At 37.6% G+C, this 60,948-nt stretch overlaps 5 protein-coding genes and 1 long non-coding RNA gene across 8 annotated transcripts; 4 read left to right on the forward strand and 2 right to left on the reverse strand.

The window, feature by feature from the left end:
* Positions 1-4,645: 4,645 nt before the first annotated feature.
* On the forward strand, positions 4,646-6,964 carry LOC104094485 (uncharacterized). The gene is made up of 3 exons (XM_009600433.4): positions 4,646-4,931; positions 5,719-6,125; positions 6,406-6,964. Exons 2-3 carry the CDS (start codon positions 5,826-5,828, stop codon positions 6,547-6,549), a joined length of 444 nt encoding a protein of 147 aa, XP_009598728.1. The 5' UTR covers positions 4,646-4,931; positions 5,719-5,825; the 3' UTR covers positions 6,550-6,964.
* Positions 6,965-7,257: 293 nt separating this feature from the next.
* On the reverse strand, positions 7,258-14,032 carry LOC104094460 (MACPF domain-containing protein At4g24290). 3 transcript variants are annotated; one of them, XM_009600421.4, is made up of 8 exons: positions 13,682-14,032; positions 13,152-13,428; positions 12,476-12,714; positions 11,716-11,917; positions 10,434-10,502; positions 10,147-10,333; positions 9,388-9,554; positions 7,258-8,193 (listed from the first exon to the last, which is right to left on the reverse strand). In XM_009600421.4, exons 2-8 carry the CDS (start codon positions 13,410-13,412, stop codon positions 7,513-7,515), a joined length of 1,806 nt encoding a protein of 601 aa, XP_009598716.1. In that variant the 5' UTR covers positions 13,413-13,428; positions 13,682-14,032; the 3' UTR covers positions 7,258-7,512. The 3 variants fall into 3 exon arrangements, with proteins under 3 accessions (XP_009598716.1, XP_009598708.1, XP_009598701.1); XM_009600413.4 differs by having other exon boundaries at positions 13,152-13,484; XM_009600406.4 differs by having other exon boundaries at positions 13,152-13,484; positions 13,575-14,032.
* An 11,619-nt stretch (positions 14,033-25,651) lies between these two features.
* On the forward strand, positions 25,652-33,684 carry LOC104094450 (coatomer subunit delta-like). The gene is made up of 12 exons (XM_009600390.4): positions 25,652-25,780; positions 26,172-26,231; positions 26,345-26,384; positions 28,057-28,280; positions 28,534-28,776; positions 28,888-29,068; positions 29,847-30,151; positions 30,735-30,927; positions 31,032-31,185; positions 32,055-32,117; positions 32,206-32,302; positions 33,331-33,684. The coding sequence occupies exons 2-12, from the start codon at positions 26,229-26,231 to the stop codon at positions 33,418-33,420; spliced, it is 1,593 nt and encodes a 530-aa protein (XP_009598685.1). The 5' UTR covers positions 25,652-25,780; positions 26,172-26,228; the 3' UTR covers positions 33,421-33,684.
* A 4,079-nt stretch (positions 33,685-37,763) lies between these two features.
* LOC108944779 (uncharacterized mitochondrial protein AtMg00810-like) lies at positions 37,764-38,384 on the forward strand. The gene has a single exon (XM_018770108.1). It carries the CDS (start codon positions 37,764-37,766, stop codon positions 38,382-38,384), a length of 621 nt encoding a protein of 206 aa, XP_018625624.1.
* A 10,631-nt stretch (positions 38,385-49,015) lies between these two features.
* LOC104094441 (3'-5' exonuclease-like) lies at positions 49,016-49,657 on the reverse strand. Its single transcript, XM_009600378.4, has one exon. The coding sequence runs from the start codon at positions 49,655-49,657 to the stop codon at positions 49,016-49,018; it is 642 nt and encodes a 213-aa protein (XP_009598673.1).
* An 8,802-nt stretch (positions 49,658-58,459) lies between these two features.
* Positions 58,460-59,100, forward strand: LOC104094434 (uncharacterized). Its single transcript, XR_001968896.3, has 2 exons — positions 58,460-58,794; positions 58,908-59,100. It is a non-coding gene; the product is annotated as an uncharacterized lncRNA (long non-coding RNA).
* The last annotated feature ends 1,848 nt before the right edge of the window (positions 59,101-60,948 follow it).

A 60,948-nucleotide genomic window follows, 5' to 3' on the forward strand; every position in this document is an offset into this window, starting at 1 on the left:
AGTATTCACGGAGCTACAAGATATTAAGCATTAAGCACAAAGTGAACATAAGTCAAGAATATGAGATATAGGCATCACGAGACATGCCATCCAATTTTTAAAGGCATCATGATCAATTTCAAAACATAGGGAAGATACTACACATGCCAAAGCCTAAATATGCTACTATCAAACAAGTCAAAAGCGCCTAGGAATCTCATCTTTCATCCTCCATTTTTTTCCTAAGTCCTACTATAAAACAATAAAATAAAAGAAAAAACTACTACTCGGTTCTAACTACATCCCATGAAAAAGAACCGAGGTACAAAGAAAAATCACATGGGATTTTTACTAGCTAAAGGAAATTAAAAGACATATTTTTGAATTTTTGTTTAGATTTTAATCCCTCAAGAAAACTGCCTAGGATATCCATCGTCGGGAAAAGTCTAATTTTTCTACCTCTTTTTATTTCGAATTTTCTTATTTTTCACATTTTAAAAAAATTAGGAGCTACTAAAATACTACACAACTACGAAAACAAAAATAAGAAGCTAAAATCAAAATCAGAAGTTAACATTTTTCTAACATACCACTACTAATTATCTAGAGGAATTCTTTCACCCCACACTTAAAGGAGTACAGTGTCCCCAATGCACAAATAAAGTAAAATAATAACGAGGGTGGACAAGAAACTCCCTAAAATGCTAAAGGCTGAAGCAATAGCGGCTCACGGGGTACTTAGACTCCCCTCAGACATGGTCCTTTGTGTGAGCACTCCACACTTAGTTCTTACCATCTAGCTCGCTTTTGCACTCTTCCAATGGCTTTGCTTCCTATCCTTATAATCCTACAAAATAAAAACAGACACTACAAAAATAATATAATAAAAATAAAAGAAAGCAGTAAAGCTGGGTTGCCTCCCAACAAGCGCCTGATTTAATGTCGCGGCCCGACTTGAAGCATTTTTTGTCTCCATCTCGAACTTATGAATTGAGTCCTCAATTTGGCTTCAAGCATTTTGCTATGCTCGCGGGGTGGTGGGACAAATGTAATTGGGCAAAGTAGCCAATTTCACATTCTACACTTCTTGGCCTTCAGATGAGGTATGTAATTATGTCTCTCTCGCACGATAAATTCAAGAATGTAAGCAGCTTGTTCCTCGTTTGTTGGCCCTTCCAAAGGCTCGAATGACTCAATTTCCATATCATCCTCCAAACACAATATCGAAAATGCACAAAATGAGGACCAATATGCCCCAACTCTAGAATCACATTATCTTTGACATCCTCACTTTCACTCGCACTAAAGTCATCAATAATAATATTATTAGCTTCCTCACTTGACTCTAATGCAATTTTCTCAACTTCGGCATCATCAACAAAAGCATGATCGAATGATTGATTCTCCACTTTTAGCTCCTCAATTTGGCGTATAAGCTCATTTTCATCTTCACACAACTTATAACTACTTTATTGGGCATTAGACGCATCAACCTTTATACTCAATTGAGCTCCCAAGTCGTGAACAGCAGTACCAAATTGTTCGATCTCTTGTCCCAGTTCAGCTCTTCCTTATATGAAGTGTTTTATCACATCAATAATTTTCTCACGTTGAGCCTCGTATATTTCTAATCATTCAGTTTGTTCCATTAGCCAAGTTTGGCTCAAAATCTCTACTTCTTTAAAAAATTTCCTCTTGATGGAACTCACTCTCTTCATCAAAGTCTTCTGTATTGGCCTTCATTCTGTGACTGATGTACTCATTTTTTTCATAGCTTCCTTGAGCTCATCATGTTGCTCTGCTACTGGATTCAGTATATCCCTAATACATGCATCATGTTCGATATCATGTACTTCTTGGAATTCTACTTCTTGCACCACAGATCGACTCTCAAATTCTTCTTCAACATCACAAAACTCGTGACCACTATCCTCTACAATTGAATGTTGGATCGTATAAGGCTTAGTCATTTCACTCACTTTAGCCTCCATTCTCTTGATTATTTCATTGAGATTTTCAAAATCTTTTCGGCGTTCAACAGTTTGTTCCACTAATTGCCTCAATAGGTCCATAGTCTAGGCATCATATTCCACATTCTCCACTTTGTTCCTATCAAACTCACAAAAATTATCAGAAACATCATAATAAGGGCTCGAAGAAGGATAAAAAGAATTAGAACAGTCATCCCAATGGCCACCTTGACCACCACACATATTACAATATTCCACTCAAAGGATTGATATTGTAGACCGAACTCGCTCACGAGAATATGTCGATAATTGCTTCACCAGTGGGGTCCTCCACAATGTGGACAAGGATCATCAAATTATGAATAACCATTATTCAAATAATTTTCATTCCAAGATGCCATGTAAAAGAAATTATAATACTAACTAAATAAGAAAATTAAAAACTTGAACCAAAATCAATTAAAAGCTTAACTTAGATAAATAAGCAATAACTAAGTCCCCGGCAACGGTACCAAAAACTTATTGGTTCCCCAAGTACACGCAAGTATACGTGACCGTCAAGTAATAAAGTGACTCGAAAGCCAGATGTCAAACCCACAGAGATTTAGATTAATCGTTAACTAAGCAAACTAAAATCAATTAACTGTCCAAGATAATCAAAAATGTTGTTTATCTACTAAACTACTTTTGCAAATATTGAATAAGTAATTAGCTAATTTATCAGGGATGCGAATGTGTGTTTTGGATTTTGCTAAGAGGAAATGAAGATTCCAGGGTTATGGTCGGTTTATCAATCCTATTGAGTTCAGTAATCACACTTGTTAATCCAGATTAGCAATGATTGTTAATTGACCGGATCGTTTATATGAGTAGCATGTTCCCACAATACTACTCGTATATCCACAATATATCAATCCTATATTCCTATGATATTGAGTCTATCATGAACGCATATAATACGGGTTTTAACTAAGCAAGACTGTTAAGTATATTCCTATCTTAACCGCGAAATCGTTCCCGAGCCACGAATTCAAAAACAAGCTCTCTTTAATTCTACTCTAATCTAAATATGGCTTTCCCAAGCATAGCATAGATAGTAGGGTGAATTGGTAGCTACAACAATTCACAAGTTAAAACTAAAATTAAAGAAACAATCACAAGATGATAATCCGAATTAACGAAGATGTAATTAATAAACTTTAATAATTATGACAACCACAACCCTAGAAACTAGAGTGCTTAGCCACTCATGTTTGTAGTAACAATTTTTCAAGTATTTTGCATAAACAAATTACAAAACAAAGACGAAGGAATGAAGAATTCGATAATTTTCTCCTCCAAATGTTGTTCCACGTGATGTTCTTGCCTTCAAAAAAATGTCCAACCATTCAAAAACTAACTTTAAGAAGTATTTATAGGGTAGGGGCCGAAGTCTACATGTCCAAAACTAGTGAGGAATTAAAATTTGCTCTGATGGCATCGTCGGCGCGAGGCACTGTCTGGGGCACCAATATTTCTGCGCGAGGCACTGTCTATGGCGCCATTGTTTTTGCACAAGACATTGTCTGGGGCGCCAATGACGGTACCATGGACAAAGCCTTACATTGTCTATGGCCATGACTTTTCATTGCCTTATACGTCTTCTTTTATTGCTCTATTTTTGTAGCTCTAAGGTACCATTTCGTGCAACTTTTCTCCAACTCATGTCCAAGCATTCCTCGGCACCAACTGATACTTCCTCCAAATTCTTCCCTTTTTGACGTCAATTTGCATGCAAATTTCCCAAATCACTTCTAATTGACTCATGCACATAAAAATACCATAATTAAGCTCGAGTCACAAATATTCACACCAAAGTTAACAAGACCAAGGCAAATTACATACAAAAATATAGAATTTTAGCGAAACATGAGGTGTGTTAGTTGACACCTCTTACCCGAAAAATTACAGTGTGTTATAAGGTTAAAAAAATAATTTTATGTACATATACTATATGTTGAATCCCCTTAACTTTTTTTATATTTTAATTTTTTTTTTATTTTGAATGCCCTTAGTAAAAATCCTGGTCTTGCCACTATTCTTGATAAGTGGAACGAATTACCTTGAAATTAAAGTAGGTAAATTGATGCAACAGATAAAACTGCACTATAATACAAAAATATTTTACACCGTAAGTATATATAGTTTGAATCAGAATATAATTAGCAATTAAAAAGTGAAAAATAGGGTTGAATTTAGATAACAAGAAGCATCAATAATGGTATCTTGAAAGTGAATGCTTTTGCAAGCATCAAGAGGGGTCACCCTTTGCTTTAGGGTATACAGACAGGAGGGCCAACACTTTTTGATTTCTTTAAGTTGGCTTCCCTAAATGTCCAAACATAGGTATAGTATTGATTAAGTTTGGCATCAAGATCATGAACAACAAAAAACATAAGAAAAGAAAGGTAAAATAAAAGACAACAAAATAAAAAAAGTTTAACTTTTGTGCATTGTCCATATATAATTTTTCTACGCCATTATGTTAAGATTACATACAACGATAGATAGCAAGGTGTCTAAAATAATCTTGATTTGATAACATAAAGAATGCACCAATAACCTGCTATAACCAGTTAAAATACACTGATAGGGCACAAATTCTTTACATTATCAATATGTATATAAGTTATACACAAACAAAAGTCATACTAACTAAGATTGTCATATAATTTTGTCCTTATATTTCTTTCCTGCTAGGTATAAAGCCACCTAGTTTGAGCTGTGTTCTTCAGTAGAATTGGAGTCATGTGTCTGTCTGTTTCTTCCATCACATGAAACATATAGAATATGAAGTCCGCAATATTTAGTCTTTCTCATTCTCAGGATTAAACCCATTCCTATTGAATCTCTTTCAAACATATGGTTGTTCATCACCATTCTTGGTTCCAAATAGATAACATCACAGACCAAGATTGAGACCCCTATTGAGTCCCCTTCAAGGTAATAATCTGAAACTAGCCCAATTCTTGAACCCCAAAATTTTAGATTCTTGTGTTGTTTTCCTACTATTCTTCAAAGTGTCTTATCATTATCTCTTTCCTGAATTTCCTATGTGATAATTGAGAATCTTGTTGTGTGATATTATTCTTAGAGTGTTACAAAAATGGGAAATTGATATTAAAAGCTGATCCTTAACAGCATAAATACAGTCAAATGTGGAAAAACCAACAACTTGATGTTGAAGTAAGATTATGTGTTTCAATAAAGGGAATGGTGTTAATAGTTTCTACTTTCTACTAAACTACTTCTCTGGAGATCATCATTTGCATGATAAAATAATGAAAACAAGAAAATATGACCATGATATTTTCAGAATTGAAATAAACCTCTTGATATCTCTCGACTTCAAAGCTAAAAACCAACATTTGCTACCATGAAGTTGTTTTCTTGAGCTTTATCACACAGAGTAGAAGTTCTAAATTCTTATGATGAAATAAGGAGTCTTCTCTTTGAAATGTACAAACAAAATGCCATTATATGCTAGCATTAGTTAATCCTCTTTGCCTTAGAGACACAGAGGATAATATCTAAGATAGATCCTTATATATTCTGATATTCAAGCAGAGGCGGATTCATGATTTAAACTTCAGAGTTCAACCTTTATGTTCTCACGTTGAACCCATAGCACTTGTGCAATTATGGGTTCAAAACTTAATATTTATTGAAATTTTAGTGATTTTTCAAGTGCATTGGTATCAGCCTCTTTGCCTTTTCTTTTGTTTGACAGGCATTTATAGCTAAACCAACTATTCCAATTAGTTTACTGCTTCACTTATGAGCTGCTAGCACTCTTTGGCTCAATTTTGTAGAGATTGATCAGTGAAACAAGCTGATATGAGTATGAGTGAACGATTTGGTTCAGAAAGATCAAAACCGTGGAACATCCACTCAATTTCAAAACCTAGTCCTTCCCAAACACAAGTTAACAGACAAGGACAATGGAAGAACTTTGGGACATCAATGGATGCCATTTCTTTTGGTTTTGTTGCTACAGCTATCCTCATATCCATGTTTCTCATTATGGCCATATTTGAACATCTCTTCAAGCCTAGCCCCCCCTTCTCTTCAGCTCAAGATAGTAGAAACAGTTCCTTGGAGTTGGGCTCGATTCAGAAACGTGCAAGTTCACAAACAGTAAGCTCCTCAACTGGCTTGAAACAATTGTATTTTTCTTTTTTTCCTGAAAAAGGATGTTGACAAGTTACATCAAAACCTTTCGCTTCTCTAGAGCATCTTTTGGTTCAAACATCTTTCCCTCCACTTGCTTTATAGGTCTAAGAATGAGCTAATACTCAACTCAAATAGATTTTCTGCAACCATTCAAGAAAATTATGAATATGAAAAAGGCAGATGCAAATCTAGTTTTGAAGATCAAAGTACCAATCTGATTAATCATTATTTTTTGTTTACACAGGTAGAAACACCATATCCGTCAGATTACACAGTTTTGATGCCAGGACAACAGTATCCTACCTTCATTGCCAAGCCAACTCCACTGCCTTGTCCAAGGGAAGGGGTTTATTGGCCTTCCCATGGACATAGTTTCCCCTTCTCTTAATGATTCTAAAAGACTAGTTAATTTTTTTATCATATATTTAAATCCTCAAAAGAATATTTATGTAATCTTAAAAAATTTCACCAGTTCCATAATCTAGCACTCTGTTACACTCCTCTGACATGTAAATTAGCTGTCGGACGAAAACTGAAGTTTTGCACATTAGGAAGAAGGAAAATTTGGGGTGATGTTGGATTGTTTTGGTGTAACATAAATTCGTTTTTTCCCGTCTATTGACTGAGTTCCCCTTTTTAGTTTTGTCTCTTCCAATATGTGAGAAGTGGGGAAGATTTGGCTGCTGTATATCAGCTGAAGTTCAGTAGGCTAAGTTTTCACTTTGTTCATTTGGAGTAAGCTTCTTTTACTATGTAATATTTTACCAATTTTTTTGCCAATTCAGCTTGTGCACTTCATTCTACTTCTATCAGCTTAATTCTAAGATTATGGCTAATGTTTTGTGCATGAATCTGAAATGGATATCAAACCTTAGCCTTTGAAAACTGCAATGTGAGAACAAAGAATAACTTCCATAGATAACCTCACCAAACAAAAAATGAAAATCGAAATACATTGTACCTGTGGCTTCAAATTTTTGCAAGTCATACTCAAGTTCTCACTCTACCCACACAGGATTCTTGCTAGAGTTGATCTCAACCAAATAATAGTTGATTTTCCTGATTGGTTTAGCACCAAAGTCAGCAATGACACATATTTGAGAGAAAATAAGTTAAAATTATATTACAACCAACATTGTCAAGATTTACATTTAGCTTGAAACAAAAGAGAGCAAACATTACAGACATCTCAAAGTACAAACAGTTGCCTATCCCCATTTTTGGCACTTTCACCAGGTTTATACAACAGGCGTTTCAACATCGAGAAAGTCAGCAACAAACTATGCTGCCTGCCACTTCTCCCTCTAGAGTTGATTTTCTGTCTAAGCATAAAAAGAGAACCTATTCTCATTTACTCTGGTATTTCATCGTCGGGTTGTATTACAGTAAGCAAGGAATATTTGACCCTCAGACAGATCCTTCCTTTCTCAACCATAAGCCTTGCACCGGAAACAACCCAATAACCAGGAGGTTCTTGTGGTCCTCGAGTCATCTCAGTAGTATCGACAAATTTCAAGAGCTTAGGGGCTTGCACAGGAATGGGAGGACCACCAGGGTAAATGGCGGAATTTATGTTCACATCAGCTGGCTGCGGAGGTGGCTTCTGAACTGATGTAAAGTGCTGGCTAATGAGAGTTGATATCAGTCCAGATTTGCGGGCCAACCCAGGGGAACCATCCCACTCTGGGTGCTTTACCATAGTAGCTCCCATGACAGTCGAGAAGCGGAGTCTCAGAAAGAGGACCTTTTTAAACCCGCAGTCCCCAACTTCCAATCGTGCTCCAGTAACAATGTTAAGATCCTCATAAGATTCAACAGGAGCAGTGCAGACATGAGAAAAGTTCTTCCATTGAACTTTTTCATAGTATTTGCGATCATATGATTCTCGATGAAAATTTCCATTTGGATCATCTTCAAGCTGGAAGACTTTAGGAAGAGATGAGAGATGCTGCAAATGGACAGCTAAGCGGTTACTTCTCTTACCTTCAAGGTACAAACGAAGTCCAGTCACTGGTCTCTTGCCAACATCAACCTGCAATGAAAAATATGAATCACATGGACGCCTTGAAAGAAGGTAGTAAGCAGACTTTTCAACAGTGTTTTCACTTCCTTCCTTTCCGGATCCCAAGCATTCGGTACAAGACCAAAAGAAACTAATGAGGCCATCTGTTGTTGCTCAGTGAACTTAACTTAAAACTTAAATGGAACTTAATAGAAACAACCTTTCTGAAAGATTGAGAACAGTTAGCTGTACACTCCAAGCTGCTCTCCACCCATAATAGTTCACTGGGGCATACATTGTTATTTAAATGAAGAACTAATGTTATAGTCTCACATCCCTTCGAGAAGATATTATTACTAGGGATCATGTGTATTAAATATATGGAGAAATACAACCAAATCCTACCGAAAAAAAAGATGTCATAGTTGAAGTTGACCTCTCTAACATACCCACCAATAAATGTCTCCTGATTTATATGCCTTGAACGGTTACAAACAAATCAGAGATAATGATAAGAGATTTTTTGTGGGAAGGAAAGAAGGGGGAGAAGAAATTTTATTTGGAAGATTGGAGAAGTACAAGAACCCCTAGTTCATTTGGGGTTAGGATTTAGATTGTCTTCATTTAACATGGTGATACTAGGGAAATAATTAGATTTGTTCTAGAGGAGAATGATTTATGGAAAAAAGATAATAGACATTCAGTAGGGAATTTTATAATAGATGGTCACGGGTGAGGTGACAAACTCTAATGGGGTGAATTTGCTAAAAAGGGATTATGAGAGGCAAGGAAAAGTTTACTAAATCTGTTGACTATATTGTTGATAATGGGAAATAGGATACACTTTAAGAAGGATGTATGATCTGATAGATAACTTTGAGGGAGCATACTTGAAGAGTTCCTGTGGAATACTTATGATGGCTACTAAGGTAAGATGGGGAGACAAAGATGATATACTGAGGGTCGAGAGCGAAATCCATAACTGTGAGATCACATTACACGGAGTTAGCCGAAGAACGGGGAAAAAGGCGGTGTCAAAGAATATATGAAACACCAAGGCACCAAATAAAAAGTAGCTTTCCCCTTGGTATGCAGTGTGGTATGCAATGTTAATCGTGTATAACTTCAGGAAGATGACAGGATTATTTTAAGTTGGTGTTGTTGTGTAAGGAGTACAAAGAGGATATAATTTCAAACTGAGGTGTTAAAATTAAGTGAGCTCACCGGAGTGGTGTTCACATAAAGCCTGGGACCCAATAAACTAAACTGCAAAGATGCAAAATTTGAATGCCTTCTCTGAGGACCAAGCGGAAGATCACTGAAGATTGGTGCCCACTGCCTTGGCAGCTGAAATTCTAAAAACTGGTGAAGCTCTTCAATTGGTGGTTTATCTGCATAATAGACAACACTTTACATAAGGGTAAAGCATATTTCCCGGTAATCATAATAAACATCCAGATGTAGTTAATTGACTATCAAATTTCTTAGGAGCCGTCTCAAAAAAATTCGAAAAAGCTTTTTGAAAAATAATGACAAAAGTTCATAAAGAAAAGGGTTTTAGATAACTGCAGATTTTTGAAGATTTATAAGAGCTTTATGAGTGGAAAAAGATTTACTCTCTTCTTTTTTCTCGAAAAACTTTTTGCAAGATTTAAAAAATATTCCATGAACAAATGAGATGTTAATATTTTGAGAAAATGCAGGCATTTAAATAGCCATCATTCTTTAGGATAATTAGCACGCTCTGCACTCCTCCCTCTTATTTTGATAATATCCTTTATTTGCTGAGAGTACAAACTTATTTAAATCAGAAAGCTGCAAAATTAGCAGGAAAGCAGCAGGCCCTCCTCCCTTGTATCATTTGCCAATAACTATCAAATGGAAAAGTTACATTTGGCAATGTAGATTGCACATAGAAGTCTAAAACTTATATTGCATAGAAGTTAGAGGCAAGAAAACAACAAATATCGTCCTCTAACTTACAGCGCAAGTACAGATTTATAGCATGACTCAAAAATCCACTTCCTGAGATGCCATTCAACAGTGAGGTTATAGGGATGAAGGACATTGACATCACATCAGGCTCCCGATGCACACTTTGTAACCACTGATTATGCGTCAAGCCTCTGTTATCACCTCCACCCCTCCTCTTGCAAATGCTAACAGTATCCTGCCATTTAAGTAGCCAATTGATAAATTGCACAAACTTGTTTCAGAACTCTAAAGTGCAGAAAATTTAACAGACATGATGGAGACCCTATACCACATACCTCCTTATGTGTATATGAACCTGATATGTTGGGATCAGCAAACCTTAGCCGGTGCTCCCTGATCTCAAACTGAGGCAACATTTTCAAAATTAGAGACTTAGGCAATAGGTTCATAATAACTGTAACACACCAACATGTAGTGAAATTTTTTCCAATAATCTAATGGTTATGACAAAAACCCAAATTTTGAACTTGACAATAAGGATTCCAACTAACATCCAGCTGTCTGACAAATGCACCTATAAAGTAAATCCATCTGCAGATATTATTTAATCTGCCTATGCGATCATAGAAGATCTTACTAAGTTTTTCTCATCCAACCATTTGCAGAGATTTTTTTTTTTTTGATAAGGTAAAGTTTTATTGATAAAAGTACCAAGACGGTACAGAAAATTACATAAAAGTACCAGACAACATCTACAGAAACCTCCAATTACATCTTTCCTAGCAAATCCAAAAATTCCATATACTGATCCATGTTCTCTAACAGACACCTCTTACACCAAAAAAACAAGTTATGTAGACAAGAGTTTTTGATACTAGAAATCTAATTTCTTTTATTTTCAAAACAAACATTGTTCCTCTCACTCCAGATGGTCCAAAATATGCATAATGGGATTTATATATAGCATTTCAAAATAACAATTCAAGGAGATCGAAAGGACTTTCCAAAACAACCAGGAAAAGGAAAGGTTGACAATTTTGACCGTTCAAGCAACAACGATGAGATGTAAATCCCTACGTAACTGAAAGCCACTTGCGCTTGAATTAAAATTTTTTTATGAAGAAGCCAATTGCACTTAAATTATTTGTGTCAAAAACATTTTTGAGTCATAAAGAAATAAGATTAACATAAAAACGTAAACTTCAGATTATCTTGTTTCTGAATCCAAAGGAGCTGACCCACCGTGAAATGCTTGTATTAAGTAATATGCTCAAAGGCAATTAGTGATCATCCTTGCTTCTACTGTAAATAGCACCTCAAAGCTGGAGAATCTAGGTTAAGAACTTCTAATACAAGTTGAACAAATTAGATAGAAGGCACCAACTACTGTTTTTTAGATGGTCAGATGTATAGGTGCTTTAACACATACAACTAAAATTCTAGGGTATTACTGGGTAGTGTTGCCAAAGTAAGAAAAGAGTTGTCATCTTGATAAAAGAAGTAAGAAAAGTGTGATCAGCGTACAGTTTCTGAAAGCTCCATATAAGAGTATATTTCATGCGTGCGTTAGTGTTTATTGTGATTATGGAAATAGGAGGGTCAGGCGAGATCCTTAACCTTCTCATTTTGATGTGCCTGCTCAGATCCTATTCCGCCTTGTTCATTTGCACCTGAAAACCTCTTATCTGCCATTGCCTTCAAACGCTTTTGCACGTCAGCAGGGAGAAGGGAAGAGGAGTGCTGCTGTTTCATATATATTACATCCTTTCCTCCCATCTTTATACCAACAATGACATGAGTACCAAATTTTTCAATAAACCTGAAAAATGAACATAATTTCACGACTAGTGTGATAGAGTTCTAATAGACTAGAACTGTCCAGTAAACAGTGTGTTGCTTGTACTTGACCAATTTATAAATGACATTAAAGCAGGTAGATACCAGATAGTGGCCTAACAAGCAGTTGGACCAAAGCCCTATAACTCCAATTTGTAACTTTAAGAGTTATGTGATTTTGGTCAAACTAGAATGCCTCAAGATAAATAAAAGAATATGCAAAGAACTCAAAGGACATTGAGGTACAGTTAATATTGAGGTGCCATTAACTGTTTCCTTTCCCTTCTCTTGCATATATTTTTGTTTAGAATTTAAACGGAAACGGAGTGGTAAAAGTTTGATTAAATAGTAAGGGAAGAAATTAAAGCGAGGTCCAGATGGAGTATGGATCTGAAGGAGCTTGTTTTTACAATTGAACCTCAAGATGTTCACACCGATGACCAACCTCCTTCAGACAAAAATCCAACGAATGGAGGCTATCTTGAAATAAGATATCAGAAAAATATCAATGTTTATCAGTTTAAATATGTAAAAATATTACCTTGCTAATGCCGCAGGATCCCATGTTGATGGAACTTCCTTTTTAACATAATCGCACAGCGCCATTTGAGATTTTTCTAGAGCAACAGAGTATAATGTGATGAACACACCATCAAAAGCAAGGGTCTTGGTGTATGCTGCATCCTTCTGCCAAGAACCAGAAAACTCGAACATAGTATTGAAGAGCCCTGAAGGAATTTTACCAGTCACAGATACTTCCTGATTGAACTGCTCTGACATCTGAAGTTAAAAAAAAATAGAACTTGTAGATTGAGCAGAAAAATAAGACAGCAAAATTTGCAGAAAATAGCTACTCTGCTGGACTTTTCAATAATTAACAGCCCAAAAAAGAATAGAAGTACATGTACAAAAGTGAGTTATATTCCCATTTATTTTTACCTCTAACCAGTCGCCGTGATGGAGAAACTAAAAGACAAAATAATATGAAGATAGCATCACTGCTCCTACTGTAAGAAATTATACATTAAAATATTCCTACTTCTTAGTATAGTAACAAGCTGGCATCATAAAATAGCACATCCACACAACAACCACAACAGATTCTAACCTCTTCATAGAAAAGCAAATAACATAAGCAAAACGATAGCACTATAGCAACTTAAAGGTGTAGGGAACATAAGATTCAATGACCAAAGACAAGTAGAAACAAAAGATACCTGCTGGAAAGAAAGAACATCAGAGCGAAACCTTGTGAGTTCTCCTTTATCACATTTGATAGATTTTGACACGTTAGGGATTGAAAGACCACCAGGAAGCACAACCTCCCGACCCTCGTCTTCATCAATTTCAATTAAACGCCTATTACCCGGATGACCTTTGCAATACTTGAGCCTCAAGTCCAATGATATATCATATCCACATCCTATCGATTCAATCGCAACTTTGGCTGCTTCAGCAGCGGGTAACTTCAACGCCATTCGTCACAACGTCATCCTAATTTCAAAAATGACCTCACTTACAGAAATGTTCAACACTACAACACATGCAACCTATATATGAAACAATGTGAAAGTCACTGCGTTTACTAGATAAGTCAAAAGACAGCTGTAACTGAAGAACTATCAAAAGCTTCGAAAAACCTTATAGTATCAATCTGGAAACTTGAAAATTTCAATTCCCGAGCTGAGAAATGCAATTTTTTTCTTTTTTTTGCATCAAATTAAATACACAAATTCAACAGCAAAACCTTAGAATCACGCCGTACACGTGCATTTTTGACATATATATTTAGTTCACGATAAACCTCGGAAATGAATCGGCGAGCACTTCACTCAAGTACGGACTCGAAACCCTAGCTGAGGTGTATCGAAATAGGGAGATCCAAAGATTTTGCATTGACTTAAGATTGAAGCTCAGATCTAGAGAAAGAACTTCGAAGACGACGGCGAAGAATTTCCGAAGAGGATTTGTTTGAGGTTAAAGAATAAAGAGGGAACAATCGCGAAATGGAAACTCTGTATTTTAACTGTTTATAGCATTTTTTGGGAACTCTATTGTATGAGAAAGAGGATTTTAATAGTGACAGGAGTGGAGTGACGACGTCAACGGGGGATTCTAAGTTGACTATCAGTTTTACGGCCAATCAGTGAAAGCAACGTGTCCTGAACTGGTGATTTTCTTAACAAAAGAGGGAAACTATGTTATAAAAAATAAATTACACTAAACATCCTCTAATATGACTTAGAGCCCGTTTGGATTAGCTCATTGTAAATAGCTGATAGGCTTGTAGTGCTGAAAAAAAATTTAAATGCTGAAACTGATTTTTAAAATAAGTATTTACGTGTTTGGATAGAAGTGGTGAAACTGATAATAAGCAGTTGATGTGTTTGATTAAAAAATGCTGATAAGCTATTCTTTTGTTAAAATGACTAAAATACCCTTGAATCTTTTTCAAAAGATTATAAATTAAAAATTTCTTTGTAAAGAAAAGAATTAATAACGAATATGGAATGAAGAGAAAGTTAAGAAATTTATTTTGGGAAAAGTATTTTGTGAATTAGAAAATATTATTAAGGATAAACTAGTAAAAGTGTTTGGTCAAACTAAAAGTGCTTATAAGTTGAAAAGCCATAAGTTGGGGGTGACCGACTTATGACTTATGGCTAATTTTAGCTTATAAGCACTTGGCTTATAAGCACTTTGAGTGTTTACCAAACGTGTAGATAAGCCAAAAGGTACTTATAAGCCAGTTTGACCAGCTTATAAGCTTAGCCAAACACCCTCTTAATTATTCTCTTAAATTTCGACTTTGTACACTTTCACAACTTAAAGATAAACTAAAATTACAATTAAAAATTCATATGTATTTAATTACCTTAATTTTATGAAAATTAGGGAAGAAAACAGAGATTTTTCTTACAAATTTGTTTTTACGCTTTTGATTAATTTTTTAAAAATATGTATATTCCAAAACTTTTAATAGGAAACGTTTATGAATTATTTGATAAGATATTTTAATTTACTAGTAATAGCTTTCTTATGTTTTAAACGTATAAGATATTTCATAAAAATTGTAACATTTCATATATACATTTCTTATTTTTATTTTAGTTTGATTTTTGTTCTTCACTTCAAATATTTTGGATTTACTTGGTTAGATAAACGCTCATTTGTATAGGATTTTCATTACATAAGGAGTTTGAATGTTTAATTTCAAAAAGTAGAGAGTGTTATATTTGTATAGGATTTTTATGGTATAGGGGTATGAGTATTTTACTTTAAAAATAAAAAGTATATGATTATTTTATTTTAAAAATAAAAAGCATATATGCAATTGAGTCATAGTATTACATAGGTATTTAATGCAATTTACCTTAACGAGTGAACAACTTCATGAAAAAAAGATAGAAAAAGCCACTACGAGTATGATACTCACTAGGTATGGCTGTCAAGTTGGTTCTTCCTTACCCTTCAGTTAACAAATAGGAGTATTATATTTCACAGCTCTTAGACATTTGAAAATGATAATTTTCTGTCTCGTTAGAAATATAATGCAGGGAATATTATATGATAAACAATTATATAAGGACTATAAAAACATTAAAGAATAATTTTTGAATTAAAAATGAAGGTGCAATAGCCCAAAAAAAAAAAGAAAGATAAACGAGGCATAGTTAAGCAATAGTTGATAGTTTATGATAAACACGGACTTTTTTCCTTATTAATTGTAAATTCATTTTTTTTTGTAAATAAATTTTTATTATCAATCGAAAATATGTACACAAGAAAAAAGAAACAAACTAACTATTGGACATGATACCCCAACATTAGGATCTACAAAAGCCAACCATATTATCTCACAACTACAACATGGCTAACTATTACAGCCACAAAGTTAAGGATAGAAATTTAACTGATCAAGTTTCCAAACTAATCTTGCATGCATTGCTCCTCTCCAACATACCTCTTGGATAATTTGTTTCATAATATGCTTCGAATCTGACTGCGTATTTTGAAATACCCGTTGGTTTCTTTCTTTTCAAATGTAATACACACTCGCTGCAAGTATTATTCTGTATATCTCTGCCTCGACACTTTTTCATCTTGCATAAACTTCAGCCCACTTTAGTTCCTCTTGCCAATCCATTACCATTCTGCTTATCCCTTGCCAAGCTAGGACCTTTTTTCAGATATAGGAAGACATATCACATTGAAAGAACATGTGTAAAATACTTTCGTTCCCAGTATTATAGAGTGGACAAGCCAATGGAACCTTCATTCCCCATTGTATTAATCTATCTCTAGTAAGCAATTTTTCATGTGCCGCAAGTCTTAATATGAATATCCATTTGGGAGCTCCTAAGTTATTACACACTAACTTCCTCCATGAAACCTTAGTAAAAACACCTCTCATTTTAGTGTACAGCTTCCTAATAGAGAAGTTTGACAGTGATTGAAACTCATTAGCATTTATTCTTACTAGTTCAACATAGTTGCTGTCTTTTAAGATTTTTTTGCACTACCCAGGATGCTTATTTTGATGCAACCTCCCATACTTGCCTTTCCTTTATATAATAGTTATGTACCCACTTGATTGATAGGCTATCCTTCTTGCTACACAAATTTCATAATAGTTTGCATATGGCAGCTTTGATCCAGCTGCAAATATCAAGGATATTCAAACCTCCTGATACTTGAGGATAGCAGACTCTATCCCATACAAGCAAAGCCCTCTTTGATAGTTCAACTCCTCTGGTCCATAAGAATTTCCTACATGTTGCCTCGATTAGCTTAACTACCTTTGCAGGTGATACAAATATTTGTGACCAAAATACTTGGACCGAAAATAGAACATTCTTTATTAGTTGGACTCTTCCTGCATAAGAGAGGAATTTTGCTGTCCAACTTTGAATTCTTCCCATCATCTTTTATAGCAAAGGTTGACATTGAAGCATTAAGAGTCTCTTGGTGCTCAAGGGAACACCAATATATCTTATTGGTAACTCCTCTTTAGTAAACCCAGTTAACTCCATGATTTGTTGTTGAACTGCTGCATCTACGCTTCCAAAATAAATGGAGCTTTTGTCTCTCTTAGCACTCAATCCAGAAGTTATTGAGAACTCTTGGAAACAATCAAATAGCATTTGAACATACTTCACATCCCCCGTGCAAAATAGTAGTAAGTTATTAGCAAATCCCAGTTGTATAATATTCATCTTCTCACATTTTGAATGATAGTTAAAGTCAGGCTCACTCCCCATACTATTTAGCACTCTACTGAAATATTCCATCACTAGAACAAATAGAAATGGGGACATTGGGCCCCCATGCCTTAACCCTTTCTTTGCAGTAAAAGGCTATGTTGGTTTCCCATTGATAAGAATAAAGTAGGATATAATTTTCAAGCATTCCATGATCCACTTAATGAATTGAGTAGGAAAGATCAGTCCAACCAAAACTTGTTCTATGAATATCCACTCTATAGAGTCATATGCCTTTTGCATGTCCACTTTCAGCATACATCTTGGAGATATACCCTTCCTACCATATCATTTCACCAGTTCGTAGCTAAGGATTATGTTATCACTGAGTAGTCTCCCAGTAACAAAAGTTGACTGACTTTTGTCCACCAAAGTATCCATCACCTCTTGCATTCTCTTTGTAAGAATTTTCGACACAATCTTATATATCACCGAACAACAGGAGATTGGCATGTATTGCTTTACTGAATAAGGGTTTTTGACTTTTGGTATTAAAGTAACAGAAGTATAATTAACTGGTTTGTACATAACTCTAGTCTCAAAAAAATCATGTATAGCGTCTACTACCTCAATACCAATCACATGCCAAGCTTTTTTGAAAAAATATGCATTGAAACTATCCACTCATGGTACTTTCATATCATTAATGTCCTTAATAGCTATATAAACTTCTTCTCTTGTGATAGGGTTAATCAGTTGGAGTTGGTGGCTTCTATTCAGTTTAGGACCATTTGAAAAAACTGAGAGTTTTACTACAGACAATTGGGGTGGTATTGTGCCAAAAAACTGTATGTAAAATTTCAAGACCTCCTCCTTGATATCATCTTTTGCTTGTAACATTACTACATCTAGTGTTACTAATGTTTTGAGCTGATTAATAGCACTTATGTTTTTCATACAAGCAAAAAAATAGGCACTATTAGAGTCCCCGAGCTTTAACCATTTCACCCTTGACTTCTGCTGAGCAATCATCTCGTCAATTTTCACCCATTTTTCTAAATCCATCTTTAGTGATTTTTCCCTATCAAACAAAGCAGGGGCATGCCCAGGAAGTCTCATTTGTTCTTCTTGAGCCTCTTGTAAGTTGCTTCTGATGGTACTGATCCTCATATATACTGCATTATACTCTTCTTTGTTAAGAAGTTTCATTTCAGTCTTCACATTCTTTAGCTTTTGCGATATGCTTTTCAAAAAAAACTTGCTCACTGGTTTCCTCCAACCTTTTGCTACATTATCTAGAAATTCTTGATGTTCAGTTAAATGGTTCAAAAATTTAAAAGGTCTAGCTCTTCTTCCTGGATGATTATCAAAGGTAATACATAAGGGAGAGTGGTTTGAGAACCCAAGATCAATTATTGTCACTTCTAGATGAGGTAGTCTTATCATCCAAATCCCATTTACCACCGTTCTATCAATCTTGTTGTATATGTGGTTGTTGGTCCATGTGTATTTTTTTCCACCGTCTTTAGTTCAGTCAAGCCTATTTCAAATAAAAAATAAGTAAAATTTCTAGTTTCCTGTTTTTTTGGATCTCTGCACCATTTAGAGTCCGTTTGGACATAAGAAATTTTTTTCTTTTTCCCAAAAATTTTTTACTTTTTTCCGAAATCAGCGTTTGTTTATAAAATTTCCAATTTTCATTTGAAGATGCATTTTGAAAATTTTTGAAAATTTTAAAAACTCCAAAAAGATGTTTTTCAAAATTTTCACTCAAATGACACACAAAACTTTAAAAATAACCCAAAATTATATTCATGTCCAAACATAACTCTAAATTTCAAATACTATTTTTACTTTAAAAAAAATTTCCCTTATTTTGAAATTTTACACTTTTTATGTCCAACGCCCACGTAGTCTGTCATCCACATGAAGTACTGCATTATAATCACCCATTAAAGGCTATGGTCCTTGCTGTGAATTTTCTAGTTCTTTCAGATCTGTCCACAAATTCCTTCTATCACCCACAATGTACAGTCAGTAGATTGCAGTGAATTAGAAGTCAATAGTCTGATATCTAACTTGTCCATGGACATATTGGTTTGCCACTTTGATAGGGGTATAATCTATATCACTATGATCCCATAGAATCCAGATCCTCCTTCTATTACCTGAATTATAATTGGCATGCCAACTCCAACTAGGAACTATCTTCTTTAATATTTTTTCCGCATTCTGCTCCATCACCCTATGCTCCACTATAGCTATTATTTTTATTCTATTACTATGTATAAACGCTTTAATCTCCTCTTGTTTATACAACTTATTCAAGCCTCTGACATTCCAGGTGATCAAATCCATTTAGAAATAGGAGGTGGTGTAGGACTCTTCACTCCTCCACTCTGGCTACTTTGTCCTCTATCCTTTGTGTTTCCAGGATCATTCTGCATAGGACACCCCTTTGTCAGTTAATGTACTAAATCCATTAGTGACCTTAAGCAGCTCTTGCCCAATATTTAGACTATGACCATGCTTTGTTGTATTCTTGCCCACTGCCATTTGCCAATTATTTTCTTGCTCTATTATCTTCCTTGTAGGTAATGCTTCTTTATATTTTTGTGTCACCTTCGTTGGATTGTCAACAACCCTTTGAGGTACAACCTGATTGTTAGCTTTAGCATGCCACAATTGTATCTGTTTCTTAGGTTTCTCCCTCTCCTCTGTGTGTGTCTTTTCTGAATGTTTTCATTAGGACATACATGTTCAATTTGTAAATATTTATTGCAGTATTCAGGCTGCCAATCGTACCAAATTTTCTGATCAAAGACTTCCCCACTTTGGATCCTTCACTTTGATAGATTGGGGGGGGGGGGAAGGAGGGTTTGAGCACATCTATCTCAATCAAAACTCTAGCAAAACAAATTATCCCTATCTTAGAACTAGTATATGTACCCGCGCGATGCGCGAAAAATTATAAAATTAAAAAATAATAAGAAATATTACCTGAAATGGTAATAAAAAATAATAAAAAAAATATGTTATTGGTTAATAAAAGTAACAACCTAAAGATACTTCTTCTTAACAATATTTGGTACAACAAATACCGAAAGGGTAATGTTTCTTTGCATTTACAGTGGCGCAAATTACAAATTTTAATTCCTGTAGTTTAATTATTCCTAATACTTTATGAGTCTTAATGAGAATACTCCATTTTTAAGAACAACTCCACTTTTGGCCGAAAACATCCTTAAGTTATTCCAAAAATTTATGCAATATCCTTAAGTATCCATGTGGACAAAGGATATCCATAAAGCTTATCAAAGTGATGAGCAAACATTTAATTGCACACTTTAAAAATTAAATAAAACCCACAATCATGTGTGCATGATATTCCACTGTCATACTAAAGATATTCATTGTTTGATCCCTCAATTTTGTTTATAAACTACATATATGCATTAACCTATTTGTTATATCAAGTAGTATTTCTTTAGATTGTAATGAACCACTTGACAACATAATGTTAACCCAAACCGAAGCACTTACCTAGAGTGGTTTCGAATGCTAAAATCAGTGTTTTGATGCTTCCTTCAGATTCATGTTCCTCTAGCTCTGCCTTCTCAGCAATGTTCAAGAAGACTTTTTCTAGCACTATAAGACATGTGGATGTTCCATATGCCAAACTCTATTTAACTAATTTCTATCTCAGTAAAGAACTTCTGATGGAGACGTGCACACATACACACACATGTAAACAGAATATGAGAAATGTTGTAATATTAATACGTCTGCTGATTCTCCTTGTCGTGAGGAATAACAAATGCCAAGCAGGACTTATCTTCCACTTTTGGTGTGACATCTAAGTCAAGTCAAGTAAAAAACTTAAGTCATGAGCATGAGTTTATTAATAGTAGAAAATATCAAGAAGAAATTCTTAGTAAAAGGACATGTCTGAAGAATTCTTTGACAGTCTCATTACATGTCATGTCTATCATATTACTTGTGGAATTCACTTCATCAAGGCAGTAAAGTATGCCCTTTTACATAACTGTAATTTGATCAGATAAAATATTAGCTTGCTCCATAGAATGTGTTGCCAAAATGATTGAGCGCTCTTGCTTTATAGTGCCAATAACACTTACAATGCTATGCCTATTAAAAGTGTCGAAGGCTTATGTAACCTTAGATTCGTTATGTTGTTCGACTTTATATTTGGCTACATAATTAAGTTTGACATCAACGAAAAAACTTTTAGCTTTCTTAAAGATTGAATTGTCACATGATAGTGTTATGACTTATTAATATCTCTTACTTTAATATGTAAATGAAAGTATATTGTCCTTGTATAATTTTGTCACAATGCTTTAGAGTTAAGTCTCAATGTCCCATTCCTACTCAGAATTAAAAACATGATAGTGTTAAAAACTTTAATCTCAAAGGCTACCTTCAAAATGCTTATGTGCATCCTGTTTTCAAAGGTGACGACGAGGACGAAGATGAGGACTTCATGAACAAACTGGAGACTGATAGCATGATTTTTCCCACAAAACGCCAATCAAGATTCAATACCCAAGTGCCCAGCAAAGTCAGTGCTGACTTGTCTCCATCACTTCCCGATGAATTAAGTCTCAATGTCCCAGTCCTTGTTTGAGTTAAAAACATGTATATAGTCATAAATATATACATTCAGCATTCACACATAGAAGAAAAAACAGTCAAAAACTGAAGGGAGTACTGCACCTGAGATGCATATTTTCAGAATGATTCAGGCGCTTAGCAATTTGCTAATCGACCATCTATGACATACTAATCGAACATTGAAAAATCTCAGAGAATGATTTTGGGGTGCAATTTTCCCCGGCAAAATTTTCGGTGAGAGGAAAAAAAGAACTATGCATTTTTTTAATCTAATATATGCAAGAGGAGAAATTCAGTTAGTTTTAAAACTGACTGTAAGGAGGGAGAATGGAGGAAGTGGGAGTAGTTGGTGGTTTCTATTGCTTGAAAATTTTAAAAATTCTGAAAAAAATGTGTCCTTCACATTTTTTTAAATAAATTTAAAACTCCAATAAAGTTGGAGGATTGTCCAAAATTTAATACATGTGTCAATTTAATATTATGGCACTTGTCATCATAACATTTCTTTGCCCCTCCTATTATATATAATTAGAAGATTACACTCATGAGCATGTATAGGATTTTCCAATACACTACTGATTCGACTAAGCGACTCCATGCGCCAACAATTTAGAGGTAAGTTCGGGAACTTGACCCATAATGATATTGCTAAGAATTTCATCATTAAAATCAAAATTATCCTCCGGCTATGGGAGCTTGGAGGAGTAGTGGTAATGCGAGCACTATGTGGTCAATGACAATAGGCTGTATAAGGGAGGCTGCGAGAGAGGTGTTAGGGGTCTCGATGGGCGTCTCTGGTGGGCACAAAGGAGACTGGTGGTAGAATGAAGTGGTCCAAAATTAAGTGGAAGCGAAGAAGGTGGCGTACCTGAAGTTAGTGGGGAGCATAGGTAAGGAGGAGAGGCGAGCGTGCATGGAGGGGTATAAGGCAACTAGGAAAGAGGCTAAGATGGCGGTCGCGGAGGCTAAGACTGCGGCGTATGATCGTATGTATGAGGAACTGGGAAAAAAAGGCGGGGAGAAGAAGCTATTCCGGCTGGCCAAGTTGAGAGAGAGAAAGGCTCGGGATTTGGACCAAGTGAGATGCATCAAGGACGAATATAGTAGAGTATTGATGGAAGATGCCCAGATTAAGAGGAGATGGAAGAATTACTTTCATAAACTTCTGAATGAAGAAGGGGATCGGGATATTATGCTAGGCGAATTGGAGTATTCCGAGAGTCATCGTGACTTTGGGTACTGCAGGCGTATCGAGGTTGAGGAGGTCGTGGGAGCTATGCATAAGATGAGTAGGGAAAGAGCGACCAGGCCAGACGAGATTCCGATGAAATTTTAGAAGTGTGTGGGGAGAGCAGGTTTGGAGTGATTGACTAAGTTATTTAATGTTATTTTTAAGGCAAAGAGGATGCCGGATGAGTGGAGGTGGAGTACGGTGGTTTCATTGTATAATAACAAAGGTGATATCCAGAGTTGTAACAATTATAGGGGTATCAAATTACTAAGTCATACCATGAAAGTATGAGAGATGGTGGTTGAAGCGAGGGTGAAGATGACAGTGTCTGTATCCGACAACCAGTTCGGGTTTATGCCGGGTCGTTCGACTACAAAAGCTATACACCTTGTTAGGAGGTTGTTGAAACTGTACAGAGAGAGGAAGAAGGATCTGCACACAGTGTTTATTGACCTAGAGAAAATGTATGACAAGGTTCCTAGAGAAGTTCTCTGGAGATGCCTGGAGGCAAAAGGTGTGTCGGTTCCCTACATTATAGCAATTAAGAACATGTATGATGAGGCTAAGACTCAGGTTAGGACAGTAGGAGGCGACTCTGATCATTTTTCGGTTGTAATAGGATTACACCAAGGTTCTGCGCTCAGTCCATTCTTATTCGCCCTGGTGATGGATGCATTAACACACGATATTCAAGGGGAGGTGCCATGGTGCATGCTATTCGCCGATGACATAGTTCTGATTGATGAGTCGCGAGCCGGTGTGAACGAGAGGCTGGAGATTTGGAGATAGGCTCTTGAGTCTAAGGGTTTCAAGCTGAGCAGGACGAAGAAGGAATACCTGGAATGTAAGTTCATCGCTGAGCCAGGGGAAGTGGGTGTGGATGCGAGGCTTGATTCGCAGGCCATCCCGAGTAGAGGCAGCTTCAAGTACCTTGGTTCGGTTATCCAGGGGGAGGGAAAATCGACAAGGATGTCACACACCGTATTGGGGTAGGATGGATGAAGTGGGGGTTAGCATCTGGAGTCCTGTGTGATAAGAGAGTGCCACCGATACTCAAAGGTAAGTTCTATAAAGCGGTGGTTAGACCGACCATGATGTATGGGGCTGAGTGTTGGCCCGTTAAGAACTCACATATCCAGAAGATGAAAGTAGCAGAAATGAGGATGTTGCGGCGGATGTGCGGGCACACTAGGATAGATAAGATTAGGAATGATGATATTCGGGAGAAGGTGCACGTGGCTCCCATTGATGACAAGATGCGGGAAACGAGGCTTAGATGGTTCGGACATGTTCAGAGGAGAAGTCCAGATGCTCCGGTACGGAGGTGTGAGCAGATGGTTGTGGAGGGCACGAGAAGAGGTTGAAGACGACCTAAAAAGTATTGGCGAGAGGTGATCAGACAGGATATTGCGAGGCTCCAGATTTCTGAGGACATGACACTTGATAAGAAGATGTGGGGGTCGAGTATTATGGTTGTAGGTTAGGAGGTAGTTGAGTCGTGCCTTACTTCGTACCATTGTGGGACTAGCCATGTAGGATTTTTGTCTAAGATAGCTAGTGACAATGTTGTGTCTTACTATTTCGCTTTTCAGTGCAGATCCCATTTACTAGCTATCGCTTTTGCTTTGCATCTTTCTTCTGGATTTCATGGTGTTCCTATTTTTCTTATGATTGTTGTGGTGATACTAATATTGTATCCCTTTGCTTTGCATCTTTTTTTTGGATTTCATGGTGTTCCTATTTTTCCTATGATTGTTGTGGTGATACTGATACTAATATTGTCTCCCCTTGTCTCCTTTTGTCCTTTTGTCTTTTTTGTTTTCTTGAGCCGAGGGTCTTTCGGAAATAGCCTCCCTACTCTTTCGGAGTAGAGGTAAGGTTTGCGTACAACTACACTCTCCAGATCACATTAGTGAAATTTTACGGGGTTGTTGTTGTTGTTGTTTAAAGTGTGTGGTCCAGAAAAAATTACCTCCTTATATGGTTTCATAAGTTTTCGTTTTTTTTTCTTTCTGGGGAGCTTAACATCAATCTAAACAACAAACCCAAGCCGAAAGAATATTCACGATTTCATATTAACACAAAACATGACAAATTCGCCTTTTATTCAGTTAATTAGTGCTACTTTTCGTTTTTTCATGAACACTCATCCACATCTAAAGTTTGTGGGCGGAGGCAAATACTCTAACGACCGTACTATCTATTACCATTGAGGTATTTAATCTTTTATTTTTAGATTTTAACATATGATTAATTTATGTTTATTACATTAGCATTATGAGATTATAATATAACTAACTAAAACACCAGTACATTTCTTTCATGTTATTGTCTACCTTTTATTGAAAATAATTATTTTAATCGTCTTTTAGATAATTTGACATTACAAATCATGTATATCTAAAAATCAAATTTTATGTGAAAATATAAATTAGAACACCAATATCATATGTTCAGGTTACAAGCTATATGTATAAATTACAAATTATATTTATAACTAACTAGAGCACCAAAATCAAATTCTACTGAAAAATAAATTAGGAGTACAATTTTTACGAAATTAAAAAAAAGTTATCGAGCTCGCTTCAATTTAAAACTATCTTAATTGAAAAGAAAAATGTAACGACGGAAGCCTGAAGGAAAATTAGTAGTAGTCTGGTGTACTGTAAGAAAGAAAAAAAAAATACTCCAGGGTCCTTTCATATATAAGCTCCGGAAGCGCCTATTTTTCTCTCTATCACATCTGATTACTCTTCGTCAGCAAGTATTCTTCACTCAGGTAATTGCCGATCTCTCTGAATACTTCTTCTCACTACCCCCGGGCCTCTATCTACTTCGATCGACGGTTTTGATCTTTCCGCAATGTTCTACTTTCGGTTCTGGTCGTTAGATCTAGGGATTTGTTGCAGTCCGATCTGATTTGTAGTTGCGTTTTATGTCAAATCAATGCGAAGATCCGAGCAATTTGCATGGTTATAGGCAGAATTTCACCGTTTTATGGTGTAAATTTTAGTGAATTTATACAGTGTACATTGTACTTTGTTGTTGTTAAACTTTATCGCATTGTTGATACCTATAAAGTGGATGATGTTTTCATTTCATACTAACTGTTTGAAAATGTTTATTTATTTTTTGTTTCTTACGGCTTTGAATTTGCGTTCGAAATCCAGGTGGTATACGATCTATTGCCTAGGATCTGATTCAGCACAATCTACTAAGCAGCGAAGATGGTAATGTTGATAATTTTGTAACAACATAGCTGTTTAGATTGGTATGTTTTGTGATTTTCTTTAAAAAATCAGAGATTATTAACTCTACACCGTTGTCCTAATATGTGCTGCAGGTTGTTCTAGCAGCTTCGATAATTTCTAAATCTGGCAAAGGTATGTCGCATTCTACATATGTTCTTGGAATCTTCTGGTTTGTGGAAACTAGTGTGATGTTAGTTGATGATTTTTATGGTGGCATTCTACTCAAGTTAGAGCATGTACACAATAATTGCTACTCCCTCCTTTTGATTTTATATGAGGTGTTTGACTGGACTTGGAGTTTAAGAAAAACATGTTTTCAGTGTCAAAATGGGAATGCTACGATCAAAGAGCTTATAGATATAAAAAGGTGTCATTTTTTCCGGTAATGGGGTTTTACGCCAAACTTGTGCAATTTTGGAGTCTAAAGCTTGAAATTAACAATTATGCATTAGAAAAAAAGTTGCCAGTTGAGTCAATTTAATATGTAAACTTCTTGAGACAAATGTGAAAATTGCAGTGAAGGCAGAGGAAAAAGTTCCATTTAGTTATGTAGCTAGAGGCACAAAGAGTAAATAACCTCTAAGACGTGTGTGATATTGGACATGTAAAATGTGAACTTGCAAGAGACTAGGCTGAATGATGTGCAGTGAGGTATTCTGTTAGAGTTGGAATGTTTTCTGGTCTAATCGTAACTTGATTGAAAAGAGTTCTTGCGATATTTCACTTATGTTTAACCAGTTTTGTTGCAAAGATGCCAGAGATGTTCACTTTGGTATCATATTGTATTTGATTATCTGTAATGGTTGGCACTTGTCCTCAAAAGATATATTTATCTTTATAAACTGCAGTTATTTCATGGAAAAAAGTTTTTGGTTTTTTACCTTTTCGCGTTGATGACTCTTTTTGGTATTTTACTAGTGTATGGATGTCTTAATATTTTGTGGTTACCTAGTAAAGACATTTATTCTGAGAAAAGTGCGAGAAAAAGATTCTAATGCCTTGTGAGTGCTTTAGAAAGTAGTAATGTTTTGTCCTACTTAATCAGTTAGGTTAATATGTGACAATCACTAGAAAGAAGCGTGACAGGCTTCCTGTTGTATTGAGTGAAGAAGAAAGACAAGGTAAGAGAAGAGGCGTTGTGCTGTAACTGCTTTATTCTTCTTTAGTAGTACGTGACTAATAAATATAATTTAGTAATGTTTTCCTAGATGGGAAGGAAAAGGAAATGAAAGTTCTGCAGAAGAAAACAATAAATCATGGAATGCAAACTTGAATTAGAAAGTAATGGGAAGTGGAGAGACAAGTGTTAAACCTCTAATAAATGAGAACATAGTTGGAGAAATAACTCTAGCTGTTTGTCTTTTGTAGCTGTTATGTTCGACCACAGTGGTACAGTATTACATAACGATAAAGCTGGGGAATGGACAAATTGTTGGAACCATGAAGGGTTCTATTTCCTCCGTCTGATTATACCTTTCACTTCACTGTGATGTTTCCATCTTCTAATTTCGTAGGTCTAGGTCAGAATTCTGTTGAATTTCCGACTCTTTCATATATTTCATTTGAATGGAAAGTCTGTCCACTATGATAACCCTCTTGTAGGGAATCAGCAGTCCCATGATGCTGTCTGTTTTATAATTTATTGATTTTCTACCGCAGAAGCAGCTTCTTTTGTTTGGTTGTGTTAGGAGTTAGGATGTGTTATTCAACATTTTCTTGCATCTTGATGTCCAATATTCTTCTATTTATGTAATAGGATGGATTTGCCACTGATCACTACTGTATCATCTCATTGTCTTTGCAGCTCTTGTGTCGAGGCAGTTTGTTGATATGTCTCGTATAAGAATTGAAGGTTATCTTGCAGCTTTCCCCAAATTGGTTGGTACAGGAAAGCAGCATACATATATTGAGACTGACAATGTGCGATATGTTTATCAACCGATAGAGTCTCTGTACTTGCTACTTGTGACCAACAAACAGAGCAACATTCTTGAAGATCTGGAGACACTGAGGCTGCTGTCTAAACTAGTATCCTTTCTCTTCTTCTGATACTGAAGTTAGATTATCCTTTCTTCTCAGCTTTATTCATCTCTGTGCATAGAATATTGCTTCTTTTCAAAAGAAATGCTTGTCCTCTTTTAGTTTTTAGTTTCTTTAACCTGCAAAATGTAACTCCAAAATTCAGTCTAAATATTTATAAATAAACAAGCTTTCATGTGCATGCTGCTAAATTTTTTTCTGCAAATGGAAACATTTGGGCCGATTCCTTGACTGTTATTAGGTGCCTGAATATTCTTATTCACTAGATGAGGAAGGAATTGGCAGTACAGCGTTTGAGCTTATTTTTGCATTTGATGAAGTGATCTCTCTTGGACACAAGGAAAATGTTACAGTTACACAAGTCAAGCAGTATTGTGAAATGGAGAGCCATGAGGAAAGATTGCACAAGTTAGTCTTACAGAACAAGATAAATGAAACTAAGGATGTCATGAAGCGTAAAGCCAGTGAGATTGACAAAAGCAAGGTAGTCTAGAAGGCACACATTACCTGTGCTAAATGTTTAATTTCTTCCCTTTTTCATGTATTGGGTCTATTTGATTGTACTGTTTACATCATTTTCTACACATCTTTGCAGATTGAGAAGAATAGAGGTGAAAAAGGAGGTTTCATGTCTCTTCAATCCATGGGTTCTGGGAGAATGGATACTGGCTTTGGCAGCGACTCAGGCATATCTAGCGGAGGAAGTGGTGGTTTTGGTAGTGGTTCTGGATTTGGTCTAAGCCCTGATGTAGACACATTTTCCACCAAATCCAAGGGTTTGTATTTGTTTCATCCTGTCATTGTGATGTGTCTTTAGCTCGTTGCTAAACATTTGTAGAGGGGGTGCATCACCAGGTTTTGCATGTTTGCTTGTGCAACTTCTTATTCTTATAGATGTTCAGTATTATGTAGACACCTTTTGCTGTTGTTATAAGTGCATATATTGTGTAGGGAAGCAGTACAATTTTGATGGGAAGGAATTAAAGCCGCCCTTTTTGATAAATGTTCGATATAGGAATGACTTAAAAGAAAATAGTAGGAAAAAATGCTTTATAGGTGATGAAGGAGAATGAAAATGAAGGACGAAGAAGAACACACAACTTCCCTCCAAACATTTTCCTCACAAAATGTAGAAGGTTGATAAATGTGACACACTGAGAAAATCATCAAGAATTCCTACTAAAAAACCTTAAATATTCTTGAAGGAGGAAGGGAAAACAAAACCTCCTTTTGTTTCCGCTTTTTTCCTTTTAATTGTAGGATTTGTATATTTCAGTCTTTCTGTGTCTGCGACAATGTCTTGTTGGGCTGATTTTTTCTTGATAGATTTTCATAGAACTTTTCTCGTATGTGTGTGTAGTTTGATGGCTTGGAATCAGTTGGTAGGCCGGAAAAGTTTTGCATATACATTAGGGGTTACTCTTTCTTGGCTGTGAAGCATTTTTTCCTTTTTATCCTTTGAAATATCAAATTTTCTTATTTCTTGGTGAACCTTGAGAAAATTGGTTGGAAACCAATTATGAAGATGTACCTTATGGCATTTTTGTGTACCAGGTCGTCCAGCTGCATCTGCTACTGCTCCACCAAAAGGTCTTGGTATGCAGCTAGGTAAAAATCAGAAGACCAACCAATTTCTGGAATCCCTGAAAGCAGAGGGTGAAGTAATTGTCGAGGATGTGAGACCAAGCATTGGTCAGGCCAAACCAGCTGCTGCTCCACTAACTGATCCCGTCACATTGACTGTTGAAGAAAAGATTAATGTAACACTAAAGCGTGACGGTGGTGTCAGCAACTTCGATGTCCAGGGTACTTTGTCTCTCCAAATTCTGAATCAAGAAGATGCATTTATACAAGTGCAGGTTCGTTCTCTCTCTCTCTCTCTCTCTCTCTCTCTCTCTCTCTCTCTCTCTCTCTCTCTCTCTCTTCCAAGTTTGCTGAGTTTCTCATGTGCTGAGGCTCCCTGGCAAAGTCTAACAGTGTCAGGAGTATTTCAAATGTCATGTCAATAATTTTATTTATATTCTCTATCTGTGAAAAAGAACCCAAGAAAAACTTGCACTATGCATGTTGATGTCCTTGTGAAGCGGAGTTCATCATTTATGTCCTCTGCAGCCAAACACTGTTTTCAGCTCTACTCATTTGATTGCATTTGATATGCGACTGGAAGCAATTGAAATTGGGCACAAAGAACCTAATGGTTTTTCCAGCACTTCCTTGCAATAAATGATTTCTCCTCTAAGGAACACTAGTAAAACATTTTAATTGTGCACTCTTTATAATATAGCTGAAGACTCAACTAGGCCCCTTTCCTTTTGATGAAGCTAGGCTGTGTAGCTCTGCGTTTGGAGGTCTATCTGATGCCAGAAGGCATTCATATTTGCTTTTACTTCTGTGAATTTTGTGATAGTGTAGTTCACTGTTCATTCTATACTTTATGTTCAGATTGAAACCAGTGGTAATCCAGCAATCCTCTTCAAAACACACCCAAACATGAACAAGGAGTTGTTTTCTAATGAAAATATCCTAGGCCTTAAAGATCCAAATAGGCCATTCCCCACGGGTCAAGGTGGTGACGGCGTTAGTCTTTTGAGGTGGAGAATGCAAACTGCAGATGAGTCAATTTTGCCTTTGACAAGTAAGCTTAATGAATTTCAGTTGACCCTGCTCGAAATCTCTATGCTGTTTTCTGTATTTTATTAATATTATACGTTATCATTGATTTCAAATATTTTGTCCCAGTTAACTGCTGGCCTTCAGTTTCTGGAAGCGAAACCTATGTGAATATTGAGTATGAAACCCCTGCACAGATTGATCTACAAAATGTTGTAATTTCTGTACCCCTTCCAGCTCTCAGGGAGGCTCCAAATGTACAACAGATAGACGGAGAGTGGAGGTGATCTTTTGAATTTAACTTTTGCTCTTTCGCTAGATTTTAAAGCTTGTTGACAAGAGTGGGTTGCCCTAGTGGTGAGCATCCTCCACTTCCAACCAAGAGGTTGTGAGTTCGAGTCACCCCAAGAGCAAGGTGGGGAGTTCTTGGAGGGAGGGAGCCGAGGGTATTTCGGAAACAGCCTCTCTATCCCAGGGTAGGGGTAAGGTCTGCGTACACACTACCCTCCCTAGACCCCACTAGTGGGATTATACTGGGTTGTTGTTGCTAGATTTTAAAGCTCACCCCTTTATATCAGAGATTTGTTCAGTTATTCTCACTGGATTTCAAACTGAATCTCACATAGATCTTATGATAGAGGCTTTCAGGGCTGAAATGGCCTTGCACAGAGATCATGATACTTCTAAGATGCTAATTTGTTTATTGCTTTTGAAAACGTTCAGTTTGTATTACTATGGTCAGAGCAAGGCAGTTGTTTCATGTGTTTTAACACATTTGGTTGCATATAGATAGGATTTTTGGAGAATCGGTGGTTTGGAAAGTTCACACATCGTGTGGCTTTTCAAAGGAGGGATGGATGCCACCTAGTTATTCTGGCTGCAGATAAAGCTGTATTGTTGTGTGGTATGATAGTGTAGAGGAAAATGGCCAGGCAGTGGAATCGCAATGCAGAATTTTTATTTCAGCCCTTCATCATAGACCTAATAGATAGTTGGCCAAGGCCTCGATACGAATATCTAATTACTGTTCTGAGGCATAGATGATTGACTGACTTTTTGTTACTGGGAAGTTGTATGGAGCTGCTGGATTGTGCTCTACAGATTGCCAAATATTCTATCTAGAACTTAACATTTTTCACCCTCTGATCGCAGGTATGACCCCAGAAATTCTGTTTTGGAGTGGTCTGTACTTCTCATTGACAATTCGAACCGCAGGTTAGCTTTTATGAAAGTTTGTCCTTTTGAAGCACACAGCCATTAAGGCTTGTTTGTCTTTCTAATGTGTAAGTTGGAAACTTTGCAGTGGAGCACTAGAATTTGTTGTTCCGGCAGCCGATCCGTCGGTCTTCTTCCCAATTTCTGCACGCTTTACTGCCTCAAGAACTTTCAGTGACCTGAAGGTTTGCTCCTAATCCTCCATGTTATATTGCTCAATCAATTTTGGCCTTCAGTTGGCGAGACTCTTATTTTTTCCCAGTATATACTTTCCTGATTCGACAGCTCGTGTCTGGAGATTATTTGATACTCTTGATACACGCACAGCTATTTTTGATTTCTTTGCATGCAATCCTTATATCTGATCTGCCATTATACCTATTCATTTCCGTGAAAGAATCTTCCTGTGGCTTGCAATCCAGGTAACTTTAAAAAAAAGTTGCAATCCAGGTAACTTTAAAAAAAAGTTGCAATCCTGGTAACTGTTAAAAAATGTAGGAGTTTTCTGTATCGTGATTCTATGCATGTTGATCTTTTGCTATCATTTATATAAGTTATCCAGTTGTGTGACGGAACTTCCGTTTGGAAAATTTGGACACAACAAGTGTGTGCTGGACGATGATATAAGTAACGTCAAATCTAAATATAGTCCCTAGTTCTTTGATTAATATGAACAACAATAACAAACCCAGCGTAATACCACAAGTGAGGTCTGGAGAGTATGTACGCAGACCTTACCTTACCCTAACCTTCAAGAAGGCAGAGAGGCTGTTTCCGGTAGACCTTCAGCTTAGAAAAGGTAAAAAGAAGGGCAACAACAAGCACACCAATTAGAAATCGAAGCGAAAATACAAAACTAACACTAGGTACTGCAATCATAAAACCGAAATAAATGCAACAACACTTTGATTAATATGAAAGAAGTATAATTGCTCTACAGGAAATATAGTTGAATATCTATAAAGATCCAAGAATCAAAAGACTCATGATTATTGTCTCTTTTCACCTAGTCTTAGCTTCATAGTATGGTGTGTCAGCTGATATCTTTTGTAACTGTGCAATTGGTGTTGCTTGTTTTGGTTGAGATCAAGTGTAGTAGTTGTTCTTTATCAGTTTTTTCACTATGCTCAGTACAGTTAATCTCCAATAGCTTGTGCCATGTGCCTGGAGTTGGTTCCTTTTCTGGTAACCTGATTTGATGTAATATTTTCAGGTTGTCAACATTCTGCCTATAAAAGGTGGGCCTACTCCTAAGCATTCTCAAAGAACACAGCTGGCCACGGAGACTTACCAAGTCGTGTGACCATAATGCCATCAGCATCAGATGTGCCCCTCCAGCAACATAATAGGACTGAATATTTCATTTTTTTAAATTTTTGTCAAGACTTGTATGCTTTTTCCCTTCCCCCTTTCATTTTTTTTTTTGCAATATTATGTCCGGCGATGGGAATGACCTCTTAAGGTTGATCTTTGAAAATCTTGTGCATTTATAGCTTAAGGATATCAACTATAGCTTAATTGAATTTAATACTACTTACCTTAATATGACATGCAGTTGCTTTGTGTATTCTCTTTCTATTATTGTTTTCTTTTTAGCAGTGCCCCATCGACTCTTTGACTTGGGCTATGAATTTTATTAAAAGTGAAAGATGGAATGAATTTTATGGATGTTGAGGAATGTGGGTCCCATATATATATATATATATATATTTAAAGTGTAGAGTTAGTCGGTGGTTAGTGAGATATAACTAGTTAATCTCTATAAGTAGTGGAAAGTACTCTCTAAATATAGTAGGCTAATCTCTATAAGTAGTGGAAAGTACTCTCTAAATATAGTAGGCTGTACATTTCAATATTCAGAAAAAGGAGTAATGTTCTTTTCCTTCACTTCTATCTTCTCTTTCTATCTTCTCTGTATATCGCCATAGCTAGAGCTCTTCAACATGGTATCAGAGCTCGGTTGATCGAGTAATGACGGCTAAGCTGTTACGGAATATTTAATCTCAGCCTCAATTTCTCGCTTTATGCAACCGGTTGATTCGATTTTCATCCGAATTTCACCTACTCAGGCTAGGGTTTGAAATTTGTGCGTGATCTGCTAGATTGGATCGATTTTGGAGGAGATCAATCTGTGCATGTGTCTATAGTCTCATTTCTGTTCTTCGATTCAAAACTCTCGAAGTTTCTCAATTCACAACCATGCCGGTTCATGAAAATGTTACTGATCCTCAGCTCGCAACGATGTATGTAGCTCAATCAGTAGATCAGGTTGATCATCATCATCCTTTGTATATTCACCCGTCTGATACGCAAGGTTCGGTCCTTATTTTTGTTCAATTGCAAGGATCGGAAAATTCCTCGATCTGGAGGAGGTCATTGAAAATTGTATTGCATGGCAAAAACAAGTTAGGATTTGTTCTAGGCACCTGCAAAAAGAGCAACTATGATGTTAGCCTTCATGAACTATGGGATAGATGTAATGCGATAATGCTTGCATGGATTATGAATACTGTGTCTCCTAATCTGCTTAGTAGTGTAATCTATGCATCGGATGCCTATAATGTTTGGGAAGATCTTAGGGAGAGATTTGACAAAGTTAATGCTTCTAGGGCAGCTTACTTACATAAGGAAATAGCTACACTAACACAAGGAGTATCCCCTGTATCTGTTTACTTTTCTCGACCAAGGGAACTGTGGGATGAGTATGAAATGTTGACTCCTCCTCCTACTTGTGGTTGTCCTGAGTCAAAGAAGCATGTTGAGCACTATCAGCTTCAAAAACTCTATCAGTTTCTCACTGGGCTTAATGACTCATATGAAAATGCTAAGAATCAGGTGCTGATGACTAGACCTCTGCCTAATATGAATCAAGCTTATGCTATGATTATCAATGTTGAAAGCCAAAGGATCAATGAAAAATGTGTATATGGTTCTAATGATGCCAATGAAGCTGCAACTATGATGAGTAATAGGCACTACAACAACAACGGAGGTCCTACAAACACTGGATACACTGCAGGTTATAAAACTAAAAACTCATTCAACAAGTCACCAGTTTATTGTGAGTACTGCAGGTGCAAAGGACATACTAAGGAGGATTGCTTCAAACTACATGGATATTCAAGTGATTTCAAAAACAAGAAGAGAGGAAGAAATTTCACTGCTCAGTCCAACAATGTAAGCAACTATGGCAGTCAATCTTCAGAAGCTCAAAATAATTCCTTGGGAAGCTCTACTCTCAGTTCTCCAGCTCAATTCTTTACTCCAGAACAGTACCGGCAGATATTGCAGATATTGAACAAAGGCAAAGATGTTGAACCTGTAGCTAATTCAACAACTACAAGAATAACAGATAACACACATGCTTTTATGTCTTCCTTGGTGAATCATAAGTGGATAATAGATACAGGGGCTTCTAATCACATGGTGCATAGTTTAAATCTATTGGATTCTTATAAAGAATTATCAGAAACAGATAAAAATAAAGTATATCTCCCTACTGGTGAGAAGGTTATTATTACACACACCGGAATCTGTTCCTTTTTCAGAGATAAGAAGGTTCAGAACATATTGCATATTCCAGAATTCAAGTATAATCTACTCTTAGTCTCTAAGATCACAAAAGAACTAAGGTGTATGGTGGCATTCTTCCCTGATTTTTGTGTCTTTCAGGAACTCTTTAGTGGGAAGGTCCTGGGGATTGGTAAAGAAGGACTTGGTCTCTACATTCTCAAGACTGAAGACAAACAATTTTCTGAGCAACATTTACCACCAACTGTAAATACCATTGTTAGTAGTACAAATAAGTGTGCTAGTAAGACTAGTGAGAGCAGCACACAATCTTGCAATAAGTTGGATTTGTGGCATAAAAGGTTAGGACATGCTCCTCTAAAGGTGGTACAGAAAATACATAGCTTAAGTGATTTGCACCCGACTGGTGATCATTGTATTGTATGTCCCATTGCAAAACAGTCCAGACTCCCTTTTCATCCTAGTACTTCATGTTCTACTTCTGTCTTTGATCTTGTGCATGCAGATGTTTGGGGTCCTTATAGGATACCTACTCATGATAACAAAAGATATTTCTTGACCTTAGTTGATGATTACTCAAAGTATATTTGGATCTTTCTTCTAACCACTAAAGCTGATACTATTGTGGCATTGAAAAACTTCCTAGCAATAGTTAAAAATCAGTTCAGAACTTCTGTTAAATGTCTTAGAACAGATAATGACACTAAATTTATGAATGATCAAGTGACTTCCTTATTGCAAAATCTTGGAATTCTTCATCAAAGTTCCTGTGTGTACACTCCTCAACAGAATGAAGCTGTTGAGAGAAGACACAGATCAATTCTAGATATGGCTAGAGTACTGAGATTTCATGCCTATGTACCTTTGCGTTTCTGGGGTGAATGTGTGTCCACTGCAGTTTACCTACTGAACAGGCTACCTATTGTTCTCCTTCAGGGAAAGACTCCCTTTGAGGCACTTTATCAGAAAGGTCCACCCATTTAACATCTCAGAGTATTTGAGAGCTTATGTTATGCCACTAAAGTATACAAAGTAGACAAGTTCAGTCCTAGAGCAGTCTCACCAGTTTTCATGGGGTATTCCTATTCTCAAAAGGGCTATGTGCTATATGATCTTCATTCCAAAGGTTTCTTTGTGAGCAGAGATGCTATGTTCAAGGAATATATTTTTCTTTTTAAGAATATAAGGTATGGTGTTCCTTATCTATTTCCTATTCTTGAGTTCACAGACTCATCACCCATCTATAAGAATGCTCAACAACCATCTTTTGGCTACATTTCTCCTTTCACTCAGTCATATCCTCCTACACCTATCAGTGATGATCCCTCAGCATTTGTGCCTGCAGATATTCCCACTGGTCATTTAAATCCTTATGCAACACTTAGGAGATCCTCAAGACCATCTAAACCTCCCGTGTGGCTCACTGACTATGTGGTTCAGCTTCAGAAGTCTACTTGCTCATATCCAGTCTCATAGTATGTGTCCTATGATCAACTCTCTCCTGCTTATCAAGCCTCTTTAGCTGCTTATTCTGCTAATGCTGAACCTAATTCCTTCAGTGAAGCTAGTGTTGATCCTAAGTGGGTGGAAGCTATGCAACCTGAGATCTCAGCTTTGGCAGAAAACAACACATGGTCTATAGTAGACCTGCCACCAGAAAGAGTTCCTATTGGGTGTAAATGGGTTTTTAAAGTCAAGTATAGATCCAATGGTGAGGTGGAGAGATATAAGGCCAGATTGGTAGCCAAAGGTTACAACCAGCATGAAGGCCTAGACTACACAGAAACATTCTTACCAGTAGCCAAAATGGTTACTGTGAGAGCTGTAGTTGCCTTAGCTGCTGCTTCCAATTGGTATGTTTTCCAGATGGATGTGCATACTGCATTATTGTAGGGAGATTTGGTATAGGAGGATTACATGCACATTCCAGATGGATTTTCAAGTCAGGGGGAGTATCAGAAAGTGTACAAATTACACAAGTCCTTGTATGGGTTGAACCAAGCATCCAGATAATGAAATCTCAAACTGACAGAAGCACTCTTAGATATGAAGTTTGTGCAAAGCCATTATGATTACTATCTTTTTACTAAGAAGATAGGAACATAACTAGTGATAATGCTAGTATATGTGGATGACTTGCTGATCACAGGCAACAATCTACACATTATCAGACAAGTCAGAAAAGAATTACAAGAAAGATTCAAGATGAATGACTTGGGAGAATTGAAGTACTTTCTTGGAATTGAATTCTCAAGGTCTAAAAAGGGTATCTTGATGTGTCAAAGAAAGTATGCATTGGAACTGGTTTCTGAACTTGGCCTAGCAGGTGGAAAACCAGTCTGTACACCTCTTGAGTTCAATCACAAACTCACTTCTATTGAGTTTGATCAGGAAGTAAGAAATGATGCACCCGAAGATATATTGCTTGAAGATAAAGGAATTTATCAGAGATTGATAGGTTTACTGTACCTAACTATGACAAGGCCAGACATAGTCTTTGTAGTACAATTGCTCAGTCAATATATGCATGCACCTAAAGTTTCTCACATGGAGGCTGCAAAGAGAGTGGTAAGGTACATTAAGTCTACACCAGGACTTAGACTCTTTATGCCTGTTGGTAGCTGCAATCATCTTGTAGCCTATTGTGATTCTGATTGGGGAGCATGTGTGGAGTCTAGAAGATCAGTTTCTAGATTTGTGGTAAAGTTTGGTGGTGCACTAATCTCCTGGAAATAAAAAAAATAAGGAACAATGTCCAGAAGCTCAACTGAGGCAGAATTTCAAAGTATGGCAACCACAATTGCTGAGATTGTATGGATAGTTGGGTTATTCAGAGAGCTGAGTGTGGATATCAAATTACATGTGTCATTGTACTGTGATAGCAAAACAGCTATTCAAATTGCTTCACATCCTATCTTCCACGAGAGGACTAAGCATATAGATATTGACTGTCATTTTGTAAGGGAAAAATTAGTGCAAGGGCTAATTCAAACGCAACATGTTGGGACAACAGAGCAAATCACAGACTTACTAACAAAAGCACTGTGCAAACCACAACATGAGTACTTACTGAGCAAGCTGGGAATGAAGAATGCATTTCATCCCTCAGCTTGAGGGAGAGTGTTGAGGAATGTGGGTCCCATATATATTTAAAATGTAGAGTTAGTCAGTGGTTAGTGAGATATAACTACTTAGTGAAGTAATATAGTAGTAGTAGTTAATCTCTATAAGTAGTGAAAAGTACTCTGTAAATATAGTAGGCTGTACATTTTAATATTCAGAAAAGGGAGTAATGTTCTTCTCCTTCACTTCTATCTTCTCTTTCTATCTTCTCTGTATATCGCCATAGCTAGAGCTCTTCAACAATGGAAGTTCATGACTAATTGAGGCATATGGTCAGGTGATGGCTGGGATTTTTTTCTCGGACATCGGCGCTAAAAAGCGTAGAAGAAGTAAAATAAGAAAGAAATTTTGATAAATTAGTTTTAAAGAAAGGGACTCACAAATGACACATGTAAAATAATAAATTGTCTTGTTTTTCCTGTGCAATTTAGCTACACACTGGGACGAAGGAGTTTATTTATACTCAATTGGTTGAGTTGAGGTGCTAAAATAGGAAAATCAAAATTTTATATATTGACTTAAAAATTCAGTACAAGTTTAAGTGCCTACAAGGCCATTTTGCCTTTAGATTAATTGAATAAACCATTAGTAGTCCATATTTAAAGTAGAACAATGAAAGTTCAACTCAAGACTATTGTACCTGGGGACTGGGGTATTATTCCTAAATAGAAACAAATCATTCTATATAGATAACTTACTGAATTCAACTTAGTAATATCAGTCAACTACTTCGACAAATTTAAGATCACAAAAATGTTATATTTCCATTAGAAGTAGAAGAGCTTGATGAGGCAATTACAAAAAATTATAAGGGCATGTAGTTGTTTGGGTTATACATCGATTTATTTCTTTTCAATTAGTACCCATAATGCATGGAAAGTACCATAATGAGGGAAAATATAAATTACCCAAAACTTGATGTTAATTTAAAGTTTCAGCAATATATATATTATAGAAATGTTTATTCTTGTGCACAGCCGATAGAGACAACACATTAACTGTCATGGGAGGCTTTCCAGCCATGCCCCATGACCCCTTGGATGCGCCCCGTGGCGTCCTGGCAAGCCTCCCAATGCCCAGCGCCACAGTCAACCCCGTGGTCTCGGCAGCTCCAAGTGACAAGCGCGCATGTGCCTCTGTCGCCCCACCGCTAGCCATCACCAGCGCCCAGCCACAGGCAGATGCCAACAGCGCCGTGCACGCAGACGACGCCGTGTGCGCAGACCCTAATGCTAAAGACAAAGTTGCTGCCAACGGACTTATTTCTACTTTGTAGAAGACTAAGTCCTTTTCATTGTAAATATAGAGTAGTTTTACTGCATTTTTTTTAAGTGTGCTTTTACAACTTATTTAGGTCAAGTCATCTAACTTTGGTTTATTTTTTTTAAACATTATTAAGGGGGACCAAACAATCAAACTTTCTAACAAGCAAACAATTCTCTATACTGGTGTCTCTCCCCCCTGACACCATATTATTTTTCTGTAATAGATTTCATTCAATGCAATCAAGCTTTCTTTCATTCTCAATTCTCTTTTCTGCTCTCTCTCAATTGCTCATGACATTGGTTTTTCCGTACGGCACTAACAATCTAGTCTAGCATATGGATGGGACCTCAGTTGGCGGACAGTAATCGCACTGACATCGATTGCTTAGCCTTACGTCGCCCTTCCAAAGAATCTCAGGAAGCCGCCGCGTAACAGTTGGTATCAGAGTCTAGGCTCAACATCGGACGAGGGATTACATTACAATTACCACCATTTCTGACCATGGTGAATTATGGGGATCGTATCGCGACCCTTGAGGGGACAGTTGACGCATTACGGCCCATCGTGGAAATGATGCCTGACCTAAAGACCAGCCTAGTGCAAAGGTTTGACGACCTGGACCGCACACTGGTCCAGGCCGAAGTTGACATAGAAAACATTAGTCGCGACTCTGAAGGAGACTGACAAACAGCATCCACAGAGGCAGCTGGAATTTTTGGTAAATTCGAAGTCCTCCAGCAGGAGCATGCCGAGGATTTAGCCAACAGGGAACAAAAGGCAGACAGGGTGACTGCCATGCAACAAACTATAGACAACTTGACATGCCAGCTCAATATTGTAAATGCTGCTTTACAAGGCCTACTTCGAGGAGGCAGAAACCAATTTGGGGGTGGTGTGAACCTCGCCCCTATGGCACAAAAATTGAAGATTCCTGAGCCAAAGCCATACAGTGGAGCTTGGAATGCCAAAGAAGTGAAAAACTTCATTTTCGACATAGAACAATACTTCGATGCAGTGGGAGGCCTAGAAGAAGCTAAGAAGGTAGCAACTGCTGCCATGTATCTTCAGGGAGATGCCAAACTCTGGTGGCGGGTGAAATACGAAGCCATAAAGGCCGATGAAGATGCCCTCGAGACGTGGGCAGAGCTGAAGGCAGCCATACGCCTACAGTTCTTCCCTGAAAAAATTAAGTACAATGAAAGGAGAAATCTACGGGAGCTCCGCCAGACCAAATCAGTGCGGGACTACGTGCGAGAATTCTCAATGCTCATGCTTAATATACACAACATGGGGGACAAAGACAAACTCTTCACCTTTCTAGAAGGGTTGAAACCTTATGCCCGCATGGAGTTGCAGAGACAAAGGGTAGACACGTTACCTAAGGCGATCCAAGCAGCGGAGTGCCTTGGGGATTATCAAGTGGAAGCCCGGAAGAACAGGCCTCAACAACTTGTCTGAGGAGGATACAAAGTGAGCCAGCCGAACACTGGTGGCCCTAGCATAAGTAGAGGAGACCGGAGTGCAACCAAATCTAAGGCTCCCTCCTAAGGCAGTACTAGCACTGCATCTAACAATAACGATCGGGGAAGGAAATCCCCCTTAGGATGTCGTCATTACGGCGGACCACATTGGAACAATGAATGCCCACATGTACAGATGAATGCCCATCAAGCTTTTGATGATGAGACGGATGACGACGCAGATGATGCGGACCAGACTGAACCAGTAGGTGCATTCAATGCAATTGTTGGCTCTATTTCTGAGTCCTTAGCGGGAACCAGTGCTGGTATCCGTAAGAAGAAAGACCCCTACCCAATCTCCAAGAAAGGGAAAAAGAAGGCGAATGAGAGGACTCCTCCAAATCAAGAGAGGACCTTAATGTTCGTCGATATGAAGGTAAATGGCAAGCCCATTCGGGCCATGATAGACACGGGTGCTACCAACAATTACTTAGCCTCGACTCAGGTGGAGCGCCTTGGCCTAGTTGTAGGAAAGGGCAAAGGTCGTGTCAAGGCTATCAACTCACCTCCTCAGCCAGTTGGTGGAATAGCCAAAGAAGTACCAGTGAAGCTTGGCCCTTATGAAGGAAAATTTAACCTGCGTGTGGTGATCATAGATGACTTCGAGTTGATAGTGGGGTTGGAATTCCTGAGGCAAACCAACACCATGCCCGTACCTTATGCAGACATGCTAATGATGATGGGAGCAAATGGGGCCAAGCCCTGCATTATCCCGTGCATGCCCATGAAGATGGCCGTTGAGAACATCTCGGCCTTGCAGCTGAAGAAGGGAGTCAGAAGACATGAACCTACCTTCATGGCTACCCTCTGCATTGAAGATATTGAATGCTCCTCGGGTCCCATTTCTGCACCCGTGAAGGAGCTACTACTAGAATTTGAAGACATCATGCCACAAGAAATGCCAAAGCGTCTCCCGCCTAGGCGAACTGTGGACCATGAGATTGAGTTGGTGCCGGGTGCGAAGCCACCTGCTCGGGCGCCGTACAGAATGTCACAACCCGAACTCACCAAGCTTCAAAGACAATTGACGGAAATGCTAGACACAAGGACCATCATACCCTTCAAGTCCCCATACGGGTTCCCTGTGCTATTCCAAAAGAAACATGATGGTAGTCTACGACTCTGCGTGGATTATCGGGCTCTAAACAAAATCACCGTGAAGAACAAGTACCCTATTCCGCTAATGGCAGACTTGTTTGATAGACTGGGTAGTGCGACGGTGTTCACAAAAATAGACCTGGGGACAGGTTATTGGCAAGTCCGGATTGCAGAGGGTGATGAACAGAAGACGACCTACGTGACAAGATATGGGTCGTACGACTTCCTGGTTATGCCATTTGGCTTGACTAACGCGCCAGCCACATTTTGCACCATGATGAACCAAGTCTTCCGAGAATACATCGACAAATTCGTCGTGGTCTACTTGGATGAATATAGCCAGACCATGGAAGAACACCTGGAGCACTTGCGAAAGGTCCTAGCTCGATTGCGGGAGCACGAATTATATGCGAAGCTATCCAATTGCTCCTTTGCTTAGAAACAAATTGACTTCCTCAGACATGTCATCGGGGAAGGACGAATCAAGATAGACCAACACAAGATTCAGGCCATCACGGATTGGCCGCCGCCTAAGGATATCCACGCCTTGAGGTCGTTTCTTGGCCTATGCAACTTCTATTGGCGATTTTTGAAAAGTTACTCCCTCATTGCAGTGCCGCTGACAGAACTCCTCAAGAAGGTCACACCCTGGGATTGGGGATCCAAGCGGACATAGGCCTTCTACGCATTGAAAATGGCTATGTCTAGTATCCCCGTCTTGGCCCTCCCTGATTTGGCCAAGCCATTCGAGGTACAAACGGATGCCTCCGACTATGCACTTGGTGGGGTCTTGCTACAAGAAGGGCATCCCGTAACGTACGAGACCCGAAAACTGAAGGATGCAGAGTGGCGCTATGCCGCCCACGGAAAAGAATTATTGGCTGTCGTTCATTGATTACGCCTTTGGAGGCATTATCTACTGGGAACCCCGTTCGTGGTCAAGGCAGACAACGCAGTTGTTATCCATTTTATGACCCAACCAAAGTTGAATGGTCGGCAGGCCAGGTGGCAGGAACTCCTAGCGGAATTTCACTTCAACCTGGAGTATCGAAGTGGGAAGACTAATCATGTTGCTGGTGCTCTCAGTCGGAGAGCTGATCTAGCATCGGTGTGCGTATTCGCCACCCTAAGGGGGAACGAAGTAACCACCACAATAAAATACCAGATACTGGATCTACTCATCAAGGATCCTACTGCACAGTATTTGGTTGATTTGGTAGGACAGGGCAAGACTCGTCAGTTCTACACAGAAGATGGTTTCCTGAAAGTGAAAGGGAACCGAGTTTATGTTCCTAAAGGAGGAGATCTGCGAAGGGCTCTTCTGGCGGAATGCCATGATACTTTGTGGGCCGATCATCCTGGTGAAGAACGCACCATGGCATTGCTTCGTCGTGCATATTATTGGCTTCAAATGGCCGATGACGTCGCTCAGTATGTGAAAATTTGTCTAGTATGCCAGAAGGATAAGTCAGACTGCTTGATGCAGACAGGACTCTTGGAACCACTAGCCGTCCCAAAAGGACATTGGGAAAGTGTTTCCCTTGATTTCATCACCGGATTGCCCAAGGTCAGAGATCTCACAAGTATCTTGGTTGTGGTGGATCGGTTTTCCAAGTATGCTACCTTTATAGCAGCCCCACAGTATATATCAGCAGAAGATACATCTCGACTCTTCTTTTCTCATGTCGTCAAATATTGGGGCCTACCTAAAGACATCGTTAGTGATCGCGACTCACGCTTCACTAACAACCTTTGGACCCAACTCTTTAAGTGCCTTGGGTCAAAGTTGAGTCACAACTCAAGTTTTTATCCGCAATCTGATGGCCAGACGAAGCGATTCAATGGCATGCTAGAGGAATATCTCCGGCACTTTGTAACCGGATCGCAGAAGAACTGGGTGATTCTGGATGCTGCTCAACTGTGTTTCAATTCACAAAAAGCTCAAGTACCAACAAAAGCATTTTTGAAATTGTTACCGGATAGCAACCGCTACTCCCACATACTGTGAATGCACCAAACATGTTAAAATTTCCTCGGGCTGCTAGCTTCTCAAAAGAATAGAAGCAAAATTTGGAGATAGTGTAGAGCTATCTTGTCAAAGCTCAAAAGCGGATGAAGATGCATGCTGAACAGAATCGCCGTTTTGTTAAATACCAAGTGGGAGACAAAGTGATGGTCAAAATCCCAAAGCGGTTATTGTTTGCAGGGGCCCATGACCCTCGCCTATTGCAAAAATATATTGGACCCTTGTCCATTGAAAGACGCATTGAAAAAGTTGCATACCGGGTGGATACCCCAGCTTGGTGGAAAATCCATTCCGTTTTCCATGTCAGTCTCCTGAAACCTTTTCGGGAAGATATGGAGGACCCTTCACGAAGCCAACTCACAATACCAAGTATTCGAGGCCCCAATTCAACCAGAAAAAGGCGTGCTGAAGCTATTCTTGATGATCAAGTGATTCACGCCTTAAGGAAAGATCACCAGGAGTTCTTGGTGAAATGGCAGGGATGTGATGCAGAAAAGAATACCTGGGAGAGGGGAACAAACCTCAAAGCCTACAAGAGCCTGATTGATGATTATCTTGCAAGTAAGGTGCCGAAGACGTCGCCAACTCAGGTGGGGGAGAATGTCATGGGCGGCTTTCCAGCCATGCCCATGAACCCTTGAACGCGCGCCCCGTGGCGTCCTGGCAAGCCTCCCAACGCCCAGCGCCACGGTCGGCCTCGTGGTCTCGACAGCTCCAAGTGACAAGCGCGCATGTGCCTCTGTCGCCCCACCGCTAGCCATCACCAGCGTCCAGCCACAGGCAGATGCCAACAACGCCGCGCGCGCAGACGACGCCGTGTGCGCAGACCCTAATGCTAAAGACAAAGTTGCTGCCAACGGACTTGTTTCTACTTTGTAGAAGATTAAGTCCTTTTCATTGTAAATATAGAGTAGTTTTACTGCATTTTCTTTAAGTGTGCTTTTACAGCTTATTTAGGTCAAGTCATGCAACTTTGATTTATTTTTTTAAAGCATTATTAAGTGGGACCAAGCAATCAAACTTTCTAACAAGCAAACAATTCTCTATACTTGTGTCTCTCCTCCCGACACCGTGTTATTTTTCTGTAATAGCTTTCATTCAATGCAATCAAACTTTCTCTTTCATTCTCAATTCTCTTTTCTGCTCTCTCAATTGCTCATGACATTGGTTTTTCCGTACGACACTGACAATCTAGTCTAGCTTACGGAGGGGACCTCAATTGGCGGACAGTAATCGCACTGACATCGATTGCTTCCAAAGAATCTCAGGAAGGCACCGCGTAACATAACACATGCATATATAGATAATTTAATGGATTTAGCAATATCAGTCAACTATTTCGAGGGAAAAAACAAAGAAAGAAAGGGAACTTTCAATAATAGACAGCTGTATCATCTTGTGAATCCTTTAGTGAAATAATGCGACAAATGCTGATTTTGACTCTTTCCAGTTCCCACTATGGCATATGGGAACTTTACTATACTATTATAGGATTCCTCACTAGGTGGTTATTAAATACACTTTTAAATATGTATTTCATAATTTGTTACTATTCACTTATATTAAAGTGTACAAATCCCTCTGTTTCTTGGTCAATGATTGACAACTACATGAGTGGACTAATAATTCATATTACACAAAGAAATTACTATTGGTGACATAATACGTTACCACATTATGATAAAGGGTGAATCTATCTCAGCTTACCTTCCAATCAACATCATTTTTTGTCCTCTACCATACGTTCCAACCCTTGAACCTATCTACCTCATTTCCACATCATATATATACAATGCATACATTCACACACTCACTTCTTCTTGGATAGGTTCGAATATATAGGGTCAAAGAAACAGCACGAGAAAATGGAAGGATACACCAAGATCAACGGAAACAACACTAGCAACAAATCAAGATCCACAGATTTCTCAGATCTCCAATCTTTCCCCCAACCCCACAAAACAAATGAGAATCTTAGCCCAAACCACACAACACTTAATGAGGTTCAGATCAAGAACATATATATTGAATCCATATCGAAAAACCAACACATCAAGAACCAAGAAACCCATGATGGAAATGAAAATGAAAATGAAGATGGCATTGCCAATGATGAGAAAAGGGAGTGCAACAACAATATTCCCAGTGGTGTGAAGTTGAGCAGGGCTTGCTCTGTTTCAGCAGCAGCTTCAGCAAACAGGTTCAAGCTAGAAAGACAAGGAAGCAAGAGGAGTACTACATCAACATCATTTCAATCAGTGAAGAGAGTTTTTTCAATGAGAAGATCTTCATCAGTTTCTGAGAAGTATTGCAGGATCCATGATCAGGGATTCACCATTTCGTCTCCAGTATTGGATGATGTTGCTGAAGCTAATGAAGGTATGGAGATTAAGAAGAAGAAAAGTGGAAGTGGAAGAATCCTAAAAGCCTGTAAGCGCCTTTTTGGAATCTAAAAGTCATTACAAAAAAGTACTCAGTTCATTCTTTCTTTAAAATAAATTAATTTAATTCAGTTATGCTTTTTCAAAGTCAAAAGAGTTTTGTAGTCACTGGCTACACTCATATGGAGTATGTATTGTTCATTACTCCCCAGCCCCCCACACCCAACATTTTGTCCAAGCTCATGAATGAAACGCCACCTTCGCGAGTCGAAGTCAATGGTTCAGAATGGATGTGATCTATTATATATTTATATTTTTAATATTTTGTTTTGAATATGCATCTGCGGTTCGAGTAACTAGTAGCAGGTTCAGTTGATCTCACTGAACGCGCTCTAAATCCGCCTCTAACCTTATCCCTCACAAAAGAAAAGTTTGTACATGTATGTACTCTAGAAAGGAACTCCTGCAGTCCTATTTCAATCTTGAGAATGTTAAATCTTTGGTAATATATCTTTCTCTTTCGTGAACTTCTTCTTTGTATATAGTAGTTTCTTATTTCAGATGATGGGAGTTTTGTTATGGAACTTAGGTCTTGCCCTGCTTAACTATTTTATTTTAGTTGCAAAGTGTTATATTTATATATTTGCTTTTAAGATGGTAAAATAACCTTTTAAGCTCTTTTTAGCTTAAGTTACTGGTTTGCAAAGTTAAAAAGAACTTAAAAAATATGTCAAAAGTAATAGGCTGGACAACCCAAATTTATTACTTTTTGGCTTAAAACCCATTTTTTAAAGTCAATCCAAACGATCTCTAACAATGTCGGTAGTTAATAAAGTTGAGTGTTCAAAACGGAGGTGATTAGTAGGTAGTTCCAAAACATGTAATATGCTTAACTGTTGATTAGTTTATTATGGAGTCAAAGTTAAATTTAGGATGTTTGACTATGAGGAAGCTGATTGAGATCCAAATCTAGGCATAAACTAATGACTTTCCAATTCAAAGCTTTGCCAGTAACTAATAAAAGTGAATTAACAATTGAGGGTGGAAAGTGAGGGTGAAGTTATGAGAGAACATTGGGCCAAAAAAGCAAAAGAAAAAACAAGTAAAATCTAAATATTGAACAAAAGAAAAGGAAAAATGAGTTTAAAATAAGCGAAATATCAACAAGCATGTGATCATCACACAATGAAGACAAAAATGGAAGTACCAACATTGCATTTGGCTTCACTTTAGGATCCATTAGAGGTCACTAATTATAAACCACAAAACAATATTATACATATATATCCTTGTCACGGCCATCAAAGTCAGGTCTTTTAGTTGTTCAAAAATGATCAAGAAGTGGAGGAAGAAACTCAGTCGAAGACTCCTAGCCTCAATCTTGTTAAAGATTACAAAATATTGGTAATGTTGAACACAAGATATGATTACAAATATATACATTTAAAACAAAGTAATATGACATTTTCAGAGTAAAAGTTTGTTTTTGAACAACCTATAAACCAAAATGAATAATGTACAGCACGTATCATGTACTCCCTCTATCTCAATTTGCTTGGTAGTTGGTATAATCAAAGCCTTTTCTAGTATTCATTAAAAGTTCATGTCAGTACTGCTTGATAAATCAAATGTTACAATTTGAAGTTTAGTGTTACAAATTTGAATCAGGTGACCTTCAAACCATGTTAAATATTTACCCGCATCAGGTATGGAACCAAATATGTGTTTGTAAGGAGACTCATCTCACTTAATAATTAATATATATATATTTTCACCTAATAAAATTATTTAATCATGATAAATTGGTACAATTTAGTATAAATTTTTAAGACCAACCATTGTTATCTAATGGAGTCTTACCCTTTTCCCATCGTAATGTCTAATAAGCATACATCAACTTCAATTACTGACCTTATGTCATATAGATAAAATAATACAACATATCAACAAGTTCTAATGATACCAAGCACTTAAGAGCCTCCCAACTTCAAAAGAAAGATAAGCATCAAGGCAAGCATAACATATCTGCTTAGGGCTAAGCCAACGCTGATCCCAAGCACTCATAGTCACACTCTTGGGCTTCACAATCTCTATTCCCACTATTTCCTTCGCCAAATCCTTCAGCCCCGCCGTGCGAAGTTCCTTCTTCTCCAGCTCCACCGCCGCCCACTCCCGGAGATCAACCGTGTTCAACACGTCGACTCCATAATCGTCCCACAGCTTCTTCACATCACTCTTAATACCAACCCCAACGAATCTGTAGTCGTCGTTCTGGAGGAAGTTGCGGAGTCGGCGGGGGATTTTGGTGGAGTGAAGAATTTGGTAAATAAGACAGGATTTTCCGACACAGAGTTGGATGGTGGCGACGGGGTTGTTTGCGGTGGCAGTGAAGTTGGGGAGCCACTCGATGTCGAGGCCGACAATCAAGCGGTGGAGACGGGATTCGTTTGAAATTTCGATCTTCTTAATCCATGCGGACACCGAACCGGGATCATGAGTGACAGCGGTTTCGATTTCGACATCGTCCAACATCACTTCGTATAATTTGTGTGGACATTTGCAGGTTAATTCGTACTCCCTGATCTTCACATTCATGGCGTTTTCAAAAGCAAGAACGCTACCTCTACACTCAATCTAGTTGTGAATTTTGATGCTAGAAATAGTAAATTTAGGGTTGTTAAATGATAGGCTGGGTCAAGTCTGTCGTGTGAAGTTCACTCATTGGATCAAAATATATTCTTTTTAGTGGAAAATAAGTTTTGCACTTAACCCGAAATGTACAGTCAGAGCCCATTGGATAAAATCAAGATAAAAGACAAAAGTAAATTTTGGTACAACTTTTATTTTTCCAAGATATTTTTTCTTCCCCACACCAAATTATATTCCCTTTCTTACATATCACGCTTCACTTTTTACTCTTTCTATATGTTTTTACTTTTTTTCTTCAATTCTTTTAATTCTAGCACCTTTTTTCTCTCTTACTTTTACTTTTTTTAATACTATTTAATATGAGATTTAATGATAGGCAAAATGCAGCAATATATATAGTATCCTAAGTTCGACAGTGTATCCCTAGTATATATATTGAGTGCAACATGTGTGTATATATGTATGTATAAAGTTGTACATACAGGATAATTTTAATAAATTATAGTTTTGTAGAAAAATTATATACATATTATTTTGCAATGTATAATATTGTGTATATATTGTATCCTAAGTTTGACAGTGTATCCTTAGTGTATATTGAGCCTATCTCGAGTGTACTTGTGTATCTAAAGTGTATATTTAGTGTATCCCAATTGTATTTTGTATCATGAATGTATAATCTGTCTAAACAATGTATCAAAATCGTATACACATGTGTATTGTCTAATATGTAAATATAGTATATATAAATTATATACATATTTTGTACGTGTAATGTGTGCACACCATGTATTTAGAGTGTATCACGTATTTTGAAATGTATTCCCAATGTATCATTAATGTATTCCCGGTGCTTTTGTGTATTCAAAGTGTATAGTGACAGTCTATTGTATATAAATTGTACGATGACAGTCTATTTTATATATTTTTTTGTATAGTGACAGTCTTTTTTATATATATTTTGTATAGTGACATCTATTTTGTATATTTTTTATATAATGACAGTCTATTTAGTATATAAGTTGTATATTGACAGTCTATTTTGGATATTTTTTATATAGTGACAGATTATTTGTACATTTGTTTTTGTATAGTAAGAGTCTCTTTTGTATATTGAATGACTACACGTTTGTAAAACCAGTCATTACATAATTGATGTGATGTATCTTACTGTGATTTTTAATTATTTATTGTCTGTTAGTGTATCAAGGAATTGTAACAAACGGAGTATACTCCACGGATCCTGTGTGTGAACCTACATAGTATTATATAAATAAAATTTCCAGTTTCTCAAAAGTAAAAAAAAGAAAAAAAGGAGTATACTCCACAATTCTGAAAAGGAAAGATGCAAAACAAGCAAAAACGAAAAATTAATTTTTGTGAAAATTGTATATAATTATCGGTTGACAACTGGAGTTTATTTGTGAAATATCTATAGACCCCAACAAGACTTCTTTATGATCACCTCCACCTTCATGTCCACTGAATATGCCGCCATCCCAATTAAAGAGCTAAATCCCTTAAGCTTGCTGTTTTACACTTATCTTCTTCTTCGGCGAATGGTAAAGCAGTAGCAACTCAAGCTCTACACAGTGCTTTTCCACGAGAAGATAATCTCCTTCACCCTGCTACTTCTGAAGTATATCCAATTCTGCTCCGATTATCTTGTTGATCGTTCTTATTTTGTGGGATATTTGAAATTCTTGGAAAAAAATAGAAAATTTGTTGAAGAAAAATATATTTTTTCTTGTGAATTTTCCTTAATCTGATTGATGAGAAAACATGGGAAAGAGTTGGGACATAGTTAAATCCTCTGTTTGTCAATATCGGTGGACTGTTATCCATTCCTGCAAACTCCAGTTTGCCAATTTCGCTGGCTAACCGCTAGAATTACTTTTGGGCTATAAAATATATATTATAATTTTTGGCTACCGGGTGTTATAAGTTTAGCCCGAGTGACTATAAATAAATTTTGCTCTACTTAAAATCCGTTATGGGGAGGGGGGGGGGATGTCACCACGACAAAAATACTTATAACGATCTCAGGGTGTGGACCAATAGAGACAACATTTCAACAGGCCCACGTGAAATTGGGCTCAAGAATTAAGCATGATACGTACAACCTAGTGATTAATAAAGTGAGAAAAGATCCATAAGATTTTAAGTTTAAACTCTTAGCAAAGGATAAAAATTAGGCGATTTCTTTCCCTTTTGCCTCAACTTTGTTTTTGTTGGGACATAATTACCTAATATCTATGCAGGTGGGAAATATTCGGTGGAATAGTCAAGTTGCGCAAGCTATAAAGTGCAGGTTAAGGTTTGAGTACTTTGTTCAAGTTTGATAGTCACATGGGTTTAATTTAGATTCCAATAAAAGTCTCAATTTTTATAATTTTTGAGTGTTACATTTTTCTATTATATTATTTTCTATTATATAGAAAAGGGAAGATAGTCGACCAAGGGTAGAAGAGTCATTTCGCTCAGCCATAAAGTGCTTGCCTTTGTAACTCTGTTATTGAGCTTTTCATCTGACGCCTCTCTTCATCTTCTTTTCTTACCTACTTCTCAATTCTATTTGCTCTTCTTAGATGTGGTGTTGAATTTTCAGGTTAGCTATTCTTACGATTTTTGCCCAAATCTTCTCTTTATTTTTAAATCTGTATATACTTTTGTTGGTTTCTAAAAAATCTTATAGTATGACTCTTCTGTAAAGAAGAATATCGGAGAAGGGGAGAAGAGGAAAGAAGAAGAGAAGAATTTAGAGAGGAAATTGGATAGATTTTCATTCATACTAATCATTGTAATACAAACAAATATAAATAACGACTAACTCTGCCAAATCCGTTACCTAGGGATCTGGAAAAATGACATTTGGCAGCTTGTGACATCACCTCTACTCTAACAAACTTAAGGACTCAAAAAACTGAAATTTGAATTATATTGGACTAATTTTTTACTAATAAAACTATGGAACTAAAGTGTAAACTCTTATCAACTGAATTAACTACTACTACTCATTCTTATGACAAACCCCGCCCCTTATAGAACTTTGTCCTCACGGTTCAAAATATGGAAACTGAGATTTGATGAAGCTCTAATCTTCCCAAGTGGACTCTTTCGGAAGCAAGTTGGACCATTGAATCAAAACTTGTGTCACTGTCTAGTTACCTCTCTTGATCATTCTTCTTCCTAAAACAGCAACTCGCTCAGTCATAGGAGCACCATCAGGAGTACATGTAGGGAGATCAATACGGGCAACTATATCAGTGCCTATTTTCCTTTTGAGCTGTGAGACATGAAAAACTGGATGGATTTTTGCTATGGAAGGAAGTTGTAACTCATAAGCAGTATTGTCAATCTTCTTAATCACCTGATATGGACCATAAAACTTGGATGAGAGTTTGAGGCTTTTCCGGATTGCCACCGAAGACTGCCTATAGGGCTGAAGCTTAAGATAAACCCAATCTCCCACTAAAAATTCTCTGTCAGTTCTATGTTTATCTGCTTGTTGCTTCATTCTGTTTTGAGCTTTTCTGAGACTTTCCTACAGCACTTTAGCCATCACTTGCCTCTCATTTAGCCATTGGTCTACAAAATCAACTTTGCTTTGGGCTACTATTTAATTATCAATTGTGGAGGTTCATAACCATAAACAACCTGAAATGGGGTCATTTGCAATGCAGAGTGGAAGGATGTGTTGTACCAAAACTCAGCTAAAGAGAGCCACTGGTTCCATGCCTTTGGTTTGTGACTTGTCATGCATCTGGGATATGTTTTAAGGAACCTATTTAGCCTTTCTGATTGACCATCTGTTTGGGGATGGTAAGCTGAGCTCATGTGTAATTCAGTCTTCAACAACTTAACAAGTTCCCTCCAGAAGATGCTTGTGAACACTATCTTTGTCAGACACTATGCTTTGGGGAAGACCATGTAGCTTATACAGTTGATATAGGAAGGCCTTAGCAACATGGGCTGTATTGAATGGATGAAGGAGTGGAATAAAGTGTGCACATTTGCTGAACCTGTCAATCACCACCAGAAATGTGTTTCCAAGGGTGGTCTGGGATTGGCAAGGGTTGTAGCAATCCTGGAGGTGCTATGTTTTCAGTCTTGTTTCTTTGACAAGTATCACACTCTTGCACTACCCTTTGGATATCTGATTGCATAGATGGCCAATAGAATAGTGAACTCAACCTTTTTTAAGTTGCTAGTACTCCAGAATGACCACTTAGGGCTGATGAGTGCATTGCCTTGATTAGCTGTTGCCTCATGTTACCCTTGCTTCCTATCCATAGTTTGCCCAGATGCCTTAACAGTCCATTCACTACTTGATTGGTTGCACTTCCACTTGGATTTTGTGTAAGTTTAGAAATGAGCTGGTTCACTTCCTCATCTCCCTGATAACTTTCTAACACTTCTTGATCCCAAATTGGCTTAATGCTGGTGATAACATTACAATGTCCTGAGATTTTTCTAGACAAGGCATCAACAGCTGAATTCTCGCTTCCTTTCCTATATTGGATGTCAAAGTTTAGCCCAAGTAACTTAGTTAGTCCCTTGTGTTGCAGCATAGTAGATATCCTCTGGTCTTTTAGGAATTTGAGACTGAAATGGTCAGTCTTGACTGTGAAGAAGTTCTGCTGCAAGTAGTGTCTCCACTTGTCTACTGCTAGTAATAAAGCCATCAATTCCTTCTCATAAGTTGATAGTCCCTGGTGTTTAGGACTGAGGACTTGACTCAAATAGGCTATTGGGTGATGCTCTTGCATGAGAATGACTCCAATACCTGAACCACTAGCATCAACTTCTACTGTAAAGGACTTGGAAAAATCAGGTAAATCCAATACTGGAGCCTTAACCATTGCATCTTTGAGTTTTTCAAATGCAATCGTAGCTTCTTCAGTCCATGCAAAATTACTCTTTTTGAGTAGTGAAGTCAGTGGCTTGCTAATGACTCCATATCCCAATATGAATCTCATGTAATAGTTAGCGAGCCCTAGGAACCCCCTTAGATCCTTGATATTTGTTGGTCTAGGCCAGTGAAGCATTGTTTGGATCTTAGCAGGATCTGTTTGCACTCCATTTCCTAAAATGATATGGCCAAGGTAGTCCACTTGTGGTTGAGCAAACGAGCATTTAGATATCTTGGCATATAGTTGGTGCTTTCTCAGCAGTTAAAGCACCTTTTCCAAATGCCTCAAGTGGCTGCTCAGGTCTGGACTGTAGACTAAGATATCATCAAAAAATACCAAGATGAACTTCTTGAGGTACTCCCCAAACACCTGGTGCATCAGTGCCTGGAATATAGCAGGTGCATTAGTCAGCCCAAAGGGCATGACCTTGAATTGCCATAGCCCATGATATGTTCTGAATGCAGTATTGAACTCATTAGATTCCTTCATCCTCACTTGATGATAACCAGCCCTAAGATCAATCTTAGAAAACAGAACTGCCCCTTTGAGTTCATCCAATAAGTCTTCTACTACTGGAATGAGATATTTGTTCTTGACAGTCATTGCATTCATCTTTTTGTAGTCAATGCATAACCTCCATGTGGAGTCCTTCTTTTTGACCAAGAGAGATGATGAGGCAAAGCAAGATTGGCTAGGCACCACAGTCCTAACTTTGAGCATTTCTGTAATCATTTGTTCAATTGCATCCTTTTGGTCATGGGAGTATCTATAAGGCCTTAGACTGAAAGGGTGAGCTTCTGGCAATAAGGTGATGGTGTGGTCACAACTTCTTTTGGGAGGCAGGGCCTTTGGTTCCTCAAAGACATCATCACGCTTCTGCAACAACTCTAAAATTGGTATGGACACCTCTATTTCTGGAGTATGCTTGGATGGGTCATACAATTGCACCAGACAACAACTGCTCCCTTGCCGCAGCCATTTTGCTGAATCTTCCTCAACATCAGACCATACTTCAGCAGTATCAGCATTGCCCTTGAGTGTGATGAGTCTGCCACTTTTTTGGAAAGTCACACTAAGAGGCGTATTGAGGATAACATGAGTGAACTGATCTAGCCAATTCATCTCTAGTACCATGTCATAGCCACCAAGGTGTAACACCCTCATGGGAAATTAAAATTCTTCTCCCTGCATAGTCCATTTGAACTTGGGGCACCATTCTTCACTGAACATTTGTTGTCCATTTGCTACAACTACTCTCATGGGTTGTGTTGTAGGGTATATCATTCCTGCCATGCTTTTAGCTACTCTTGGGCTAATGAAACTGTGAGTGGATCCACTGTCCACTAAGATAAATACAGATAACTTCTTCACCCTTCCTTGTATCTTGATAGTAGAAGGTGAAGTAGTCATGCCCAAAGCTACATTCATAGATAGCTCAGCATGCTCTTCTTCTACCACAACCACAATCTCTCCCAAAGGCTCAGCTGCTTCACTTGCATCATAATACACTTCCTCTTGTTCCACTCCACTAGCTCCAGTAATTAGATTCAAGGTTTTTGGTTTACATTAATGGCCAGGGTAGTACCTCTCATGATACATGAAGCATATATTCCTTTCTCTCATCTGGTCGTAAGTTAAGTATTTTGGTTGGTTTGTGCCTGCAGTACCAGAAGGGCCTTCCTGATTGTTTTGGTTGTTAGGTGTTGAAGGAGTGTTTCTGGTGGTGTAGGTAAGTCTGAGTGGTTCGTTATAAGTGAGGGGAAGAGGGTTCTGTGGGTATGTGATCCTTGGAGTGATGGGTGAATAATTTCTGGTGGTAGTTTGAGAGGGTCAGTATAAGTATTTTTGCAGGGCTTTTAAGGCATCCTCATGCAGTTTGGCTACTTCATAAGTATCCAAAAGAGTTGTAGGGTTATAGATCCTGACCAAATACTTGATTTCAGGTCTCAATCCACTAACAAAACTAGCTACAAAATGCAGCTCATTCAGGTGAGGGTTGATCATCATCATGTGGATTCTTAACTCCTCAAATTTCTCTTGATATGCCTCTATGCTTCCTTCCTGCCTCAACTTGCTAAACTCATCAATGATATCTAGAGGTCTGATATGACCAAACCTCCTACATATATCCATATAGAATAAAGGCCAATCTACTACCCTCCCCCCTATCAATAACATAAGCATCAAGCCAATTGTCAACCTTATCCTTTAAGTGCATGGCAATGTAAGTCATTTTCTCATGGTCAGGTACCTTATAGATTTCGAAATACCTATCACATCTCCTTATCCAAGCTCTGGGGTTGGTTCCATCAAATTCTGGGAATATGAGCTTGCCTTTTGGGGACTGAGTTGTTGGTAGTTGCAGGGATTGATTCCCAGCTTCCATGACTCCAACTGGAGTAGGTAAAATTAGGGGTTGGGGATTTCTATGCGCAGGAGCAGGTGGAAAGGCTATACCTCGAGCATTAGTAGCAGAAGGATGTGTGAGTGGAGCTATAGAATGTATTGGTTGTCGAACACTCCCTCCACTGGTTGTTCCGCCGATGGACAAGGAAACTCTTTGAGCATATGAAGATCCAGTCATAGGTGAAGGTGTTTCTGGTCCACGCTCCTTCAGTAGTTGCTGAAGAATCAGCTCGAGCTTCCTCTGAGTTTCTACATTTTGAGCTTGAGTATCATCCATTTTGTCAACTCTAGTCGATACATCCTTGATACATGTGGTTAGCTGCTGTACCTGAGTATCCAATTGTTTGATGCTATACTCAATACCTTTCAATTTTTGTTCAGCCATGGTGGTCAGAGGACCGCTGCTCTGATGCCAAATTTTACACTCACACTTTGCTCACACCAATAGAAGAAGAAGAATATCGGAGAAGGGGAGAAGAGGAAAGAAGAAGAGAAGAATTTAGAGAGGAAATTGGATAGATTCTCATTCATACCAATCATTGTAATACAAAGGAATATAAATAACGACTAGCTCTGCCAAATTCGTTACTTAGGGCTTCTAGAAAATGACATTTGGCATCTTGTGACATCACCTCTACTCTAACAAACTTAAGGACTCAAAAGACTAAAATTTGAATTACATTGGACTAATTTGTTACTAATAAAACTATGGGACTAAAGTATAAACTCTTATCAGCTGAATTAACTACTACTACTCATTCTTGTGACATCTTCGTAGGAAACAATGGTGGACTTCTCATTATGGGTTTTGAAAAATAAATTTTCGGCTAAATCTTAGCTCATGTTCCCTCAATCAGTCAGATTCTCCATCCTTGTCATATCTGATTTAAATTTCATTTTTTAAAGTTTCGATCGGATTTTTTGGGATTTGAAAGTAAGGCATAAGGGAGAAGAACTCCCTCAATATGTTAGATGCTCCGTCTGTTCAAGTGACTACAATCTAATCTTCAATTAGCTTTCATGGGAGAACTACAATTTACTATGAAGAAACCTATCTTCTTTGGTTAAAAAAAGTTATAGTGACAATTCATTTTTATTTCAATACCAGCCTTCTCAATGTTCAATTTCTTATGAGAGGCACATTCAGAAGGTGAGGATTTTATTCACTTCAATAACATTACATTATTGGCGTAGGATTATCGTTGTACTTAGAAAGATTAAAAATAATTTGCTTTGTACTTCCTACACAACCCAAGGTAAGCAAGAAATAATACATTTCTTCTTGATTTCTCAGTTGCATGTCCATTACTGCTTTATTTGTTGATGTAAAATTTTGCCTTTCTCTGACTTTTTGTTTGGGAATGTCTATTACTGATGCTTTTGTTACTTTGTTTTGTTTTATCTTATTTACTTCAATTTTTTCTCTTTGTTGTGGTAGTTGTACGTTCGTTTGTATGTTCAGCACTTCGGAGCCCGATAAATGCTGCTCTTTTATTGGCTTTCATTTTTTCTTAGTTTCTTCGTATTGAGGAGTCAAAAGGATTCTGTTTTAGTATCTATGTGTGTACATTTGTATGTTTGATATATGGTTCTGTCATGCTCATATAATAGGTACTAAAGGTTTTACGTTATCTATTGAAAGAATAAAAATATCTATTTTCTGTACATACTGAAGTGCAATAATTTGCAGATATTGTGACAAAGTTCATTGAGGGACTTATTGAGGCTTATTCTAGGTTGCAATATTAGAATGAGTTTCCTGAGGTGATCTATCTTTAGTTACTTCATTCACTTTTTTTGTTCACATATTACGCTGCTGAGATAACAAGAGTTCCAAGGTTTAATTCTAACATGTTATCTTTTATACTGAACGTCAGGTTAACGTTGTCTTGAGATCTGATGTTTCTGGTGAAAAAGTATGCCAAGATCGCCGTAATTTCAGGTCTTCCATTTGAACTATGTCCCATCTCTCTATTTCAATACTGGATTTTTTTTTTCATTAGTAGCACTAACAACTATGCATTCAAAGCTCCATACATAAGTTGGAAATGGATGAAGCTTGATAGATTAGTCTAATTTGTATATTGGTGAAACTAGAAAGCTTCTTATAATGAGTTACACTACACTACAAGTCTCTTATGTGTAGCTTGCTCATCTCTTCTGAAAGAAAATAATAAATTTTTATGAGATTCTCTGCAGTTTTGTGCCTAAAACTAAATACAACTTTTAGTAGTTCCTTAATATGCGATGACTTATCATTTTTATTTGATAGAGATGGAAAATTATCAGTATAGAAATGGCATACAAAAGTACTATAGAGCCTTAAAAACTGATTCTCTATAAGTAACACCCAAATATCTATATTAATCAAGTCCTTATAAGTGCACCAAAATTTCATTAGATATCATAGACATGCCCTCATATGCACAAAATTATTGTCCACAACTTTAAGGCTTTCTTGTTCATTTTCCTTCAAAGTATGCATATAATAGTCAAGGAATTACATCCAATGGAGCAAGACTTTAGGTTTCATGTCTTTTATCTAACGTTTAGGCTTAAAGGTCTATATTTGAGATTCAGAATTAACCATAATAATTATTTTTTTGGTATAGTCACTCTTCTTGAAGATTGCACTTTGTGAAAGATGTAGCTTTATTCAGTTGAATCAAAATTTAGTGAATTACTAAAAGGAACCTTCTTGATAAGAAACAAATGCACATGGATGAAAGATTTATATGTCAGTTTTATCTTAGTTATATTTTATTATATGTAGTAGATTATCTCTTATCGCAGGATACTAAACCTTAGAAACCAAAATAGTCAGAACAAAATTCAAAACTTGATGATGATAATGGTTTACATTTTGAGCTTGTAAAACTTTTGAGTGGCTCCAATAACAAATTCTAAGTATTTGGACCCTTTTCTCGGGTGAAGCATCAAAATTTGGAGAAGGAGCAGGGTATAACAACCCTACTATATAACAACCTTTCATCCCTTAGAGGTCTTAGACATGCATAGTAAAAGAAGGAGCAGGGGTAGTACCCATCCACACCCAGGGGTAGTTAGACCCACTGTCTCTCCCTGGGGTGCACCAGTATTATTTGTAAAGAAGAAAGATGGCTCTATGCGGATGTGTATAGACTATCGACAGTTGAACAAGGCCACTATCAAAAATAAATATCCACTGCCGAGAATTGATGACTTATTTGATCAGCTTCAGGGTGCCAAGGTATTTTCGAATATCGATTTGAGGTCTGGTTACCATCAGTTGAAGATTAGGGCCTCTGATATATCTAAAATAGCTTTTCGAACTCGGTATGGGCATTACGAATTCCTAGTGATGTCATTTGGGTTGACAAATGCCCCAGCAGCATTTATGGATTTGATGAATCGGGTGTTCAAGACTTATTTGGATTCTTTGGTAGTTGTATTCATTGATGATATCTTGATTTACTCCAGCAGTCGAGAGGAACATGAGTAGCATCTTCGAAGTGTGCTTCACACCTTGAAGAATAATTAGTTATATGCCAAGTTTTTAAAATGTGAGTTTTGGTTAGACTCAGTTGCCTTTTGGGGGCATGTTGTATCGACAGAAGGTATAAAGGTGGATCCTAAGAAGATTGAGGTTGTTCAGAATTGGCCTAGACCTACTTCAGTTACAGAGATCCGGAGTTTTCTGAGTTTAGCAGACTATTATCGTCAGTTCGTAGAAGGGTTTTCATATATAGCAAGCCCATTGACCAGATTGACCCAGAAAAGTGTCCCATTCAGATAGTCAGACGAGTGTGAGTTGAGCTTTCAGAAGCTCAAGACCGCTTTATCTATGACGCCAGCGTTGGTATTGCCCACACGTTCAGGATCGTATATGGTATTTTGTGACGCATCTCACATTGGGCTTGGTGCAGTATTAATGCAAGA

The sequence above is a fragment of the Nicotiana tomentosiformis genome, chromosome 1 (assembly GCF_000390325.3).
Source record: "Nicotiana tomentosiformis chromosome 1, ASM39032v3, whole genome shotgun sequence".
NCBI classification, from domain to species: Eukaryota; Viridiplantae; Streptophyta; class Magnoliopsida; order Solanales; family Solanaceae; genus Nicotiana; species Nicotiana tomentosiformis.

Bases quoted from the DNA above. Each gene is read 5' to 3' on its own strand.
- LOC104094485 (XM_009600433.4), top strand. From the start codon at position 5,826: ATGAGTATGAGTGAACGATTTGGTTCAGAAAGATCAAAACCGTGGAAC. The intron at 6,126-6,405 runs GTAAGCTCCTCA...TTGTTTACACAG, and splicing joins AACGTGCAAGTTCACAAACA to GTAGAAACACCATATCCGTC.
- LOC104094450 (XM_009600390.4), top strand. The intron at 26,385-28,056 runs GTATGTCGCATT...TTGTCTTTGCAG, and splicing joins AATTTCTAAATCTGGCAAAG to CTCTTGTGTCGAGGCAGTTT. The intron at 31,186-32,054 runs GTGATCTTTTGA...CTCTGATCGCAG, and splicing joins CAGATAGACGGAGAGTGGAG to GTATGACCCCAGAAATTCTG.
- LOC104094441 (XM_009600378.4), bottom strand. From the start codon at position 49,657: ATGAATGTGAAGATCAGGGAGTACGAATTAACCTGCAAATGTCCACAC.
- LOC108944779 (XM_018770108.1), top strand. From the start codon at position 37,764: ATGCTAGTATATGTGGATGACTTGCTGATCACAGGCAACAATCTACAC.
- LOC104094460 (XM_009600421.4), bottom strand. From the start codon at position 13,412: ATGGCGTTGAAGTTACCCGCTGCTGAAGCAGCCAAAGTTGCGATTGAA. The intron at 12,715-13,151 runs GTATCTTTTGTT...TTTTAACTTCAG, and splicing joins ATGTTCTTTCTTTCCAGCAG to ATGTCAGAGCAGTTCAATCA. The intron at 10,503-11,715 runs GTTAAGGATCTC...ATGTTGCCTCAG, and splicing joins AGGCACATCAAAATGAGAAG to TTTGAGATCAGGGAGCACCG.